A 58,331-nucleotide genomic window follows, 5' to 3' on the forward strand; every position below is an offset into this window, starting at 1 on the left:
TCACAGTTTACAAGTCTACTCCTAAATACCAGTAGGGGTTACATTCGGTATCTCGTTCGTTGCATCTCAATGTTCCGGGCTGCCGTTCTAGAAGGAGACCTGAAAACCAAACATTGTCATCCTTGGAGACCTACTATTAATCAGTAGGACTTCAGTTGGTTGAGAACGTCACATCCTGCATAGATGATATCTGTGGTCACATCTGCTTTGTCAGGATTCCTGGTGTCTCTCACTGTGACGTCCGTCCTTTGGCACCATTTGCAAGTCGCGTATCATTCATTCCGTCGATTTTGTTAACGAATTGCAAAAATAGGAGCTTAAGGACAAAGAATTCACGGTGAGTTGCGACAGCACCTGGCTTATCACTTGTGCACCTGTTGATTAAAGATGTTCTAAATTTTCTAAAATATGCAATAGACAGAGAAGTCTGTTGTGACTTTACCGGTTGGATTCATTTTGCAATTGATGATTAGACTTTGTGCGCCAGATTCTTGCTTTGCTTTAAGAGAGAGAAACTGGCAGCATGCAGTTGGGAAGCTGCCTTTCACCTGTTTTCTGCCATATTCACATGGGATTTGATGAGAGTAGGTTGGCCAGTTCCCTGTTACGCAACAACATACTTTGGTTCCATTAAGTTTATAACAGACATACTTGTTATTTGGAAAATTCCCTTGAACACAGATCTCACATAAACACTTCGAATGGGCTGTACCTTCGATCCAGTTTCCTGTCGAGAAGGAAGGAAATAAGACTACGGCTTCCTTGGAGGTGAAAGGAGTTGGACATCACAGCACTTGAAAGGTTAAAGTACAACGAAAAGGTCGCTTCAGTCATCTGATTACCAAGGCGAGTTCTTTCCCTCATAAACGAATCAACAGTCAGGAACAAGATCTCTGTTTTAAGAGGAGCTCTTCCTCCCTTCAGTCAGCCCTGCATTCTTTTGAGGACAACCACATGGATTATACTCTATACTACTATATGAATTGGGTGTCTTCAGCCCAATTTTATTTTACGTGATGAGATAGACCAGTTTTTCTCTCTGACCAAAATAAAAAAAACACTTTTTATTCCACCAGTGGAAACAGGGATTTTCAAAGCATAATCCTGGCAGCCATCCATCATATGACTCATATGACTCACCAACTTCAATGACTCAGCTGAACTGCTGCATTCTCCTGTCGCAATACCACTGGCAGGTCCTTGACAAGAACCAGCCCCACAGGCGACAACGAGGTAGTGTATATTAAGACTCCTTTTGTACTGGACAACAACCAGCACAATCTGTTGAGCAGCGGATTGCACAGCATAACCACAGTATCATTACTGATCAGAGAGACAGAGCCATTAGTAAACATGCTAGAGAATGTTTGTATCCAATTCAGTGGTCTCAGGGAAGAGTTTCATTCAGAAACATGATTCTATCGAGAGAAATCGAATAGAAACGGCAGCATTCAGTACTGTTGCGAGAACAATTTCAGAGGCAGTATTGGTTTCTTCGAGACACCCGCTCTTTCTAGACATCACGAAAAATCAGTACAAATTATGTAATATACTGAATTAGGTTTCACTCAATGACCTATTTAGCCTCATGAGACTGTCAACCTTTTCTGCTGGACATATTTTGTGCTAGACAATTCATATTTCATGTTATCCTGCAACAGCTGTAAGCACCATTGACCAATTTTACTTGTTTATATTTCACGGAATTCTTCAAGTTAAATATCAACATATTACGTCCGGTAGAGATTTCGCTTCAACTAATCAGTCAGTAAAGTTCCCGGAAGAGGACTGAGGGAATTAAGGCAGAGGAGCTGTTGGGACGATTTAATAACTCTATTTCCTTCTTTCTCTTCACACACACACACACGCACACTCACACGCACACACACACACAAACACACACACACACACACACACACACACATATATATATATATATATATATACACGTATATTACATAAATGTCCTGACAATAAATATAAAGTCCCAGAATTGACGTAAAAGAGAATGAAGATGAGCCTTCTGCATATCTTTGCGTATGACAAGATCACCTGAATGCCAGTCCTTCAGCCCGAAAATTCGATATGTGTCCTATAAGGGAACCCCCCCCCCCCCCCCCCCGTCCACCCCGCTCCCCATACCAGAGAGAGAGAGAGAGAGAGTGTTGAAACGGCAGCGTCCAAAGTTGCAGACCCCCTGATAAGGAAGACCTTATCTCCGCCCTCAGCGATGGAGTCGTTTTATCAGGCCCGATGTAATGCGGCCAAGTCACCTTCTGCAGATAATGGTGATGAAGACGAAATGGCTCTCATGAAGACTATTTCTTTCATTACTCTGTGAATCACCTTTGCCGGATTTCATTCCTAATTTCTATGATGGACTTTAATGGAATGAGTATCCCAGGAGCCAGCCAGTCTGTCTTCGTTGTATAATCACTTAGAGAACTTACTTTGACTTTCTGTTACAACAACTGGAATGCTATATACCTTTAACTATTCGAAGGGGGGAAATAATTATCAAAACGTTGCTCAACACATCAAGTTCTATGATACAGCGTTCTTTCTCAAACTATTTCTGCAAACATGAGAAGGAAAATAATCTCTACTGGACATCACTTCGATGACTGGAAGTCCCTTTCAGGACTCAGAATGACCTGACGAACTCCTGATGACCTCCTCAGATCAGCTGGAGCAACAAACAAAGGGAGTGGTGACGCAGAGGTCACTACTCGATACTCTGCAGGGAATATGATTCATAGGCACACCTCCTCGAACAGGTGCAGCGATCTCCCACAAGTGCCTCATCTTGGGATGCATCATCAGTCAGTCAGCCCAAAATGAGCCCTTGGGAATCTCCTCAGTGAATGAAACCCACAGACAAGTCATCACCAAATCAGAAAACCCTGTGGTGTCCTTCGTTATGCTCTGTTGAACCTGGTGTCAATCATACTTAATCTCTCTCTCTCTCTCTCTCTTCTCTCTCTCTCTCTCTCTCTCGTCTCCTTTCATCCTCTCCTCTTTCATATATCGTCTTCTTCTTCTTCTTCTTCTTTTTCCGGACCATCATGAAACCTTCCACCTCCCCAGCATGTCATTAAATACGACAAATGTGTCATCTATAACCAACATAAAGACAGTTCCAATTAGGAATCTTTAATGTAAGAGAGAGAGAGAGAGAGAGAGAGAAGAGAGAGAGAGAGAGAGAGAGGTAGCAGTCAAGGATAATCAGGCAACGTCAAGGACCTTATCAAAATGCACCCACCCCAAAAAAACAGCAGGTAGCAACAAAGGCTCTTTGATTGAAGTCTAAAGGACTCGAGATATTATCTATCACTCGACCGCTTGTAATGGGAAAAATATTCCTTTAATTATTAGTGATTTATTTAGGAATTGTTAAAGTGATTGGAACTGTAAAATGTTTTCATTTTTGTTGTGAACGTCGAGTGCGTAGCAGTATAGCCAGTCCTCTGTTTTGTTTTTCTCTCACTCTGATTATGGGAACGCTGCCCTGAATCTTTCGTCTGCTTTTGGTAACACTAGAAAGAACCATGTAAGAATCACGAATGCGCTCGTGTGAGAAGGACGCAACCGGTCCACCCTTCAATTTGGCTATTTTACCAAATTATTAATACAAATGATTCTCTCTCCCTTGCAAGGTAAGATTTTAAAGTTGTAATATTGCCGTTAGTTCATTAGCTGGAACTGATCACTATCATGAAAGAACAGTAGCAGACGAGGATTCAAGTGCAGTTACATGCCCAGTCAAACGTGATTGCAACCCCTTAACTTGGAACATTTTCACTGTCGTGAAAGATTCTTCACGTTCATTAGTTGTCATGAAATTTTGCTGTGTTAGTTTGAGTTGTAACTTAGCGTTTGATAGGGTAGTAAAACATTAAAAAAAGTAGTTATGTGTTTTGTTTGTATAAAGTTGTTTGAAGCTATTGCTGATGAACCTAATTCTTTGGTATATGCATCTCCCAGTGAAGTGACTGATTCGGAAAATAATTTTGATCTCGATCTTTTATAGACTTCTAATTATTCTAATATTAAAATTCGTAGTTCCCTTACCACTCAACAAGTTTGAGACCTTAATGATGTTCTAAGTAAATTTCCAGATGTAATAAGCACTAATCCAGGTAGTACTAACACGATAACACACAAGATCAACCTTCACATCTTTGAACCGTTCAAAACTAAAAACTACCCTATTCCAGTACATTTGGCTGATGAATTTGATAGAGATAGACAAAATGTTGAAGATGGGTATAATTCAACCCTCTACATCAGATTATTGTTCTCCTGTCGTCTTTGTTAGAAAACCAGATGGTAGTTTGAGAATTTGTATTGATTTTAGGTCACTTAACAAACAAACTGTATTTGATGCAGAACCAATGCCATCTATCAGTGAAAATTTGCATAAATTTAATGATGCTTCATATTTTACAGAACTAGATCTGGCAAAAGGATATTGGCAGATTCCATTAGATCCTGAATCTAGGAAGTATACTGCATTTGCAACTAAGTATGGCTTAATGGAATTTAAAGTGATGCCATTTGGTTTGAGCACTGCTTGCGCTACATTTGTCCGCCTTATGCGAAAAGTTCTTGCTGGATTGTCTAATGTTTCTTGTTATTTTGATAATATTCTAATATTCAGTAAAACTTGGGATGAACACCTGAAACATTTAAGTCTTGTAATGTCTCGTTTATGTGACCACGGATTAACTGCTGGACCTGATAAATGTAATTTTGGTTTTAATGAAATTAAGTATCTTGGGTATATTTTAGTCAATAATTCATTGCAACCAATTAAATCCAGGGTTGAAGCAATACTTAATATGCCCTTGCCTAAAACTAAAAAGACTTTACGTTCTTTCATATGGACAGTTGCTTATTACAGCCGGTTCATACCAAATTTTTCTACTCTTTCAGCTCCCATTAATGATCTCTTGAAAAAGAAAAGTAAGAATATTTTAGAATGGTCTGATGAACAAATAAAATGCTTTAATGAACTTAGAAATTCCTTGTTGAAAGATCCTATTTTAATGATACCAGATACAAATAAGCAGTTTTATATAAGAACTAATGCTTCCCATGTTGGCTTAGGAGCAGTTGTCTCACAAGAACATGCTGGAATATTGAAACCGGTTTGTTATACTGGTAAGAAATTTAATACTGCTGAGCTCAAATACTCTGTAATTGAAAAAGAATGTTATGCCATCGTATGGAGAATAAATCATTTTAAAGAATTTCTTTATGGTAAAGAATTTATCTTGCAGACAGACCATATGCCACTTAAATTTCTTTGTGGTATGAAAAATAAGAACGACATGTTGTTCAGATGGATCTTAAGCCTGCAGCCATATAGCTTTTTGATTGAATATATCAAAGGATCCAGTAACATTTGCTCAGAAATGATTAGCAGGTGTGTCAAATTCTGAACTTGATCCATGTACATATTTGTTTCCTTTAATGTAGTATTTTGTTTTATTTTCTACCAACTAATATAAACCAAACTTAGTATGAGGGTTTGTCAGGTAATAGCAGCGCCATCTATTGAGTGATTTTGTAGAGTAATCTCAGCGCCATCTCTTGTTTGGTTAAATAATTATTTGGTGATGGTGAGTTGGAGTTATTTTATTTTTTCTTAACTATCCTTGTTGGGTTTCCGTAAGTGACTTAAATTTTCGCCCTCATTTATCTGTGATTGCCGCCTGACACCTTGTTACGGTGTCGAAATATCCTGGCCAAGGGTCAACACAATGTTACGGCCTCTGAGAGAGGTCCGCTTCAGGTTCGATATGAAATAATAAAAAAAAAATATTTCAACACCAACAGTTGAAACTGGGGATACGAATATAGAAAGAAACAAAGGTTTATTTACAAGCTTACTAACAAAGGTAAATGCAGAATGGTATCTCCTATTTACATAAAAAGATAGAATCTTACACTGCATGAACTGGGGGAACAGTGAGGCATTTCAAATACTTGCTAGTCGATTTGGCAATTCGAGGAGATGGCTTCTCAAAAGGAAAACGGTGAATGCAGACGTCCTCTTGACTCCGTATAGCAGAAAATAGTCTACTTGTAAGGCTGGAAGTCACCAAAACCTCTAGCAGGACCTTTTCTTCTTTGAAGTCTGCTCGACATCAAGATAACACGGACGTGCATTCCTGAAGACGACTAGACCAGTATCCAACCAACTCTCGAGCAACTTTTTTTTTTGATTGATCCTTCGTCGGTTCCTTCGTCTCTAGTCTCTCTCTGACGAAACACTGCTGCTGATCTCTCACTGATATTCTGACCAGTGGCTCTTACTGAGGACATCTCTCTGTGACTAACAGGTGTCTCTCTTTTACAATCTCTCCTCTCTTACTATCACTGCTCTCCAAAGTTCGTTCGTCATATTTATACGGCACTCTGGGGGCAGAGCCTACAGCGAGCGCCACAGACTCCAGGGATTTCTAGAATTTCTTAGATGAATCTAGACGAGGTATTGCATCAAAAATCGCGGCGTTTCTCCCGACAAATTGGTGCGTGTTGAGCTCCACAACAAGCCCGATGATTCCAGAACAGACGCCTCCAACACGGGCGCGAAAGCCTCCTTACTGCCGAACTTCTCGAAAATGCGTTCTCCTCTCCTTTATCTTTCTTTGCTAGGAAGCAATTACCATCACACGCTCCCCCAAAAGAGAAAAAAAATTAAATCAACTGATTTTATTTTTTTCTAAAAAGAAGCAAGAATTAAACAGCAGGGAACAATTCTGCATAAAGCTTTAATACTTCTTCATTCACTCAACCACTCGTGCCAAAATAGAAAACGGTCATTAGGCTACTCATTCTGAAAAAACTAGAGAGGCTATCTGCTATAACATTATCCTTCTCTCTTACTATTTCCGTTTCTGAACTCTGATTAAAACTCCCAAATGTCCTTGATCATCGTGTGCTAACTTCAAAACTAGCTCACGAAGCTTCCTAGGAACCACTAATTGTTCGGTAATTTCTCCTTTAATACCTGACTTCGGTCGAACATGACACAAAACTTTGTCCTTTAAACAAAAAGTTTCCTTACACACATCATCGAGATCATCATCCAGCTCACATTCAAAAATTCGGGTTAGTGTCTCATCCTCTCTCTGCAACTTGACTAGCTCATCCTTATCCAAAACATTAGACCCTAATTCATCACCGTAACTAGGACTAGATACTGGTACATTTACTACGTTACTCCCGACAGCTACACCTTCCGTTTGGCTATCACTGTCCACATCGATAGAGTCCGGTCTCTCAGCCACACTCATGCCAAGATCAACCTCGTTACCTCTATCACACTCGTTCGAATCCACGAACTCACTCACGTTCGAATCCACGAACTTACTCACGTTCGAATCCACGAACTTACTCACGTTCGAATCCACGAACCAATTATGACCGTAGTCTACGTCTGTATCTAAACCCGACCTAGTTACTACCATTTCAGGCACTGGAATATTCCTCACAACAGGATTCACATTCTTGGATATAGCTAAGTCATTACCGACAATAATGTCAACGCCTTCGACGGACAAAGAACACAAGTGTTAGGAAATCCACCTAACATGACTTTCTCTTCCATATTGATTTCTGCCCTGTTCGGCACACACTCACTCCTTATCAGTGAGACAGCAGCCCCTGTGTCTCGAAGCAAGACTACTTCTCTCGAATCTACTCCTCCTAGAGAGGAAACTACCCCTTCTGACAGAAATTCACCAAAAACTTTCCTAGTTTCTCTCATCACATCATCCCTACTTGATGAAAGGTTAACTAAAGACACTGGTTTCTTATCATCCTTCCTTTCTACTGCACAATTCCTCGCTAAATGCCCTTTCCCATTATATCGGAAACAAGTTAATTCTGAGCCACTAGATGCCACTTTACTCTTACAAACCTTTCTTTTACAATATCATAATTATCACATTCCTCCATAGACATGCAACTATACACAGTAAGCACCCTACCACTCAAGACTGACTGTAAATATAAAGTCCACATTTCTTTAGGAGAACCTACTCATTCCATTAACTTCTCAAAATGCATGAAATATGTCGTAACATCTTCCTCATCAAACTTTGGTACTAATTTCAACACTGCACTCATACCTAACCTATCAGTTTCGTTTTCGCTCTGGCCTGACTGACTGTTAAGAGTGCTTTGTCTTAACCAAGCGATTTCCAACTCATGCATACGCTCTTTCTCTCTCTCTTCCTGCTCATGCATGCATTCTTTCTCTCTTTCCTGTTGCTGCATCTCTCTCTCAGCTGCTCTCTCATCTCTCTCATACTTTTCCCTCTCTTTCCTTTCAACATACTCACGGAGATCATTCCCCTCTAGACTCAATAAACTCTTTCACCATCTCACTCATTCTGATTCTTTCTATATTCTCCCTGTTTCAAACTGTTAAAGTGTTGATAGCCTAAGCAAGGTCGCCACAATGTTACGGTGTCGAAATATCCTGGCCAAGGGTTGACACAATGTTACGGCCTCTGAGAGAGGTCCGCTTCAGGTTCGATATGAAATAATAAAAAAAAAATATTTCAACACCAACAGTTGAAACTGGGGATACGAATATAGAAAGAAACAAAGGTTTATTTACAAGCTTAATAACAAAGGTAAATGCAGAATGGTATCTCCTATTTACATAAAAAGATAGAATCTTACACTGCATGAACTGGGGGAACAGTGAGGCAATTCAAATACTTGCTAGTCAATTTGGCAATTCGAGGAGATGGCTTCTCAAAAGGAAATGCAGACGTCCTCTTGACTCTGTATTGCAGAAAATAGTCTACTTGTAAGGCAGGAAGTCACCAAAACCTCTAACAGGACCTTTTCTTCTCTGAAGTCTGCTCGACGTCGAGATAACACTGACATGCACTCCTGAAGACGACTAGACCAGTATCCAACCAACTCTCGAGCAACTTTTTTTTTTTATTGATCCTTCGTCGGTTCCTTCGTCTCTAGTCTCTCTCTGACGATCACTGCTGCTGATCTCTCACTGATATTCTGACCAGTGGCTCTTACTGAGGATATCTCTCTGGGACTAACAGGTGTCTCTCTTTTACGATCTCTCCTCTCTTACGATCACTGCTCTCCAAAGTTCGTTCGTCGTATTTATATGGCACTCTGGGGGCGGAGCCTACGGCGAGCGTCACTGACTCCAGGGATTTCTAGAATTTCTTAGATGAATCTAGACGAGGTATTGCATCAGAAATCGCGGCGTTTCTACCGACACATTGGCGCATGTTGAGCTCCACAACACGCCTGACGATTCCAGAACAGGCGCCTCCAACATGGGCGCGAAAGCCTCCTTACTGCCGAACTTCTCGAAAATGCGTTCTCCTTTCCTTTATCTTTCTTTGCTAGGAAGCAATTACCATCACACACCTACCACTACAAATGAAGGTATTTATATTTTACATTTAAGTAAACGAATAGTGTTAATGTTATTTAACATGTTATTTAAACTTATGTTTTAGAATGGTTGAAAATAACTGTTGTGAGGCGATTGTAAAGTGATTTTGTTTAAGGATATTTGTGAATTGTTCACCTATTGTTGAGGGGTTTAAATGTTAACAATACATGGTCTGATTTTGTGTTTTTCCAGGCTCCTACCCTTACATATATATATGATGATTTCGTACCTGGGGCTAATTAACAACATTGATTTGTCCACCCATTTATTGATGTACTTTCGAAGCTTGTGGCCTGCCAACAGTGTTAACCATCGCTTCAGATCTTCAATAAGAAGTCGTCATATTTGTTATCTCATAGGACATATGTTGATCAGTTATGTATATAATTCATTTACTTCCAACTTAATAGATTTATTTGGCTATGACTTAATTTTGAAATATATATTTTGTACATTTATTCTATTCATGTGTTTGTGTTCCCTCAGTGTAACTATTAATATAAATGTAAACAGAGATCATATCCTGCAAATATTTGAGAATATGAAGAACCATCGAAATTTTCTGGCACCTTAACGTTAAAAAGAGTAAAACAGTACACCATTAGCAATAGTACAGTAGATAAATGTATACAATCAGCACCCTAAACAAATATACTTCAAGAATCCTACTCACTGCGCCAAATGTCCAGGGTTCTTTATATTCTCAAATATTACTCAAATATTTTACCCACCCCACCACCTCTTGCGCTGGTGGGGTGGGTAAAAGCTTCACTGACGTCCTGGATTTGTATGGTTTCATGGGTTCACGCCCTGGAGCCGCCAATTCTATTATCGCATAAAAAAAAATTCCCCTTCGGTTAAGCATATATGAAAATATATTAATTCTGAGGTAGGGCGAATTAGATATTAAAGGACATTTGTAGCTCGATGTGTGTATATGAATCACGGTAATGTGATATGACTTACGTACATACATACATATATATACATATATATATATATATATATATATATATATATATATATATATATATATATATAGTATGTATGTATATATACATGTATATAATATGTAGTATATATATGATATAGATATATATATATATATATATATATATATATATATATATTATATATATATAATATATATATATTATATATATACATACTATATATATATATATATATATTATATATATATATATATATATATATCTATATATATATATATATATATATATATAGATATATATATATATATATATATATATATATATATATATATATATATATATATAATATATATATATATATATATATATATATATATATATATTTATATATATATATTTATTTATATATATATACATATATATATAATATACTATATATATATATATAATATATATTTATTTATTTATATATATACATATATATATATATATACATATTATATATATATATATATCTATATATATATATATATATATATATATATATATATAACACACACACATATATATATCTATACACTCCATAATATATATATATATATATATATATATATATATATATATATATATATATATATCCCACACACACACACACACACACATATATATATATATATATCAATATTAATATATATATATATATATATATATATATATGATATATATATATATATATATATATATATATATATATGATTTTCGTCCAAGTTACGTACATCTGGCAGATGAAGATGATGAAGAAACTATATGTGAGAGAGAGGGAGAGAGAGAGATGGGTGACGGTGATTGGTTCCCTGAATCGTGTCAAAGTTATCTCTTGACCAATCAAGTTCCTTTTGAATCATGTGGGAGGAGCCATGCTGCCTTTCAGTTAGGCCAATCCGGAAAGAGAGAGAGAGAGAGAGAGAGAGAGAAGGCATCAAAGTAATCGTAATGAGTGACTAATATTGTCAAAAGGCGTCACTTATACTACTTACACAGGACTTGTTTACTGAAAGGGTCCTCAGGTACAGACATTCTTTCCTGTGCGCACCTGCTTTGAAGGCAACACAGTCCTTTCAAAAAGTCCTGCGGCAGCAGCTGAGGGGGTAATCGTGTGCAAAAAAGGTAGTGGTCGAAATTTCTCTTCACAGACTGATGGTAGACGACATACGGAAAGGTCAGACAAAATTGTGGGGGGGCGGGGGACGAGTGGCCATTCCATTCCCTGTCTGTCAAATCTGCCTCCTGTCAGCGGGAAATGTCGCTGCCTTGAGTGATCATAACCACCGAAGTTTTTATTCAGTACCTTTCAAAATTTCACCCGAGGCAGCTATTGTGTGCAGGAGTACTCTGACGAAATTCTAATCATATTGACATTTTGTCTGTAAAGTTACTGAATCATGAAATCGAAATCTTCAAGAAAAAATCATAGGAAATAGAATTACAAATAATCAAGTTCTTCATAAAAGATCCGGCTATCTGATGAATATATATCAGAGGACAGTTTAATAAATCACTAGTCATTACATAGCTTTCATTTTTCATGAAATATATAATCAACTAATAACACCGTAAGCATGATTGCAGTTACGCCCCATTATGGTTATGAGACTTGATATCACGTAGTGTTGAAACTCTATCCTTCCAAATTACTATAATAATCTGGTTTAGGAAGTAAGAATGCTCATCTTTCGATGGGAATAACTCCATGACTACACTGCATATTAACAAACAAAACTGGCGTTGAGAACATTGCAAACTAGGAGAGGAAAATGTTTGCATTTTTCTTAAGGCTAGAAAATAGATATTCTATAGCACATTGGATAAAAAATCATATTACCTAAGAGTCATTGATCATCTGTAAAACAGATTATTATCAGCACAACTGTGAGAGATGTCTTTATATCCTGGCAGACTCAAAGTATGAAACCACTTCCATTTATTCATTAATGATATAGTTCCAGTTTTCCGTCGTTTGCATTTGACAACTATAATTATATTTCACATGTGGTTGAGGCAGGATATTGGTATATATAGGCCAATGCTCCTTGGTGTCATTATGAAGATGCAAAACTAAAGGAAAATGGCGTAGCATAATTTGTTGACGACGCTTTTGAGCCCCTACCTGGTGGGAGGAATCCATTTCTTTTTCTACAATGAATGTTGCTTCTCGCGTACTTTATAGTACAGCGCAGCCAAAACAAACCTGCAATTTGCTGTCTCTATAGGAACATAGTCGACCTCTCGATCAACAGAAGCAAAACAAGAAACTGCTCAATTTCTTATTGATATACAACATGTTTACAGTATGCTGTGATGATTCTTGCAAGCATTACGTTCACGGTATTTTGACAATGACAGAACCTACAACACAAAGCTTCCCTTTCTCTACATGTACATTTTGAAGTGGCGCATTTAGGACAGCCACAAAGAGTCCAAATCCAGATGGAAGATGATTTTCCCACGTACATTGCACTACGTGGAAGTAAACTGGTCTCATCCTCCTCCTCCTCCTGACATCCATAGTCTTTAGGATCAATTGGAAAAGAAGTCTCAGAAAGCAGAGGAGCTACAGACCTTGTTCATTGCTAACTTCTCCAAATGTGGGTCCTTAATACAGAGGTGGTTGGCGGTAACTGGGCTGGAGATTTCATTTTGCTATGATGACACATTATATGAAGACCTGAGTTCGCTCTCGTAGATTAACGCCTGACGATTTCTCCAGCCCAGCAGCCAACAACCCTTTACTTCCCTTCAGCACCAGTCCACCGTCTTGAAATAAGGTGCTGTCAGGGATAGTCACGCCATGCCCTAATATTTCACGCATTGCTCTTTCAACGAGTCCTTGGCCATATAAGTCTCTACTTTGTTGGTGTCCTTCTTGCCCAAACAATTGGCTTGTATTCTATGAATGAATGCTACTGAATGTTAGTCGATTTGTTCTATGGATGGTCGTAGAGACATTCTCTGTTTTGTTAAACAACCTGGCGATACGTACTTTATTATATTTCTGCTGTCCAATTTCTTCCGTGTGCAGCAAACTGCCACAAATGTTATCAGGTACAAACCCTTATTGGGTGACAAGTATAAGTTTCCTAAGAACGTGCTATCTTGAGGACTGACTCGAAATGGGTTATCATGTTCAGTGTATGTGTGCCAGCGTTGATTGTAGTCTGAAGTCCTGACTCGCTGCCCGTCTTCTTTGCTTCATTGTTTGTACATTCGTGGTTTATAGGTAGTTCACAATTGTCGTTTTGTTTGCTCCACATGGCAGCTTGTGTCAATCAGCGACTGCCAGCTTTCATTTCATGATGGATGAGTCCCCGTTCTGTGACAAAGCACATTCGGGAGGCCTATTCCGGGACGGTTGGAGGCCTCTTCTGTTGTATTCGAAGAGGAATGGGATGAAGACTGAGGAAGTGTTGTGCCCCACAGTATTACACCTACCATATGAACGGGAAACTTTTCACTAAGAAAATCACTTTTATATCAGACATTAAAAATTAATAGTCTTCATTTCTGTAATCTCCCGACGGGGCCCCGCAGTTCCTATCATAGGGCCTCCCTGGGCGTCTTATTCATCTCGAAGGAAACTCACGATTTTCAGCAGACGAAGATATTTGGGTTCCTTGAGGCTTCAACTCCTCCTCGTCAGTCGTTGGTCTCCATTCACTTGTCCCTGATAACATTCGTAATCCCCCCCTCTCTCTCTCTCTCTTCTCTCTCTCTCTCTCTCTCTCATTGTAAGTCGTTAATAATAATAATAAAAATAATTATTATTATTATTATTATTTTCTTTTGGTCTATCAAAGTCCTCCAATTCGACTGGGTAGTATTTATAGTGTGGGGTTCCGGGTTGCATCCTGCCTCCTTAGGAGTCCATCACTTTTCTTACTATGTGTGCCGTTTCTAGGATCACACTCTTCTGCATGAGTCCTGGAGCTACTTCAGCCTCTAGTTTTTCCAGATTCCTTTTCAGGGATCTTGGGATCGTGCCTGGTGCTCCTATGATTATGGGTACGATTTTTCCCCACTGGCATATCCTATCCCCACCATATCCTTTTTTTTTTTTTTTTTTTTTTTTTTTGTTTTTTTTTATTTTCTATTTTCAGGTCTTGATACTTATCCATTTTTTTCCCTTTCATTATTATTTATTATTATTATTATTATTATTATTATTATTATTATGATTATTATTATTATTATTATTATTATTATTTTATATGCACTTAACAGATCCTAAGGATGACCTCGTATTAAGACGTAATAAAATTAATATTAATGATATTTCGAGAACCCTCAATAGTAGAGCAGATAACCAGGCTTTGACCCACAACGCTCAGCTAACCACCAAGAACATAATTCAGCGCTGAATTTTCAGAGGTTGAAGACGTTGTCTCAGGGCAATAATGTCAAGGGTGTGTGTATGTAAGTATGTATGCATGTATGTATGTAATGTATGTATTTTTGAAAACAACCCACCCAATTCCCACGCACAACCGGCCAACAGCAACCTTTACCCGAGAGAGAGAGAGAGAGAGAAACATATAAATTACTAAAAAAATGAAATCGTTTAAAAAACAGTCTTAATTGCTCAAAGGTCTCTTTATAAAACCAACCTCTCAGATCATTACGATAGGGAGTTTTTTAAATATCATAATATTATATACAGAAATAAAGAGGAGTAAATGCTGAATAAAATGGCATGTAATAACACACATTATAAAATCGACTGTAAACACGAGGAGAAAGAAAAAGGGGGAAAGTAATAATTAAATATCGATTAATAATTTCAAGAAGTTATTTATTGTCGTTATCAGAATTCCTTACATTTCAAGTATAAAGTGACGAGTAAATTCTATACATGTGAAGTATATGTGTATACTGATTATGTATACTACATCATTAAGTATTGCAATAAGTTACTTCATAAAGTGTAAAGTTTGAAATGTTAACTAAGAAACTTATTATGTCGGGTTCACCACTTGGTCTTGTCAAGAGTGGCTACCGGACGTGGATCAGCCAATGAAAATGCAGCAACTTCTAAAGCTGCCTTCTGATTGGCTAACATTATAGAGAACTGACATTACTGTATGTAAACAAACATCACCGGATGCGTTCCGTCCGTCTTTGGGGGATGGCTACCGGACGTCGCTCAGCCAATAAGAACGTAGCAATTTCAAGCTCTCCGTTCTGATTGGCCGTTCTTGATGCCTAACCAGAGTGACAGGATGTAAATAATCTCGATTATGGCAGTTGCCACCACTTGTCTTATTCCTGCGAATTTCAATAATCTGTCGTCAGTGATACTATTGTTTATTATATTATTATCATAAGCTACGGTTCAATGATGTATGCAACATTTACAGTGATAAAAATGAGATTAATGATGATAATGATGATGATGATAGTGAAAAGAAAAGAGAAATAATAGTGAGTTTTCTTTGGCTGATCTTGTAATGAATACAGTTCAATTAATGACTTCCGAAACTTCTATTTTATTATTATTATTATTATTATTATTATTATGAAAATGAGGCCAAAGACCAGGTATGCACTAGAACCTCTGACGAGGTCGTCATTCAGGGCTGAAACTGACAAGAATAAAAAAGTTCGAGAGGCATAACAGGAGGAATAAAAAAGGTTTGAGAGGAACAACAGGAGGAAGACGAGACGAAGACGGTGAGAAGAAAAAAAAACTGAAAATGGGCTTCGAAGTAAAGAGCTTTCAACTGACTAAGTAATTCTTCCGGAATATAAAAGACTTATTTATCCATAACATAACCCCCCAAGCTTCAAAGGAAGGTGAATTAAAAACAAAAGAATGTTTGTCCAAGGTAATCTGCAGTTTGTATTCAGAACCACTCACTCGTGAAGGTTACATTGTGAAAATACATGAAGCAAATCTGTGTATGAACTCTCTCTCTCTCTCTCTCTCTCTCTCTCTCTCTCTCTCTCTCTCTCTCTCTCTCTCTCTCATTAATTGAGAGCTGCTCAGTCTGTCTGGATTAGATAACATCACAGCATCAAGTCATTTCATAAACATAAACTTCACCCTGGCATTCACATGAACTCGAGTTGAAAGTTGAGGTTCAGGACAAACAAATTCTGAACCGGGAAATCATCACTGTACGGAACAAGATGCAGAAATTCTAGAAAGGTCCTCTAGTGGCCTCTAAGAGCTCTTCTTCTGGACATGTTCCTCTAGAGCTCTTCTTCTAGGACAGGCGTTCCTCTATAGGAGACTCTTCTTATGCGGACAGGTTCTTTTAAAAGCTCACACCACAGAAACACCACCAAACGCTTCAGCAGAGTCTCTCAAAGTCTTAACTGAAACTTCACTTCACTCTTTTGAGGTTTACCCTTTATACTTTCTAGGCTTCTAAGGTTTCCTTAGGTGTTCATCGAGAGGTTCTTTGACTGACGCATTTTCTCCACCGAACCACTTTCTGATTTCTGTTGCAAGACATTTTTCCACTGGTGTAGAGAACACACACAAGGAAAACTACACCTTTGAGAGTTGCAGTCAGTACACGCCTTTCCTTTGGTGTAGAGAACACACTAGAGGAACTACACCTTTGAGAGTTGCAGTCAGTACACTCCTTTCCTTTGGTGTAGAGAACACACTAAAGGAACTACGCCTTTGAGAGTTGCATTGTCACTACACTTCTTTCCACTTATCAGTGGTTCGTTTGCTCCACAGTCACTTATTTCAGGGCCTTTTTGAGGACTTACACCGCCAAGACTACATAGAAAGCTCCCCCCAGATATCGGAGGGAGAGGAAGAAGCCTCAGGCCTTTGTGGAGAACGTGAGACGCCCCCTGATTATTCTGAAGTAGTTCACGATCAGAACTACCAAGTGGAATGATTCCACAGGGAGGAACTGCCCTAGAAACTACCGGTCGAAATCGGACTTTGGAAGCGACGGCACTGTAGTATATCCACAAGGAGACTTGGGGAAGTTGTGCCACATTGCTCTCTGGCAAAAGCAGCAGCGGAAACGGGCTCCGAAAATGAGCGGATTTCCTGCAAATGGAGCCCACAAATAAGCACTGTCTTTCTGCTGCGACATAGAAATCTCTCATGAATCCATTTGCAAAGTCTGTCACATGAAATATTCAGTCACAGACTTCGGTTGTATGCTTTTTTCGCAAGAGTTTCCTTTTGGCCGTTTCATGCTCTCTCTCTCTCTCTCTCTCTCTCTCTCTCTCTCTCTCTCTCTCTCTCTCTCTCTGTTGATTGTGTTCGCAGTTTCCGGACAAATGCGTCGTAAAAAAAAGAAAAAAAAAAACACAGAACTAATAACCTGCCAGTGTCAGCACGCATTACAAATGTCATCTCGTGAGTTCCGTAATCAATTTTATTTTATATTTATATGAATGAATTAAAATCTGCCAGTAGATGTCCGCCACAATATAGAAACAGTCGAAATGTTGCACAAATAAGGTTTTTTTTCTGTGAGAAACTTTGCAAGAGACTGACGGGATCCTGGAGACTGTCTGAGGTCACGGGATTCTTTCTCCACCGTTTTTTGAAGCTTCTCAGTCTTGTCCCTGTGTGCATTTGTATAGTTAAATTTTGTATAGTTTAATTTTGAGGTTCATAGCTTTATTGCAAAATTAAATGTCAAATGTTTTGTGAATAAGTAATTTATATACTTTTATTTTCAGGTTTATTGTAGAAGTGACGGGACTCCTACTTTCACATCAATAGATAGAGACTGGCTGCAGCTGACTGGATTCGACCATTGTCCTGCTTGACTTGATTTATGAAGTAGAGCCTTGAGAATAAGGTTACTTATATTTATAATATATATACATATAAATATATATATATATATAATATATATATATATATATATATATATATATAGATAGATATATATATATAACACATTAGGAATCATAACCTTAAGATAAGTAAAAGTTAAACCATTTTTATTCAGAAAAATTGCAAGATATTTTTATGAAGTATTGTAATCCTGCAAACATGAAAAACTTAAGCACTAACAGAATCAGATATATAAAACCATATTTTGATATCCTTCTTGTTTAATCTGCTAAAAAATAAGACAGCTAAATTTCATCTATATGTTTTATCTCTTACTAGACATTTAATCATTTTTTATGCCGCACAAAACACACACTTCTTGAGGTTAGATACAAGAAAATGTTACCTTTCCACTCAATAGTTGAAAAGGATCGTCTGACACCTGGAAAAAAACTTAGATTTTGCTCCTTACGATCGATTTCTTTCGCCTGGGAAGAGGATGCCTCCTCCTGTAAGTTTCTAGTTTATCTTTATTATGTTTTTAATGCATAAACTGAACGTCACGACTTCTTTTGACATTTACTTTCCTAAATGTCATCTTTCACAGATTGCGAGCACAGTGACGACTTACTTCATCGTTTAAGATTTCGGAAAGACCACCGGAGAGTAAAGATAATTATAGTCTCTGGTGAAACCCAAAGTCCATAATATATTCACTGCATTTAGGATTTGCCATCCAGTTGCATCGCTGCTGTGGAGGAAGACGTCTGATATACATGTTGCATGAAATTGGTGATAATAACCAGATTAAAATGATAATAGTAATGGAAATATGTTACTGGCAACATCATTTTTATAATAAGTAGTGAAAAAGACGTAGCTAGTGTTTACACAAATATTTGATGATGTGGGAACATGCAAACACAATAATTTCTTGCAACCGAGGGTGGCATGATGTAGGTGACAACTCATTTGCCGTTTTACGGTATTATGTTTATGCAATTCAAGGATAATGAAGTTGTCTTACATTTTCTTTAGTAAACTGATATTCTGATATGCTGTTGAAGGATTGTGTTTGCAAATTGTATGTTACCTGTTTCTCCTCATGCTCATGGTTGGAGTGAGTTCGTACTCATGCTATGAACACAGACAAGACTGTGGTTGATTCTGATCACGTTTTGTTCTGACTTCCTTTAGCGACAGCAGGCGCCTCAATCTGTTTTTGTAGAATAAATGTAGCAACGAAACTTCGCCTATTAAATGGACCCTCGAAACAGGACACATGCTCTTCTTACGACGAAGCCGCAACTTACCTCAATTTTGCAATGAACAGCCCACACTTACAATGGAACCTAGTTCCTTCATTCGTGTCTTGAATCATGCAAATATTGCTATAAGGATCTTAGTGGCTTAGGTACATTAGGGTCGTTTGGGGAAACAAGATAAATTTGTCTTGTTATGCTCTCCATTAGTACCTACGAGAAGTTTATATGAAATGTGATATGATTTAAAATCAAAGATCCGTAAATCCTGAACAAGAACTCACAATTCATCGTCTGAAAAACTTTATCTTGACGAGTAAAACTTGCGAAAGCTACTGAATTATAATAATGTAAAGTATGATTAATTGATTATAGGTCACTGTTCTCTCTCTTCTATAATGTGAAGGACTGTAAAACATCTATAAAATATTTTAAAATTTATAAAATTGCTAGTTCGTTTGAAGGTTGAGTTAGATGTTGGGATCTTGTGCAACTTTTGTGGATAATGCCAAATAACCAAAGCACTTGTAAATGTTTCTCTCTTTAATTAAATGCTACTACCTGAGGTATTTCATTTCTGCCTGAAATATGATTTTCTTCAATAAAGTCATTTTCTTTCATTCGTATTTGACCTTACAGACAAGTCTATATAACAAAATTATGATTATTCCTAATTAGGAATAGTTTTGAATTATTGTCAATTTTCATTACTTGTGACGGTTCCAAAACTATTGTCAGAAATATAATCGCACTCCATTTTTAAGGTGTCAGCTGTAACACAACTTGGAATTATAAGTACGTTTATTATTTTCAACCATATGAGTGAATTCCTTCCAATTTCCGAAATCAATGATCTTCTGAGTTTCCCAGTTCCAAGAACTATATAATTATACAACTATTTCTTTACCCCTGTTATTCCAGCATAGCATATTCTATATAACTGGCCATTAATCGTGGTAGAGTTTAATATCTAAAATTTGCTCTAGCTAATAATGTTCAATCATATTTCTGTAAAACCGAAAATCGGATATGTAAATCTCCTTTCTTATAATACATTAATTGATCTCATAAGTTAGACTCAATAGCTCCTTTTTTGATTCATCAAGTTTATAAAGCTGTTATTTAGATGCTGACCCTCTGTTAGAAAAATTAATTTTACTGTTTCTTCCTTTATGTGTCTTTTATTGCTTTTTGTTTTATTACAAAGGGGAACAGCTCCTCCACACTGGGTACTCCAGAGAAAGTTTTTATGCAATAAAAAAAGGCCTTTAAGGTTTTGCAACCAAGGAATGATAAAATAGAAAACAAGGAATTTTCATGGTCTTCTGTTTAATCGAAAAACTGGGGTAGTTTGAAATAATTTCTATTTACGAGTTCTCCAACTGAATGCTCTAGAAACTCCACAAATATACTGGAAGAATTGCAATAAATATTTTTTTCTCGTATCCCGTATTCCTGACTTGCGTGAATATTATGTCTGGCACAATAGTACAGATTTACCTTTGATACATTCTTGAATCCATGCCGATGTTGAAATAATACCCGCCCCCCCCCCCCCCACCCATCTCTCTCTCTCTCTCTGTTTCTATCTAGTAACATAAAAAAACTTATTCAATTACAGGGACAATAGTCATACATTTGAAATACTACAATATTTCTCCATGACTTGTTAATCATTGACCATTGCCCATCGAGTTCTCCATGACAAAACATAAATTTCAAATAGTTCTGTGACTGGACCTTTATTCAGTTTCTTTTTATACTTTTTACTTTTGATTATTTTCATGTGCGTTTATAGAAATTTAATTTAAATTTAATTTATTCTAACTTTTTTATATAAATAACTGAAAGGAATTCATAGAATAGTAGTCGTCTGATCTTCATGTCAGTGTTTTTTTATTTATTTTTTTCAGACATAAGATAGCTCAAGATAATCAATATATATACTATATATATATATATATATATATATATATATATATATATATATATATATATTACATAATGAAAATGATATATGATCTACGAACATCTTCTTGACCTAACAGCTGCGACATTTCCATTTTTCAAATTCTAGTTTGGTAACTTGGTAAACTGTCTTAAATTAGATTGCGCCTCTTTCATTGTTGTCTTTTTTTTTTTTTTTTTTGTTTTTTTTTTTTTTTTTTAAAGATGGCGTCTCCGTAGAGTGATCCTTGTCTACTGCCATTGTAGGTGGGGTTAATAACCCAGTGGCATTGGCCCTTTAATGGTGCATCTTACCGGCAGCCTTTCATTGTTTTAGGGAGAATAGGATCTCTCATCCAGCCCTAAGGAAATTCCCACAGCGGCTGTAGGGTATTATTGACAATAGGCTCCTGGCTGGTCCCCCACTGCATTTCATTCAGACTGTGATGAAGGGATTTCTCGTATGAGGTGAAATCTGTTCCAATGTAGATTCTAATTTATAAATTCACTTTAGTCGACTATTCCCTTTTTTATGACTAACAGGTTTTTGGCCAATTAATGTCAGTTATGTCTTTATAACGCCACGCTGATTTTTCTTTATATATTCATCGTAGATCAATTCATGCTTCGATTATGCTAATGTTTATGCTGCGATGTTTTCTGTGGACATTACTTACCGTAAAGTTTTGTTCACTTCCAGAATAACGATCTCAACTGTTTTTCCTTGAATAAGTCAGTCAAGTGCTCGAAGAACCGACAAGACAGTTCTATTCCTGATCCTAATATATTAAAACAAATCATTTAACTCTATTGTTTGAGACCATAATGGAAAATTTAGTTACCTAAGAATGTAACAGAATGATGATCCCCTTTTCATCGACGTTATTATTGCTAACTATTGTCGGTTTCGTTTCATCTGTTCGCTGGCCAACGTAGGTTTTAGGTAGATGTAGCAATACGCATTACTAGACTAGTTCTCGATTGGCTGAAATCAATGTTTTTGATATCGTAGGTTGACTGTGATTAAGATAAAGAATTGTCTTTAGTAATACCCCAGAATGCTCATGTATACAAACAACCCTCACACTATCTTATATAGAGCACAACCATGCCGATTTATGTTGGTAATATCACAATACAAGCACACGAATGATGAGCTTGTAACACACGGTCTAATGACGTCAAACGGAAAAGAACGATGGACTTTAAACCATTATTTTTCCCCTCACTGTAGGTACATAAAAAGACGTCTGGGTCTAGTAATGCGAATCGGAGTCATTTCAATCATTTCTTCCGTGTGAATCACATGAGTAGGGTAATATTGCAAATAAGCAAGAATGTTGGCTATGAGGCTGTCTAGGGCCTAGGGGTGGGGAGGGGGGGACGCGAATACTCTGCTTATTTAGATATTTTTTCAAGTATGCAAATGATTTTAATAGTTCAGTGTCTTGGACACTTCGGGACATTTAGCTAAATAACTTGTCCACTAAAATGTTATCCTTTCAGTTCCTGCCATCCAGTGTTGATGACATACATAGGGCATAAAAAGACTAGCCTTGGCATAACTGTTGGGCATTTGAACGATAATTAGTTAAAGTTAATAGAAAAGTTTACAATAAAAAGTAATTTTGACCGAAATAGTATGAATGTATACTTAAAGAACGCCAGTAAAATAAAACATCAGGCGAATCACTAACGTAGGCCTATCTTCATTAGTTCATGGTTAGTGTTTTACCGGTATTTTTTTTATCTTACTGAAGTAGATATTTCTTTGGTATCATAATGAAGCTTTTCATAGGCATACAATGAAACTATATATACATTAAAGTTTGAATTATAAGAAGATCTCGTGATTCGAACAGTTTTTGAGCATAGGCTTACTATGTGAGATCTGCGCTATGCTAATGAGATGAATTATGATTCCTGAGAGCTCATCGTTCGTTATATAGTGTCTGTCTGGTCTGAGTCGATTGTTGATGCAAACTCGTCTTTCCTGTGCTTCTGTTGCTGTTATGAATATAACTCGATGGGTTATATTTATATCAGAAGGTCCGAGGAATCTTTGTCTAGATAAATAAATATTCAAATAATTCATTGGAGAAATAGTTTGATGTTTATCACAATAAGCCAATCCCGTGGTACCTGTCATAGGCACATCTCGAGTGGAAGGCTGAAATGAAACCGACAATAAATACCATGAGAGTGTGACTGCCTTTGTCGAAAGGATTTTCTAATGGCCTGTATTTTATATCTGTTTGCAACTTATTTATAACAAAAATGAAAAAAATTATATGAAACTTATATTAATAACGCAATTAAGCCAGAAAAGAATAATTTGGAGCAATACTGCTCCTATTATAAAACAAGAAAATATACAATCAAGTTTTTCCGCACAGCGTCTAATCAATGCCACCGAAAATAGATCTACCTTTCAGTGGTCTCGGTATAATGCTGTATGAGCCGCGACCCATAAAACTTTAACCAAGCGTGGTGGTGGCTTGTCCCATACCTTTGCCAGATGCACGATTACGGCTGAATTTAACCTTAAATAAACAATAAACTATTGAGGTTGAGTTATGAGGGCGAACAAAGAACTGAGGAGAGAAAAAGTGCGGACGGACAAACAAAGCCATTCGGCATCCCAATAGTTTTCTTGTAAAGAAAGCTAAAAAGAGTGAGTTAAACTTAATGGTGTTTATGATTATTAGTGAACTTCAGTACAGAAACAACCAACAAAAAAGTACCATTTAATCATCGAGGAAAAAATGAGAAGAGCTGGATACACTGCGAGAATTGAAGGCGTCAAGTAACAAAGGAACTGACGACGCTGGATATACTACGCGAAGCATCGTCGAGGTGGTGTGATTGCTGCTGGTGCAAATGATATTATAAAAAGTGTAAAATTCATATCCAGAAATAAAAAAGACGCTTTTGGACTGGCCATTCAGACGGCCTCTCCTCCACTGGACAATAGAAATTCATTAGGAAGGGTTTTCATGCATGAAAAATTTGGACAATATCTCATTCATAGGGAAAGTCAATGTTTGTTTTTCATTTTCTCATTTTCAGTTGACAACTAATAATTTTTTTAGATGTCTAGATGTCTAGTACGGTGTTTTCATTGTTACAATACAGTTTATTGCATATTTCCCCTCCCTTGTAATGCTATAATTTTAGGTAATTCTTTGGTCGGTCTATGTAAGAAATTAAGTGTGAGACAAAATAGGACCCTCCTTATATTTACACACACACACACACACACACACACGCACACACACTCAAACACACACACACACACACACACACACACACACACACACACACATATATATATATATATATATATATATATATATATATATATATATATATATATATATATATATGCAGAGTATTCTGGAAAGAAAAAAACGGTAAATACCATAGGTGACATGCCATGTAATAACTGAAATATCCCTCTAATACAAAAATAAATTAAAGTACCTCTTTACTCGCACAGCCATGTGTCTTTATGCCCATACCCACAAGAGATCAAATATAAATTGTTTAAAGACCACCGTCTTTTGCTCTTTATCCTGAGTAACTTGTTTTTAAAGCTCGTCATTCAATATCGTTCCTGAAATCATCAGTCTCCGTTTTGTATTTTCTAGTTCAAGTTACTGTTGTTGCTCCAATTAGGGAAACCCACGCACACACACAGACTCTATATATATATACATACATATATAATATATATATATATAATATATATAATAGATATATATACATAGATATATATATATATACATATATATATATCTATATATATATATATATATATATATATAGTATATATATATATATATATATATATATATATATATATATATTATATATATATATATATAGATATATAATATATATATTATGTATATATATAATAATATTATATATTATATATATATATATATTATATATATATTAATATATATATATATATATATATAATACTATATATATATATATATCTATATATATATAAATATAGGTAGTGATTATTATATATATAAGTATATATATATATTTACTAATTAGATCTCATATATTATATATATTTATTTATATAATAGATAGATAGATAGATAGATGTTGGACGATGTGCAGCCCGAGCCGCGTCTGATTTTCTCCCTCACAGGTGACACACAACCTGACATCACGACCTAAAGGGTCACATTTGCCAGCTGTCCTCATTTTTTTTTTTTTTTTTGAGAGCTCTGTGCACCTGTTTTCGATTTTGGTGCTACTGTAACTCCTACATAATGTGTAGTACTTTGCATTATTTGAAATAAGAGTTGCTGTAATACCTGAACCATCATTAAGTTGATCAAATGACACTGACATACCATATGGAATAGAATTAAATTCTTTGAATTCATTCAAATCTTTCCCAAGTGTTATAAGTCCTTCTTTTCTTGGTTTCGTCAATCGTTCATTTTTATCCAACTGAGAAATGCAACAGAGGTCCCAGTTGATATCATCCATCGTCTTATATTTTGAACTGACATACTATGTAATTACAGTGAATCTACAATGTGCATCCACCAGGTGCCCACTGTTAACCATCAGTACACTGTGCCCAAGCGTCCATGCAGCAGTCCACTATCTATCACATACATTAATCAAGTAGTTATCATCATTTAATAGTCTGCTGCTTATCACCATGTTCTTGTTCACTGTCACAAACATCCACCAATGCAGTATCTATGTGCTACCAAATAGCAGTCCATTATTTAGCATCATGGTCAGTCCACCGTGCTGTACTTCACTAACTATGAGCAGCATCTAGCCATTCCACAACAGCTATTGCATCTTGCCATCCACAAAAATCTCCTTTCCAAAAACACCTGAAAAGCAAACAAGAAAAAATAGTTAATCATGCAATGATTTTTTTAATAGCTATTGACGATTTTTTTCTCGGCATGTTGATGCAGAAACGTTAATATGTAGAACGAAATAATACATACCTAATAAAATAGAAATATTTTCCTTACAATTTCATCTCTATGGTATTCATATAGAAATACATCATTCTTGAGTTATTGAAGGAAAAGTAATTGTGAAATCGATTTTTTTTCATTTACGGCAAAATGTGCCATCATTTGCGGGGCGATTTACGCAGAAAATATTATATTTACAAGAATAACTCATAAAGAAGATCCTGTGTAGAATTTAATTTCCAATGTTTTATATTCGTGTACTTTTTCACTTGCAACGCATAGTTTTGGAGATAAAATGAAAGATATATAAAAAAAATACCCTCTGCAAGGGGGTTTTCCCCCGAAAAAGGGGGTTAATGTGGGCAATTTTCTTGGCACTCTCTAGATTTCGAAATAGTATAGTATAACCTACGTCTGCGACTTCGCTAGAGGTGCTCAAATGGGGCAGTGCCCCCCGTCTCGAGGAGATCGAACGGCGTGTTTACTGAAAACGTGAGTTCGCCCTCGTCATGTGGCCCTGTTCATTGCACACGTGTGTTCTCATAGACATAGACGCATTCGCCATTCTTAAAAAAAGATATCTCTCGATAAAGGAGAATGCGAATCCTCCTACGTCCACCGTTTTGTATGTCCGTTTTAGGGGATTTCTGCACCCCCTTCGCCACACACACCCCCCACCCTCACGGTAAACTGGACTTCCTGGACTTCCCTTTGAAGCGTTTGGAGTTCGGATGATTTCTCTGATCCGCTTGATAGAACGAGAAAGTGCGAGTAACCTCCCCCAAGTTTGCTGGGTCTGTGATTCAAAACGATCCCGTCATAGTCTATTCACGGGTAAATATAGCGAGAGAGAGAGAGAGAGAGAGAGAGAGAGAGATCGTAAAATGTCAAAACAGGACACGAAGGTAGAAACTAAACTCCCCAAGAAAAGGAAAAAATAAGATTCAGTTGACGACAACTCTCCCTAGGAATCGTAAGGAGGAACTACCTTTCATTACAATGAAGTTGACCCCCATCCCCCCCCCTCTCCTATTTCTCTCTCTTGGGAGGTCAATGTTAATACGAATATTATACTCTATGGTGAATGTTGTGGAAGATTATGGGATTTAACTAAGGAATATTATGGATTGAATACTAATAATTATCGAGTTTCAAAAGAAAAACTAGGTCACACATACAACACCTTCATACACACTACAGCAGGAAGAGTCCTTAGTGCCAAAAGTTACAGAACTACTTCAAGCAGCAATGAAACAATATGACACCGGGCGAGAGAGAGAGAGAGAGAGAGAGAGAGAGAGAGAGAGGGCTGCCATTCGTACGATAATTATCGTTCATGTACGATTAAACTGTCTCAGGTACGATGTACGATACAAGCTCCAACTATCGTTCATTTTATGCGATAATTCTGATATTGTTTTATTTTCAGATGGTTAAAAAGCTTCTCTTTAAAGATTACATGGGTTTCCAATTGGGAATGATTGTTCAATGTAAAGATATAATTTCCCCTAATTATATGTAGATAATTGTGTTGGAGATTATTGAGATAGGTAGGCTAATTGTAATGATAACGTGCGTGTTTTCATCACACCCTCTCTCTCTCAGTTCTCTCTCTCTCTCTCTCTCTCTCTCTCTCTCTCTCCGTGGAAACGAAGCGATAATATCTCATGTATACACAGGAAAAATAAAAGGAGGTACTCCTCCTTTTACCTTTCCTGTGTCTTGGCTAAATATATTGTCACACGGTATTTAGTGACATATGATAACAGAATGTTGTCATATTGGCAATTCTACATCATCCTCTAGGGCCAAGAGACGATTCCCCGTGTTGCAGAAATGATATCGAGAATTTGCTCAAAACATCTCATTTTCTTTACGTTGTATCTTGCTTTAGATTTGGAGTGAAAGCGATGGACTATAGTTTCTTATTTGATGACCAGGGTTTATAATATAGAGTATATCTTTGCTTTAGGAGAGAGAGAGAGGGAGAGAGAGAGAGAGAGAGAGACTCGACAATCGGAATGGAATAAAGAGTTTAGGACAAAGACTCAGTACTGGGACCTAAGAGGCCATTCAGTGCTGGAAAGGAAATTGAAAGTTCTGCAGATCATAAAGCTGGTTATTTATACATGATGGATTTTCCACGTTTCTCGCGAGTTTAGGAGATTCGAGAAATATAACAGAGGTAAAGTGATTTTATTCAAAGTACTATTATGCTAGGTTTTGTTTTATCTTGGCATTACCTCTAAGTCTGTGAAACTTTGACCAGAATTAAATGTAAAGGACACCCAACTTTTTACATTATGTGCCCTGTCATACCTACATAGGCGCCGCTGCAATCGCGGACTGGGTACACTACATACGTCTGCTTCAGGGGGTCTAGTACCTGTGGGGAGGGGTTATTTTTCATAATTAGGTTGCATGTCCTCCGATTCTGGTAGTATATGATTAAGTCAATTTTCTTGGTGTCATCTTTCGGGGTTACATTTTCGGAAATAATCTTCTTAATGGAGTCCTTTTCTTCACGGTAATGGGAACTCATGAAGGCTTTATAATACAGCTTGATATTACCCTGGGGGCGGGGCTGCGGGCTCTTACTAGGTACAGTACTATTTCTCCAGGGATGTGCAGACTTCCTTACTGATTAATTTATTTGAATACCTGTTAGTCATCTTTGTGTAGACAGGAGTATGGAGGCCTGACGAAGGGCTTCTACCTCATCCTCGGTGTCGACTTGAACAAAAATATGGTCGACGTAACGGCCATATGTGCGGGGTTGCTGCATCCTGGTGAAGACTCGTTCCTCCACGGTGCCCATGCAAAAGTTATTCAAAGTAATATTATGCTAGATGTTGTTTTTTCTTGGTGGAACATCTGGCCCCGGTGGGTGGAGAAAGAGGCTTTCTTGGTGCAGATCTCCAGCAGCATACGGAGCGAGGCTTCGGGAATGTTGAGGGGTGCTGTCGAATGACTCCTGTAGACACGCTCAAGGATGATATCTATGGTTTTGTCGACAGCCATGTTCGCAAACATGGACTCCACGTCCAGCAAGGCGATAATCCCGGTGCAAGGGTGTCCTTGAAAGAGGAACAAGAGCTGAAATATGCTTCCTTTACTACTTTTATTTTTGGTCTGCTTCCAAATTCCAGTGGGAATAATAATGTCAATTATAGTTCATTGTCACTGATAAAAAAAAAAAACAGTTGTTTTCATTTATGCGCAGTGAAATGAAAAGAGTGCTTAGTGACAGAACATGTAGTCAAAATAAATGAAGAAAAATTTAATCTATGCATTATTTACAGCATGAACTAAATGATCAAAAAGTTTCTCATAGAATAAGATCTTGTATAACACAAGCAATTTTCCATAAAATAAGAACAATAATGAATGACAGCAAGTTTAATTAAATGAATGAATCAAAATGAAGAATACATTATGCATTCATATGTAAACTAAACTGATTGATAAGCATCTATGGATTTTATCATAAAATTCCAATTAACACAACAGAAATAGGATACATTAGTATAAACAGAACAACAAGTCCACAATAACCATCCTACAGCCGAATTCTTTCCCTATTTTCTTAGTTCATTTTATCTATCCCGGGAATTCCCAGGATGGGCAAAAATATCCCCGAATTTAATTAAACAATCATTAAACCTTGAAAAATTGTCTCCATGGGCGAGGGAACGTGGAACTTCACCATCCTATAGTAGTTATCCTTGACCCGCCCCCCCCCATCTCTCTCTCTCTTCTCTCTCTCGTTGGGTGAATGACTGACGGGTGAAGATGTTGGATGTTCTTCTTCATCGCTGCTTTTAACCAAAGTGACGTCAAGCGAGGAACCGGAAGCGCTTCAATTTTAGGCGCAGGCCAGATTTCTCACAAGATGTCTTTTTTTTTTTTTTTTTTTTTTGGTTTTCTTTAACTGATCCAAGTCTTGTGTCATCGTTTTCTTAAAAGCTAATAATACAGAAATCCATGCTTACAAAATCTTATAACATTACAAAGATTACAGGAATACAAATAAAAAAGATCTATTACAAAAAACAAAAAAATGAAGAATACAGAATCCAGGGCTATGTGAGAGCTTTCATGGTCTCCTCAAACCTCCTCCTCTCAGCGGAGGAGGAAGGAGGAGGAGGAGGAGGAGGCAATGGAGACTCCTCTCATACTATTGTTCTTCTTGAGCATTTCAGCAAAAGCGCAGATTTGGTCAAAGTCTGTGTCTCTTTCTGTCACCTCTGAACTTACTGTCTTTATCTCTAGCAGATAAAGAGAGTAAATAAGAATTTAATTCTGCTTCACTTATAAAAACAATTGAAGGTTAGTTTCAGCATCTGTTTTGCGGTGCCTTCACCAGACTCCTCCTGAACTCAACCAATGCTTTCTCTCTCTCTCTCTCTCTCTCTTTCTCTCTCTCTCTTTACATGAAAAGTCGTTTTCTATACAGTGTTAAAGCGGTATAAAAATATCACTTGAGCAAAATAAACGAATGATACTCAACATAACTAATAATAATAATAATAATAATAATAATAATAATAATAATAATAATAATAATAATAATAATAATAATAATAATAATAATAATGTAATCAATGAAACACTTCTAATAGCACTCAGAAGAACATTTTTATTTGAGAATGATCCTTACTATTATCATGGGAGTTCAAATCAAACTCAAAATTGTTCCTTCATCTGGAGGGAAAGACATCACAGAATGAGGCCACAGTTGGCCACTTTGACCTGTGTAATGTCTGGATACTTCGAGATGACATCTATGAGCACATCGAGTCCTTCCTCCACCATCCCGAAGCAATTGCTTCTCCTCCAATTGGGATCACCTCTGGTGACGATCCAGAACCTTGAAGCTCCTTCAGATGAGATGTCTCCCCTGACATCTCCCGCCTTATATGGTGTCTGTTCATAGGTCTCCCTCTCCCTCCCCCAATCCTCCTCCCTCGATGACAACACTGCTCGAGTTGATGCGCCTACTCCTCCTCTTTCTCCTCCTCTTCCATGGGACACATAGTGACCCATGGAGACACCTTCACCTCCCCACCCAAAATGAGTCACTTTCAAGCCCCGAGAGTGGACATAAGAGGGTCCCCCCATACCCCCTGCACACATGTACAGTAAGTTGCGACCCTTCAAGCCGTTAATAGTTATCCTGATGATGACCCTCCCCAGGGGGGTGGATTTATATGCCAGATCCAGGAACCCCCTTGGAGGGGGAGAAGAAAGAGGAGGGGAAGGAGATCCCCCTGATATCAAGGACCCCAGCTGTCAAGGGAAAAAGGAGAATGATATTCGTTACAATAATAATAATAATAATAATAATAATAATAATAATAATAATAATAATAATAATAATAATAATAATAATAATAATAATAATAATAATAATAATAATAATAATAATAATAATAATAATAATTTTGAATATAATTATCTATTTCCATAGACATGAAGAAGAAACAGAAGTTAATCTTAAATCCAAATGACAAAGAAATGAAGTAAAAAAAAAAAAAGTCAAGTGTGGGGGAAACCCCTACGCAGGAAACTTGCACAATATTATTATCATTAGATCTCTATTATCCTCCTCCTACACTGATGGCTCATCAGTAGTGCAGCTGATCCCTGACAAAAACCACCACTCAACTCTATCGGTCTTGAGCTCATTCCTTGTCTTCTTTAAAAAACCTGTCATTCATTCTCTTCCATTCTCTCCTCATGACTGAAGAACCATCTCAAAACACATTAATTCATCCATATTACATAGACAATTCAGTTCTAAAGCTTCCATCTTCCGCTTTTTTTTCATACTCAACATTAACGCTTTACTTCAATAAAAGAAACTTGGCTCAACAATGCCTTCATACAGTCCCACCTTGGCTTCCATAGAGAGTAGAAGCTTCCTTCTAATCTTCTGCACACATCCTGCTGCCTTCCCTCCCTCCCTCCTTCCTTCCTTCCTTCTTTGCTTCACCTATTCTGTGACTCACCTGTTCCCTCATCCTGCCAACATCCATCGTATCTCCTCCCAAATGCCTAAACAGATCACATCCATTCTCCCAACATCCATCTACTATCCCTCCCTCATCATCAGTATTACTGCATCATCTGTCAACATGAGTTATTCCACTCAATCTGTTCAAGAAGGATTTTCTCATCTACAAATGTGCACCAATGTCTGCTGTTGTCCTTTCCATGTTTGCACACACTGCTCTTTCTTTCAGCTCTCTCTCTCTCTCTCTCTCTCTCTCTCTCTCTCTCTCTCTCTCTCTCTCTCTATGCCTTCGAAACATTCTGCTTTCTTTCTCTCCTGAAACAGATCAGCTGTTGTTATTCTTTCCTTTCCCTCTGCTGAACTATGTCCTCCTCCTCCTCCTCCTCCTCCTCCTCCTCCTCCTCCCTGCACATTCTAGACCCCAGGCAGCAAAATCTCTTTTCCCCAGTAAATGTGTTAATTTCAAATGAAGAAATTCCTACTACACTAGTGAACTAAAGGATTATGAGAGACATTATTCTTACTAATATCCTTATAGGAATGAGCTTACCTCTATGACAAAGCATCTTGGTGGGAGAACTCCATCTTCAAGATGATTCACACAATACTCAATCTTAATTGGAGCCAGCCTGAGCTTCCCTTCATGGGTCATCACAGCAAAGATCTCTCTCTGGGTATCACCTCTCAAGCGGCCATGAAGAATTTGGGGGTCAGTCACCTGAGGAAATGTTCCTTGATTGAAAATCTCATAATCAGTTCAGGGCAGAAGTTATTTTGTTTAACTGAAAAGATATTTAACTTTAATTTAATGTTAGTAAGGATGTGCACCTTGATAAGTTTTTCCTATTATTTGTAATAGAAATACGTGATTTTTAAAAACCAAAGTCATGTTTTCAAATAAAAACCTATTTTTGTAAGGTAACTTGTTCTAAGTATCAGCATGACATCCAGACACCCCACAGAAGAAGATAAGACTCCCTCTCCCGCCCATGTGATCATGCATCAGGGTCACTGAGCACCCAAGGGGTAAAAAACTGTTCTTCTCTGTGTTTCTGCAAAAAATAATGGGGTGAAGGGAAGCTATCTGTGTCTTGACTATGAATCTTAGGGCACAGGCGAAGCCAATGCTCTGCCAGTTCTTTGAATGGGTCACAAAAACTGAGAGCAATAGAAGTTCACTTACACAAAGGACTGAAGCATCACTTGTCCTGATTTCTGCCAAATCAGGAATCATACTTATATAACAGTAGTTTGGTCTGTCTGTCTGATGGACCAATTTATTAGCATTAGGGGTTAAAGAGGGGTGAAGGAGAGAGTCTTCCCTATTCAGTGACTACCTAACTAACAAGACCAAGCCATTTTCAAATCGTTGCTGAATATTGTAAGATACAGGTGAAAATTACATCCAGGAAAACTATCGCTCGGTTGGTAGTTTACAGTAAACATTGAATTGTGAATTCTTACACTCTGACAAGTAGTAAAGGTACAACAACATAAGAAATAACAAGATAGGGAAATAAAAAATTCGAGCGTTAGCTCGGCAAAAAACACTAGTGTTAGATAACTGTTACTTTAAGAGTACGGTCACATCTTCTGGGGCGTAGCACCTGGCCTGACCACCCGGGTACCGGCCCCCACTAACTAGTCATACTTAAATAAGAGGAAGAAAGTGGCTGGTGAATCACTCCCCAATGCCAAAAAGTGGAATAGTAACCATAACGATAATTTTATGGAATGGAAGGGTGAATTTTAAAGGTGGGAATGAGCAAAAAAGCACAAGATCTATGAAGGAAATTGCAGAAGTGTTGGGAACATCACACGCACATAGAATGACCAGTTTCCCCACCAGGGGCACCAAGAGACCCAGACGCATCCTCAGACAAGTGGAAAGGGGAACTCTTCTGATTCTTCTCCTTCATATGTGGAGTGTCTGGAATCTAACTCTTAGGACAGGCTTTTGTAAAATGATGGGTTGTTTGAAACAAGTTTGACTTCTTCATCTCATTCAGTTACATTTATCTTGAGTTTGTTGAGTACATGTTTCTTGGGGCAATTCTTGTTTTTTTTATTTCCCGTGGAGAAAAGACTCCTTGAACTCACCATAATTTTCACGACAGAGTCTCTCTCCTCTTCTTGTTTTCTCTCTTCAGTGATCCTTTCTGTGTCCTTAAAGAACCTCTCCAGATTTTCTTTCATCTTGAAAATTTCCTGTGAGACAAATCCAAGAGGACAAAGAGATTACAGAGATGATGTGGAAAGGCTGCAGCATCTACCTATCCAAGACTGGAAAGATCCTTGAACTGAAGAGCTTCACCAATCAAAGAGAAATATTTTAAGGTATTTGCTGAAAAGGTCAGACTGGATTTAGACTTCCTAATTATTTATTTATTGTTTTATGAATAATGATTTGGAAATGTCTCAGGCCACAAGATGAAGTTAACAGATGTCATAAGAAAGAAATTATATATTTCTTGGGTAAAGTGCTAGATAAGTAGAATCTAGAAGAGAGAGAGAGAGAGAGAGAGAGAGAGAGAGAGAGAGAGAGAGAGAGAGAGAGAGAGAGAGAGAGAGAGAGAGAGAGCAACTTACCTTCTTTGTACAACATTCTTCCTTTTTGTCCTCCTGAAACTTTGCCAAAGTTTCTTCCATAGCCTGGAGAAGCTCCTCTGCCTCTTGCATGAGAGGCGCTGCTGAAATAAAGTCTGTTGCTGCTTCCAGTTGAGCATCACTTTCGTTCAATTTTGTTTTGTTTTTCTGCAATTTTTCCAGCCTGTTCAGGAGCAGTTTAATACTTCGATCAATGCTGGTCAAAGTCTTCTCACTGGAAAGCTTCACCTCTTGAACGACCTTTTTCATATCTCTGTAGCTGTCAATGAGTCCCTGAACCTCAGCCTCTGCTCCCTGACAAACAGCAATTCCTCTCTTGGTGAAGTTTTCTCTGAAAACCTGAGTAGTTTTCAAAAACGGTTGCTTTGGCCTTGTTTCTTTAGTATTCGATACTGCAAGCATGGATGAAAGTTGCTTTGCAGCATCAAGGAGGCCTCTGTTAATCATGAGTTCTTCAGCTGAGCTGTTGCTGAATTCCGTTCTGCATAGAGGGCATTCTTTCTTTTGAGTAAAGATGAGCCCCTCAATGCAACGGTAGCAAAACTCATGGGAGCAGGGGAGGATCTTCGGGCAGTGGTCGTCATTGTACGTATTACAGCAAATGTCGCACTCCAGGGGATTGGATGCCTGAAAAGGTCATGGAAATCAGTGGCCTTTCCAGATGCAAGTTTGATCTTACACAAGATTATCATCCCTTAAACAGAGTGCTATCTAAAATGCAACATCAGATGTAGGTCAGAGATGAAAATGATGACAATACTATTATAGAGGCAAATTCTTATTGGAATTTGACAATTCAGTGAATTAGACTTTGCCTTTTCACATAACTTCGTACATTTGCCCTTCAGGCAGATCACATTTTTCATTGCTAAGTCTGCTTCTTGGAAATGGTGCATTTTGTTTGTATATTCTCTTATTCTTGATGTGATTTTGGGGAATTTGACTTCCATATCTGATAAAGAGTCTGATTAATTCATAACATTACAATACCTTTACATCAAACTATTACACTGGACCTCAGTGGGAAACCATTGTGAAACGCAGTGACACACATAGTAACCTAACCTAACCTAACTTAAGGTGACAGGTCCCAGGAGTGGGTTGGGGGTTTTACATCTACTGAACCATCCCAAACCTAACCCTAAGGAAAAAGTTCCCATTTGGGTCCTTCATCACTGATGGAGACGACGGGTTGGAAGTGAAGATCAAATTCATCAAAATCACATCAAAACTACAAAAGAAAACCCATATTTGGTTTTCAAAACGATGACTTAAGTGAATACATGAAAAGAAATAATGCATTTCCCAGTTTCTGACATACTGATATGAGTAGCTAAACTGGAATAAAACTTCCAGAAACAGTGTGACGCTAATGTAATGTGGCAGATGCATGAATGACTAGAATTACTTACCAGACTTTGAAAAGGAGGATCTAGGCGACACAATTTCACCATGGGACATCACAGTTGTTTAAGACTTTGCAACTGATTCAGGACACTATTTTGTGCTTGATGAAATAGTGGTGATTTTGGCACCAAAGGTCTTGGGTTTGTCTGCAATACTCAGCAGACAGGGTGTCTTGGTCAGATGAATTCAGTACTTGTGTTCAGTCATAACTGTATTATTATTTCTTCATCCCAGTGATCAAAACATGTTGTCCTTGTCTGTCCCTACTTACATAATAGCCCCTGTATGTCGATGCTTCATTTGCATTCCTTCCCTTCCTCTGTGTTCTCTTCACTGGAAGCATTAGAATCGAGGGAAAATCTTCTACTGAGTGACTTAAGTGCTTATCTGTCTTCTACATCTCTCTCTGCTATACTCTCTCTTTCCTACAGGTACTTTTTCAGCCATTGTTCCCTTGAAGTGAAGGAGGCACACCTCCTCCTTTCACACGTAGTTTCTCGTTGGACGAGCAGATTTCGCGCTCGGCTACCAATCCGGTGGTCCAAACGATTCTCCGCTCGGCCAACACAGAACCAGAGGAATTTATTTCTGGTGATAGAGATGTATTTCTCGATATAATGTGGTTCGGATCCCACAATCAGCCGTAGGTCCTGTTGCTAGGTAACCAATTGGTTTCTAGCCACGTAAGAAATATCTAATCCTTCGGGCCAGCCCTAGGAGAGCTGTTAATCAGCTCAGTGGTCTGGTAAAACTATGATATACTTAACTTTTCCTCCTTCCACAGAACATCAAAAAAGTTCACCACATTACACATCTTATTCCTTCTTTTTCCCTAATATTTTCATCATCTTTCTTCACGCAAAAGGAGGACCTTCCCCCTCCCCATTTAGCTTTGTGCCAGCACAGACTTTTATGGTAAGAATCACACCACAGTGCTGCAGAAATATTCTTTGATCTTTCCCTTCTCCAGCCGTGGTCAGCCTTATACATCGTGGTCAGCCGCCAAATTAGTCTTTCACCACTCTGACACAGCATCTCGGTTGTAACCCCATCAACTGCTGGTACCTTTCCACTCTTTAGCCTCTTGATTTCACCTCCTTGTATCCTCAACAGCCACTTCCACAAACACTCTCCAGATGACCTCAACCCCTCTCGTAGTAGCCATCTTGCTTGGTGAGACGTACCCGCGTGAAGTCACAATAATCAACAGATATCACAAGTTTAACATACGACTAGAATTTGAGAAATATCTAGAAGTGTTCGTGAAACTATCGGTGATAAGATTAGTGTGAAAATAGTAGGATAAAGCGTCTTCTATAAGTTTAGTTTACAAGTGTAATACTATAAATCAGAACAAGATGGCAGTAAGTTCCAACTGCGGGAAAAGAAAAGGTACCCGCGTAATTTGGCGTGTCTAGCAGATTCGCAATACGATGAGGTAGCAGGAAGGGAACTGGCATTTCTCATCTATGAAATCAGCAACAGTCCTAACCAAAAAGATACAAAAGCATTCATAGATATATTAGAAGGATATAATCCTTCAAACTGGAACAAATCTAATGAAAACATCTTGAAAATAATTGAAGAAGTTCCAAATAAAATCCAAGTGGTCAAGAGACTCATAAAGAAATATACATAAACCAACATATTCCGACGAAGAATGAATAAGGTGAATCTTGTGAATATAACTCAATTGATGCATTAGGAAAAAAGAACTGCCAAAAGCATGCAAACTGTGTAAGGTTTGGTATAGCATAGTCAATCCACAAAACCTAATCAGAAAATGTGCTGCATGCAACATTCCGACCCATCCACAGTGTGCTGAGGTAATACAAGATTTGAGAAAAGATACAAGAATTTTTTGTTCAACTGTCTATCATGGATAGACAATGTTATTAAATCAAGATTGAATGTACAAATAGTTGAGGATGAAGAAGAAGAGGAAGAGGAAGAAGAAGAAGAAAAAGAAGAAGAGGAAAACGGAAGAGAAGTAAACAAAAATGAAATGACAGAAAAAAATAAGGAAAACAAAGAACAAGATAAAAGTATGGATGCAGAGATACTCATTGATACTACATATGAGGCAATAAAGCAGCATACCTACGAAGAAATAAATTACGATATGACAGAAAAGCAAATCGCGAAGAGGCTCTACCCAGATCTATACAATGACGGGAAAGAGGAAAAAATAGACAAGAAAGACAATCTGCAACCTTTTGAAAGAAAAGAGGGAATTGCAGATTTGGAGAAAGATGTTACTACAAACATCCTAAGATATGTCAAAACTATGAAATATATGGTAAATGTGCATACTTAGATGGATATGGGGATGATTGCAGAGATCTGCATCCAAAAATATGTAAAAACCTAAAAGAAGGAAAAGGATGTAAGTTCGACAAAAAATGCAAATATATGCACCCTGTAGCCATGAATCATAATCAAATAAATAACCAACCAAGTAATAAAATCCAAAATAAGAAAGAAACAAATAAAGAGAGAAATCAAGAATATCAGGTAAAAGAGAAAAGCAAACCACCAATGAGATATGCAGAGGTGTCAGCAAAGAATTTCAAAGCATCAGCTCCGAAATTCTACTCAAGAGATAATAACTGTATTTATTATGCAAGAGGATATTGCCAGAAACGGAGAAAATTGCAGATTCAGACACAAAATGAATAATTATGATGAAGGAAGATCAAATATTATGGAAAAGTTGGATTTTTTAATGTCAGAATTTCTGGAAATGAAAAAAGAACAACATACCAGAACAGGAAAGAGACATGGGAAAATCCTTATTACTATCAGTATTAAATGAAGGAGGAAAACACGCAAACCATCATAGTGATGAATGCGCAGGGTTTAGTTACGAGTAACTTCAAAAAGAAAAATAGAGTACTTAGAAGAACTAACCCAAATGAAAAGAAAATAGATATAATGAATATAAGTGAAACCTGGTATTCCCAAGAGACTGGGAATGATGATCAAATAAAAGGGTTCCAAACTTATAGATCAGATAGAAAAAATAGGAATCAAGGGGGAACCGCAATATATGGGAAAGACAAAAAACAAGGAAAAATATAGAGAAATATAGTAACTCAGAATGTGAACTAATAGTAGAATTTGAATCTGAAAAATTGATGAACATAGTAATATAGACCTCCTAATACTAAAGAGTTTGACTTAATAATTGAAAAATTGGATGATATATGTAGAAATCACAAGGACTGGACTATTCTCCTATCTGGTGACTTCAACTTTCCTTTCGTAGAATGGAAAGAACGAATAGGAGATTGTGGTTGTACTTATACATATAAAAAAGAGAGTAATATAGTGCAGAAGATAAGAGGCAATTTGAAAAGCTATTAGATATGCTACTAGAATACAACATTCAACAAATAAATCACCTGCCAACAAGAAAGGAAAATACTTTAGACCTAGTATTTGTGAACGAGATGAATTATGTTAAAGAAATAATAGTTTATAATGCGAGTATTTCAGACCATAATGTCATAGAATTAACAGTCATTCCAAAGCAAGTGAAAATAGAGATAAGCAAGAAATGAAAAAAGTGGGAAGGATATGGAAAAATACAACTTCTACAGTAAAAATATAAAATGGTCAAGAAATTAAATGAAGAATTAAACAAAAAAGATTGGGATAACATTTTCGTAAGTGATGACATAAGGGTAAATACGGAGATATTATATAAAATATTGGAGATAATAGTGGAAAAATATATACCGAAGAAGAAAAAGTAAACATCTCATGCATACCAAGAGACAGAAGAATCTTGTTCCGAAAATCAGAAAGTGGAAAAAAGGTCTTGCAAAAGAAAAAAAATGCATGGAAAGTTATAGAACTAAAAAGTAAGATAGAAAATGCAGAAAAAAAGATTATACAATCAAAAGAAAATGAAAAACGGGACTTGGAAGAAAAAACCCTATTAAAAAATCATCAAGCAAAAACCCCAAACTATTATACTCATATGCGAAGAAGAGAATAAAAGAAGAATAGAAATAGGCCCTCTGAGAATTGAAGGGAGATTAACGAATGAAAAAAAGGAAATTGGCAAACATACTGGCAGAACGATATAAGAGAGAATCACCCCTAGAATAGATAATGAAGATAATGTATAGAAGTAAGGGATGAAAATAGTGAATATTTAGCTGACATAGATATTAATGAAGCTGATATTGTGCAGGCTATTAATGAAATTAAAAATGGAGCTGCTGACAGGGCTGATGGAATTCTGCTATTTTGTTAAAGAAAGTAGTTCATTCTATCGCAAAGCCACTTGCAATATTATTAAGACAAAGTGTAGATACAGGCAAGATATATGATGAGCACAAATTAGGCGTATATTACCCCTACTTTCAAAAGTGGATCAAGACTAGAGGCAAGTAATTATAGGCCTGTGAGTCTAACATCACATATAATGAAAGTGTATGCAAGGGTAATGAAGAAAAATATTATGAAACATTTAATAAAAAAAATAATTTTGTTAATTAAAGGACAAACATGGTTTCGTTACCAAACCTACCCGGAAAAAGTACACAAACCCAACTGTTAGTCCACCGTGAAAACATATTCAAAAATATGAAAAGCGGAAATGAAACAGATGTGGTTTATTTAGACTTTGCAAAAGCCTTTTTGATAAAGTAGACCATAATATATTAGCGAAGAAAATTAGAAAACACAATATCGTGGATAAAGTAGGAAGATGGTTAAAAGAATTTTTACACAACAGAAAACAGATAGTTATTGCAAACGACGAGAAATCGGATGAAGCCAAGGTAATATCCGGTGTGCCGCAAGGTACGGTGTTAGCTGCAATACTGTTTGTTATTATGATTGAAGACATAGACAATAATGTTAAGGATTCGGTAGTGAGTAGTTTCGCAGATGACACAAGAATAAGTAGAGAAATTACTTGTGATGAAGATAGGAACGCTCTACAAAGAGACCTTAACAAAGTATATGATTGGGCAGAGGTAAATAGGATGGTATTTAACTCTGATAAATTTGAATCAATAAATTATGGAGACAGAGAAAGAAAGCTATATGCATATAAGGGACCTAATAATGAGACCATCACAAATAAGGAAGCAGTTAAAGACCTTGGTGTGATGATGAATAGGAACATGGTTATGCAATGATCAAATAGCAACTCTGTTGGCAAAATGTAAAGCAAAAAAATGGGAATGTTGTTACGGCACTTCAAAACAAGAAAAGCTGAACACATGATTATGCTTTATAAAACATATGTTCGTAGTCCACTTGAATATTGCAATATGATATGGTACCGCCCACACTATCAAAAGGATATTGCACAAATAGAGAGTGTACAAAGGTCCTTTACAGCTAGAATAGAAGAAGTTAAGGACCTAGACTACTGGGAAAGACTACAATTCTTAAAATTATATAGTCTGGAAAGGAAAAGGGAAAGAGAAACGCTACTGATAATTCAGCATGGAAACGATAGAAGGAATAGCAGAAAATATCATGGAACTAAAAATATCAGAAAGAGCAAAGCAGAGGTAGATTAATAGTGCCCAAAAATATACCAGGAAAAAATAAGGAAAGCAACACAGGACATTAATCCACTACGCACCAGCATCGATAATGCAGCGTCTATTCAATGCGTTGCCAGCTCATCTGAGGAATATATCAGGAGTGAGCGTAGATGTGTTTAAGAATAAGCTCGACAAATATCTAAACTGCATCCCAGACCATCCAAGATTGGAAGATGCAAAATATACCGGAAGATGTACTAGCAACTCTCTGGTAGACATTAGAGGTGCCTCACACTGAGGGACCTGGGGCAACCCGAACAAGATGTAAGGTCTGTAAGGTCACTCTTCTTGTATTATCGTTGGACTCTGCCCCTCTTCTGTTCCCCTCAGTCAACAGAGCTTCAGAATGATCACTCCATCAGAATGATCACTCCATCAGCCCAGGACTTCTTTCCCTTCAGACAGCATTTGTCCCTCGGCCTATTTTAGGATGACTCCATTTGCTCTTTCACCTTTCTGCACTGACCTCCTTGTTAAAACACTCCTTCTCGTTCTCTCGAAAGTTCTCCTGCACCTTCTTCCCTTCTTTTATCACATTCTTTTGTTCTCTCTCTCACATTCTTATTGGTCACCTGATCCATCCTCCTGCATTATTGTACATGATCTTGCCTTCTCTCTTGCCTCTTTCTTCTTCCATAACTTCCCACGTCCTCATCCCATCATTGATTGAGTGGTTTCATTTCCTCTTCCTTTTCTCTGGAAACCACAAGGAATTCCTGCTGACCCTGTGACCCCATCCTGGGACTCTCCACACTCCCCATGACGCCTTCACTTGTCGGTCTTGTGTTCTTATTTGCCACATGAGATCTTGTCCCTTATCTCCTTATCACTGGGGATTCCACATCATCTGATGAGCACCTTGACCAGGTCATGTGATCCTTCTGATGAGGACCTTTGCTCCTGCTTCTTCTGTGTGTGTGTGATTTCAGTGCGTACTCTCTCTCTCTCTTTCTCTCTCTCTCTCTAGGACTGAGCTGAACTGGAGGTCAGCTGATGAACCATGACATTGACCTTTCTTTCTCAGACTGTTCAGAAGAGAACAATAAGTGAAAGCAAACTTTCTATCATGTACCAGATTATCGGGCCACAGCAAGCCTTCTTCATTATCTTTCTCTTTTAGAAAGCTCGAGGAGGAGTGTTGCAATAAGCGATAACATCAGGTATTCCAACAACGCCTCTTCATAATTTGTTATAACGAGTGAATATGATCGTAGGAGTGTTTGACAGGTCTGTTTATCTCTCCATCTTTCTCAGTCTCGGTCTCAATGGGAAGCCACGAGCAAATCCTTCCTTTCCATCAGCCATAAGAAGAAAAATGCTCCCAGTGGAAGGAAGAGGAAACAAATAACAGAACAGATAATGAGGCCTTGCCAGTGAGGGTCCTTATCTCCAACACCCCTTCTCTCCCTTCCACTCTCTCTCTCTCTCTCTCACTGATAATGTCTGCGTGGGGCGTCCAAGCCACATGTGCTCCTCCCAAGTGAGGAGAGAGAGAGAGAGAGAGAGAGAGAGAGAGAGAGAGATACCCATTTCCCTTCAATCAGGAAGCAGCACCAGTGACCTCATCAGTTCCTCTTCTTGTGAGGTTTCAAAGGAATCGTCTATTGTCGTGTACTCTCCTTTCATTCACTGGTAGTCATTATTGTAATGGCTGCCCTCCTCGCCTGTCTGTCTACCTTATCTCCCAAACGTTACTGCACACACACACTCCTGCCCACAATTAGATCAAACAAACTTGATGGTCAAAGCCATAGTAATGAAGCTCATTTCAATACTAGTTATTCAGATTGATAATAATAATAATAACATGAATGATAATGATAATAGTATCTACTACACTGCATGTTTTTATATATATAAATGGATAAAGAGATGGGTAGATAGATAGATAGAGTCATATATGCGTACATATGTGCCTATATACATAAATGAATACATATCGGTGTTTGTAAAAGACGCGCTTATCATGAAGGTATTTCCTCACAAGGTGACATCTCCTTTTATCAGACTTCTGTCCTTATCAGCTGATTACAGTGGTTTGTTAGAAGGCCACAATCAAATATGTATATGTTACTGCTACCGCCTGCATGTGACAGTGGGGGAATGAGAATGCTACTCGTGAGGCTCCTAAATCAACGTGATTTTCGGGAGGAGGAATTCCGAGAACCTTTTGGTCTCTACAGAGGCTTAATGTCAATTAAATGACACAAGTTATCAGTTGCTAATGAACAAAATACACATCATCGATTATAGAACACTGCAAATAATACCTTTGACATACTACAGTCAATTTAATAATCTGTCAAAAGCGACAAACATAAAATGCATGAACAGGCTTGTAACTGTAATCACAAATGATGCTCAGTAATTAAATAAATGAAGCCAGTGATACTGGCGACAATGTATTTGGATCCACCTCAAAATATAACAGCATGGGAACAATAATTTGTCCCGGCCACATACCAACATGTCTTGTGAACTACCCCAAGGCTACACAGTAATCATTTTAAAAAGGAAAGCTTTCTCAGATAGACAATCATCACTTCGTCAAACTACAGCCTCTTGGAACCGGCAATGACTTAACAAGCTGGTCCTGAGAAACTGCTTTGTAGCAGTCGAGCCAGAAAAGTTTCAAAAATTATAGATAAAATATCAAGTGCATTCGGCATTTACAGTATGTAAAGTGCAGCTCAGTGGAGGCCAGGGAATGTGTGGAATGACTGAAGTAGTTGAAAACATTTGAGGGAGGGCTGATGAGACTTTGTGACTCACCAGATGGACCCCTTAAAAGAATCAGGTGATGAGAAGAGTCTTTGTGAGTGAAAAGAAGATGATCCAGAATCTCTTACCATTGTGACAGCTGAGTCTGGCTCTGAGGGACTGAGAATCCACAGGAAGGAAGGAAGGAAGGAAGAAGATTCTTCAGGGTAGATGATGCAGTCCTCAGAAGGGCACCATCAACAACCAATGTATCACTGGAAGGGGAACTGATTGCCAGTTGAGGGCACCCGGCTTTATATCTGTGTGCCCACCAGGAGCTTGGCATAAGACCTTGCCCCTAATTAGTGGCCTTATCTCCTTGTCACTGGGGAATCCAGATCATATGATGTGACGTCCCTTGTCACACCTCAGCCAGGCAATGTGACTCTGATAAGGACCTTCGCTGCTTCTGCTTCTTCCTCTTTCAAGCAACTTTACAGAAGAGATAGAAGTTGTTCTTGTTCTTCTTGTGAATCACTTGGAGACTCTTCAGATGAACTTCGCAAGGAGGAGGAGGAGAAACAATGAGTCGGAAGAACAGAAAATACATTGTTAACAGAATTCTTGCCTTGCTGCTTCATTGTTGCATGAAATGCAGTTTTCGTTATCATTGTCACTTTCTCCTCCCACCATCATCCAAGTATCTGAACAATTCGTCCATTCTCTCATCATCCATCCATTCTCAAGTTACTCTTCTTGCAGACACTTTCAGATTCTTTCACCAGTTCCTTCAGTCTCTCTTCGCTATCCCTGTTCAGCACCATATCATCTGTCAACACCAGTCACTCTGTCCATAGAGGTATTACTCAGCCAATAGACATAAAGCATTCTTGTTTTGGCCTAAATTTCACAGTAAACTACAATGCATTTCAGGGACCTCGAGTCTTTTCTCAAATATCTTTCAACTTAATTATTTGATCGAAATGGTACTTTGACACATTGTACAAGACACCTCCCCCTAATTTTTGCTAATATAATTCATTGTCAAATGGTGTTAGTTAAGGTGTTCACTCTTGACTTTCAAAGGGAAAGTCGTATGAGTCAGCAGGAGTCATTTACAGATTAGAACATCTGCTATCCCCCATCCCTTCCATCTCCCTCTCTCCCTCCCTTTATCTCACTCTTTCTTTATCGCCGTTTTTTCTCATTTCACCCTCCAATACCTATGTAATTTACAGTATGGAGTAAAATACTGTTTTTCATATTTTTCAGTGCCAGCAGATAATTTGAGAGTTCATAATTAAGAGGATAGGGAGGTTTGACATAACTGTTGCTATTTTATCACAAGTTCGGTGCCCAGATGTCGAGGGTCGATGACAAGATCGTAAAGGACCAAGCAGCAGCTACACAGGGTAGGATTGAACAGACAAGGTCGACAGTTTTCACAATTTTATTGCAAAAATAAACTATTTAAGTTGAAAAAAAGATACAGTTCCCATATATTACAATTATTTACAACTCTCATAAGTGTGAATCTACTACTAAATGGTCATTATAACGAAGATTCGGCCGCCATGCGGTCTAATTGCAAAACTAAGTCCCTAGAGGGGATAGTCTTCATAAAACAGAACACATTCCTTTGCAAAAGGGGTCCCAATATAAGAACTAACACATCTAACGCGATAATGGCCTAGTCAATTCAAATACAAGACGGATGGACCTCGATAGATCTAACTCAAGCACATATCTTACAACTATTAACCGGCTCGATCAGAGGAGAGTGTTGCAATCACCTTACCTTACCGAATCACGACCTGGGGAAGAATGTTCTTCGAAGGGGGTGCTGGCCCACTTTACAACTTGGTGATGCCAAGACGAGGACTCGTTTATTGCGCATCTGTGTTATCATTATGAACTGAAAACGATAAATCTATATAGCAATCAAGGGTCGATTGAAGTTTCATCAATAAATTCAATTTCTAGGCATTCTCCCGGATTTGCTACCTATAATTTCGGCGTTTTCGCCTTGGGCAGTTCTTTTGTTTCTATTATACTGAATACATCGGATAAATTTTTATTCATTATTTAGAGAAAGGTTATTTCTTATTAGTTAAATCATTCTCTTCTCCTCTGATCAATTTGGTTCGCCGCAACCTTTTAGTTGCATTCGTTATTTTAGTTACTCACGTAGCCACATCACCAACCCATTGATGTTCTTCTTCTTGCTAAATAACCTGACGTTGTGGAAGGTTTGTCGTTGAAAAGGTATCCTACCTTTTTCGCGATAATAATGATCATAATAATGGTTATTTGTTTCCAATGTATTGTTTATAGTATCCCTGGCGTGTCCAGTAATACCGTAAGGCTAAGGGGATGTCTGTCGGCTGCAGCACTCGCATGATGAAGACGGATTTTTCATCGTCTGGTCATGGGCCGCCAGGGTCATTTTGTCTGAGTCTTTTGCAATAAGTGCATTTGCAATACGACACCAAACCTCATAAAAAATGGGGAAAGCTAACAACAGATTTAGGATCAATTTCAATAGGTAAGTGAGACAGTCCAGAGCCTTTGAGAATAAATACTGGTCCACGGATAACATCCACAAATCTTGTAGATCCCGTAATTATCAACATCGACAGTGATAACGAGGATGATTCGTTCCTTGATAGTGACGAAGACTGAATAAAGTTCCTGTGATATTCTCATTTGTTTGCATCTCTTTTCAACCCATAATAATACTTAATACACGGGAGAGAGAGAGAGAGAGAGAGAGAGAGAGAGAGAGAGCAGTTTAATAATTTCTTTACCACTCTAGTGTTAATTATTTACTGGGTTGTTGGTTAACCTGAGTGATGCAATTTTGGTTACTTGATTGTCACGGGGTAATAATAAAGTAAACATTTCCGTTTTCTTTTAGGATGCACTGGTGAACTAAGGTAGACTTCAGAATTCCATAATAGATATTGGGTATATATAGCACTGCATAATGCTATATGTGTTGCGTTGATGGCCAAACATATAGGTATAAATATAGACTATGTGTAAACGAAACAAAATAGTACTTTGGAAAGTGTTTAGATCAAACATATTAATTTTCATTTTTATATACTCATTCAAAATCATTCAAATTCATAGGCAATAAGTATATTCAGGTTATATAAGTGATGAAATCTTATGATAAATATATATCTCCAGCATTTTTGGTCTGTTGCCGTCAAGGAATCAAAATCGAGCGACTCTTCAATAAGGTCAGTTTGCGATGCTGCAAAATAGATACAAACCTGTGAAAGACAAAAGACAACTGATTTCTAACTATGAATTAGGCGAAAACTGGATATCTTCTTTATATAAAATATATATGTTAAATGCCTGAAATAGGGTAATAGGTAACACTTACATTAATGATAAGTAATATAATACAAGAGGATTGAAACTCAACTTATTCACTAAACTCAGTGCGGTACAAGAATTACATTCTTATTACTGGCGTTAGAGAAGTAGAAACGAAATTGTAGTGTAATATGAATAGAGAGACACACATATACAATGATATTATGATAGTACTTTCCCCCAAATTATACCCATTTTCTATTTTTTTGTTTTTTTTTTTCTTTCTTTACAGCACTTCACCTGCTGAGCATTAAGGAAGTGGACTTGTATAAAAAGGAACAGAAAAGGACTGTATCCATACAAGATTGCAATTTCGGGGATAAAAATCACAGTGTGAGTTCGATAGAACTAGATTAGCACAACACAAAATTAATGACACAAATACACACACACACACACACACACACAAAGTGCCGAGTATTTAGAGAGGCAATGATAGACTCACTACTTGTGATAGCTGGAGACAAAGCATTCAGAGAACCTCAGTAGAGGCTCAGTTCTGGAGGAGTCATGAGATTTGGCCAAAAGATCCAACCGCTTGCACAGCTGGAGGACCTCAGACTGCAAGGAAGGAGGCAAAGGATTAGCCAGGACCCCATGGAGAGACACGAAGGGACAGGAATTATCGTGAGCTAAGACCTGTAGTATTGTTCAAGTGGTTCCTGTGAAAACTTGTGGATGTAACAAGAAAGAGAGAGAAGGATATGGTTCACTTGGTGAGTCTCTTTTTCTCTCATTCATGATAATGATGATGCTCATATGTTTCCCTCCGATGCTTGTGGTGCACAGAATGATATTCTCAAGACCTCAGTCTGTCAGGGAGCGGCAGGCTTTATCAGGAATGTTTTCAACACTCAGGGCTTCTTTCATTCTCTTTCATTCATGTGTTTCAGTTGAAACCCCAAATGACTGAAGAGATAAGGCGTCCCATTTCAGCAGTCGAGTGATAGATAATATCTCGAGTCCCTTAGACTTCGATCAAAGAGCCTTTGCCGCTATCTGCTGTTTTTTGGGGTGAGTGCATTTTGATAAGGTCCTTGACGTTGCCTGATTAGCCTTGACTGCTACCTCTCTCTCTCTCTCTCTCTCTCTCTCTCTCTCTCGTCCTCTCCTCCTCTCTCTCTCATCTCTCTCTCTCTCGGTCTCTTACATTAAAAGCTTCTAATTGGGACTGTCTTTATGATTTGTTATTTAGACTTGACACATTTGGTTCGTTATTTAATGACATGGGGAGGTGGAAGGTTTCATGATGGTCCTAAAGAAGAAGAAGAAGAAGAAGACGATATATGAAAGAGGAGAGGATGAAAGGAGACGAGAGAGAGAGAGAGATTAAGTCTGATTGACACCAGGTTCAACAAAGCTTAACGAACGACACCACAGGGTACCCTCTAAGGGTTTTCTGATTTGGTGATGACTTGTCTGTGGGTTTCATTCACTGAGCAGATTCCCAAGGGCTCATTTTGGGATGACTGATGATGCATCCCAAGATGAGGCACTTGCGGGAGATCGCTGCACCTGTTCGAGGAGGTGTGCCTATGAATAATATTCTCTCCAGAGTATCGAGTAGTGTGCTCCCCATTGCCTGTCCTTTTGTTTGTTGCTCCGGCTGATCTGAAGAGGACATCAGGAGTTTGTCAGGTCATTCTGAGTCCTGAGAGGGACCTCGACTCTTCGAAGTGATGTCCAGTAGAGATTATTTTCCTTTCATGTTTGCAGAAAGAGCGCTGTATCATAGAACTTGATATGTTGAGCAACGTTTTGATAATTATTTCCCCCCTTCGAATAGTTAAAGGTATATAGTATTCCACTTGTTGCAACAAAAAGTCAAAGTAAGTTCTTTAAGTGATTATACAACGAAGACAGACTGGGTGGCTCCTGGGATACTCATTCCATTAAAGTCCATCATAGAAATTAGGAATGAAATCCGGCAAAGGTGATTCACAGAGTAATGAAAGAAATATTTTTCATGAGAGCCATTTCGTCTTCATCACCATTACCTGCAGAAGGTGACTCGGCAGCTCCTTCTAATCACCGTATTACATCGGGCCGGATAAAACGACTCTATCGCTGAGGGCGGTGATGGGAGTTCGCTTCTAGGACACACCGAATTTTCGGGCTGAAGGACTGGCATTCAGGTATTCTTGTCATACGCAAAGATATGCTGAAGGGTTCTTCTTCTTTCTCTTTTACGTCAATTCTGGGACTTTACATTTATTGTCAGGACATTTATGTAATATAAGTGTATATATATATATATATATGTGTGTGTGTGTGTGTGTGTGTGTGTGTGTGTGTGTGTGTGAAAAGATATAAGGAAATAGTTCCTAAATCGTCCCAACAGCTCCTCTGCCTTAATTCCCTCAGGCCTCTTCCGGGAACTTTACTGACTGATCAGTTGAAGCGAAATCTCTACCGGACGTAATATATTGATATTTGACTTCAAGAATTCCGTGAAATATAAACAAGTAAAATTGGTCAATGGTGCTTACAGCTATTGCAGGATAACATGAAATATGAATTGTCTAGCTCAAAATACGTCCAGCAGAAAAGGTTGACAGTCTCATGAGGCTAAATAGGTCATTGCGTGAAACCTAATTCAGTATATTACATAATTTGTACTGATTTTTCGTGATGTCTAGAAAGAGGGTGTTAATTGGATCTAGAGCCAACTTAGGAGATACCAAGTAAAATTTACACTGCAATAGCACTGCACACCCTAGAGTACTGTGGTGGTAATGACAGACATTTTAGTGGGTGGTTACCCCCTGACAGACGCCCCACAACGAGTTGGGAGGGGGGTAAGGGAGGTGGAGACAGGATCTGCATCCAACATTGGAGATACCAAGTAAAATTTGTACTACAATAGCACTTCATATCCTATATAGCCCTCTGGACATGACTACTGTAGCCACCTAAGGTCTCTAGCTGAAATTTAAGTTATTTAATCTGTTCACTAACTATTATGACTATCATAACTCTCAATGCATTTTTCTCACCCCAATATTATTACTGTTATTCTTTTATACTACCTCAGCTATTGTGTGGATAGTGCCGTTTATTCATTTTTTCATCCTGTTGTCTCATGTATCTAGATTGTGTATGTTACTGTGTATTTTGTATATTCCATGTATATGGCCCTGAGCTGAAATAAAGGATATTATTATTATTATTATTATTATTATATTATTATTATTATTATTATTATTATTATTATTATTATTATTTACTACAAGTAAAAAACAAAAGGGTCTTGCTTTTTTTTCAAAAATAATTTTTTTACTTTTTGCTCTTTCAGCAGCCACTAAATATTGCATTGCCTGCAATAATATGAGGTAGGAGGGCCAGCGCTTCTGTTTGCAACACTTCAGCGAGAAACGGACAAGTGAATCAAGTGAGAGAGAGAGAGAGAGAGAGAGAGAGAGAGAGAGAGAGAGACTGTGTGTGGTGACCGAGTACCGTATCTAGGGTAAAGGAAGGTGGAGTGGAGCCAAGCACTGTCACCGAAAGTTTGAAACAAGTTGTCACTCAGTTGGTCGGTTGGGGCCGAAGGATAAGGAGACGTTGTTCGTAGCTGCGATGGCTCAGGGAGGGTCAGTCACGTGGTTGTGTTTACCTGATTCCTCTCTGTCATTCATTCTTATTCAGTTGCATTATTTCACGTTCCCTTTTCATTAACATTTACTTCTCGTCTTTCTCGAAGAAAGATTATATGGCGTGAGAAGTTCTACAGAAACATTTATGAATGAGATCTGTATTAAGTATGAATAAAAAACACAAACTGGCAACTGTTCTGTTTACTACGATTGCTCAAGAGATGAATAGGTGATGGCATCACGGGAGGAGATGACGTCATCACCGCGGCAGGGTGGGCGGGGGGTGGAATGAAGGGGAAGAAAGAGCCTCCGTTCAATCAGGCCACAAGGTCGAGAATGTCTCTCTCTCTCTCTCTCTCTCTCTCTCTCTCTCTCTCTCTGGCGTTTCTAGGCCGAGTCCTCCTTTGGTTATGGAGCTCAAATCCTCATTCATTCGTCTTCTTTACGACAATGACGACGCTGTCTCGTTGTTGGTTTTAACAGAGAGAGAGAGAGAGAGAGAGAGAGAGAGAGAGAGAGAGAGAGAGAGAATGTTCTTGTTGCTGTTGTAGAAGGAAAAGCTTTGTGATGGCACGGGGCCTCCTTCCCCACCCAAATATTCAGTCCCCCATCCATCCATCATACCATACATACATACATACATACATACATATACAAACTCCCTTAATTCTTCATCCATTCAAAGAAAATCATATGAAGAAGCCCAAACCCCCAGGAGCGTCCAGCCTCTTTTTCACAAAATTCAGGCTTCCATAACTCTAGAATGACTCGACCAATTGACCTGGGGTTTACATTACCAAACAGAACGGACCAAACAGGTGGGTGACTGACCATTGGGCCTCTGGGCTTGGGATGATTCCCCACTCAGCAACAGGGCATTTGGCCTTGGGATTTTTCCTTCTAAGGGGCATGAAAAAATAAGCATTCTGTTTGAGGGCATCACTCGAGAACGGTTTGAGGAAACGACCCTACTCCGTTCGTTGCAAATTGCCAAACTCGACCAAGTTTTGAGGGAAGGCGGAATATGGAGGCCCTGGTGGGGTGCATCACCACTTTTGGGTGGTTGTGGCGCCCTTGGTGTGGTTTGCCCTTAACTGCATTTAAGTATTTCAAATGAAAGAAAATCAACGCCCACTCACTTGCAACACCTTCCCCAGTTGACAGGTCACCCTCTATTCCACACACACACACACACACACACACACACACACCACACACACACACACACATATATATATATATATATATATATATATATATATATATATATATATATATATATATATATATTTGCCCAAGCAGCTTGCATATATATATTATATATATATATATATATATATATATATGCAGATATACCATATATATATAGATATATATATATATATATATATATATATATATATATATATATATTATATATATGATCTATACAAATATATATAGATATATTATTATATAAAATATATATATATATATATATATATATATATATATATACATATATATATACTATATATGCAAGCTGTTTGGGCAAATCTTTCAATCAATTTATATTGACGTCAATGTCATTATTTGCAGAGATCTTTTCTTTTTGGTTTTTGGAATGTCTATATTTCTCTCTTTCTCTGTCCTCAGTTGAACATCTATTTCTCTCTCTCTCTCTCTCTCTCTCTCTCTCTCTCTCTCTCTCTCTCTCTCTCTCTCTGAAGGCCATGCATTTCCTTTGAAGCAAGAGGAAACGACGCACAACCCAGAGGAAACGTCTGCTTGTTCTGCTGTACCTCACGTCTCTCTTCTTCTTGTTTTGATTTCTTCTTCATCTTTTTCTTCTTTCTGCGCCACAAGGGACGTGACTCATCGGAAATTCCACACCAATGTACATGACTCGAACACGACGGAAGATCTCTGTTGCCAGACATTGCATGCAGCTGCACCGTGCTTCAAAGGAAGGTGTGAGGTTGGTCGGTGGTGTCCATCTTCTCTCTTTCCTTTACTCATGAGGAAGAAGTCAAGAAGCAGCATCAGCGTCACGGGATAATAATAATTATTGGTATCATTAACAGCGCCCTGACCGAAAGTAAGTAATAAGGGAAGTGCTGCCATACGACATTTTGGCTGTCATCCACCGTTGCCGCTCTATCTCTGCCTTCAGAAGTTCTTCTGAGGGCGTCAGTCTGTATTTCATGTTTAGTGTGAACTTTTGTTTGTTTCAAGAGGAAAGCTTCTCTTGTTTCAACTTATCTGAAGAACGATAAGAAGCAGCAGTTTTTGTCGCCGGTGATCTGGAGAGAAGAGCAACCAGGGGCTGCTGCCTCAAGCATCAACCAAGTAGGTCTATTTAGTCCCTTTCGTCTTCTCTTCCCCTCCTCATCCCGGAGGAGGAGGAGGAGGAGGAACTGAAATTGTGATGTCTTCACCATCTTTGTCATCATTATGAACCTCATTCATAATGTCACTATCATAGCCAGCTTTGCCATCAACCCTCTGGTCTCTGTTTCTGTTTAGGCGCAAAAAGGAAATCTTGCTCTAGGGTGTGGCAGCAAGTTCTGCTCTCTCACAGGGTCGCTGCGTAGATGGGAGAGGAGGGGGATTGCAGAGGATGGGGGATTTGGAGGAGAGGGAGAAGATAAGTGTTATCATCGTCTGTCTGTCGCTCCGTTTTGTTTTTTTCTTCTTCTTCTTCTTCTTCTTCTCTTTACTTGAATCGTTATCAACAAACAGCTGTTCACATGTTCCATATCACTGCTTATGTGACGGAGAGAGAGAGAGAGAGGGAGAGAGAGAGAGAGAGAGAGATGTCATTATCTAAAGTGTAAAGTATTTTCAAGGTCATAAATGACGACAAGCATTATAAGAAGCATTTCATACAGAGTTTCCAATGGATTGAATCCTCTTTCTTTCGCTATAAAATCGCTTCATGTTCATTTATGAATAACAAATGTTGCCATATCTTGTTGTAGATGACAGTTTGGCGAAGAACAAGACGGTTCAGGGGCAACTGGGAGACAGCGAACTGGGCGACAGGACTGGGCAAAACGTTTCACAATGTAAATAATAATAATAATAATAATAATAATAATAATAATAATAATAATAATAATAATAATAATAATAATAATAATAATAATAATAATAATAATAATGATAATAATAATAATAATAATAAAAAATAATAATAATAATAATAAATGTACAGTTATTTAATATTAATCCTTTATTATGACAGTCAGCAGCCAAAGAAGTGGATGAACAACTGGGCGACAATGAGACAATTAACAATTAACAAACATAACTGGGAAACAGTCGTCAACTGCCTGGAGGTCAGTTTGTTTCCCGGGGTCCCGGACTATTTTAAAGGTTTAACAATCCCGGGAAATCCCTGGATAAAATTAAATACAAAATTAGGGACAACTTTGACTTCAGGATGGATGTGGACTTGTTGTTTCTTTAATATATATATATATATATAGATATATATCATATATATATATATATATATATTAGATATATATATATATATATATATATATATAATATATATATATATATATATATATATATCATATATATATATATATATAGATATAATATATATATATATATAAATATATATATATATATATATATATATATATATATATATATACATATGGATATATGTAATTTCGTTCTATTTGATATGCTTTTAAAACCAAAAATATACAGCCATGTTTACTAAATTATGATCAATCCATAGAGTACAAAATTTGAAGAATCTAGAATTGATTGCGATGTTATATAAATTATAAGTTAACAATATAAGGTAATATATTCTCTTAGCTAGGCCAGGGGGTCCACGGAAAACCACCCCAGCTGAGGATGACGCCATTATCAGGGCGGCTCGAGAGCAACCCTTAACCAACGCCGAGGCCATTCATGAAGACCTTGGATTAGAAGTGTCATCGATGACAGTACGACGCAGACTCCACGCTGCTGGGATTCATCACAGAACTCCAGCGACGAAGGAGCTCTTGACGGAGCGACATAAGGCGGGAAAGCTTGATTTTGCCCAACGTCATGCTGATAAGGGTTTGGACTTTTGGGGCAGGGTCATCTTTACTAACGAGAAGTGCTGCTCGTCCACATCGCATGGGAAGCTGCATTGTTGGCGAACAAATAGAACTCGGTATGATAAGGAAAATCCTTACTTGCATCAATTATCAATTGCATTCTTCTTTATATTAATTATTAATCTTCAGATTTTGTTCCACGGAAGTGGACTGTCAAAATATACAAAGGGAGTTAACATAAATAAGAGTGCTATTTCTGAGATAAATATTAGGTAAGGGACAGTGGCATAATTTGCTCTTTTTCCTCAAATATAATATATTAAATAAATAATTACACAATAGAATTCTTTCAGTGTTGTTCATCACTGAGAATTTAAATTCTCCAAAGGTATACATATATATATATGATTTATATTATACACCCCCATTTTTTTCTCTCATTCAGATATGAACCCCGTAACATCGTTGAGGTGGTTCGATCTGGCCATGTCACCTACAACGTATGGGGCTGGGTGTGTCTGCATGGTATGGGTGATGTGTTCTGTATCGAGGGACGATTTACAGCAGCTAAGTATGTTGAGCTGCTGCAAACCACCTCCTTGCCTTCGTTACGAGAAAGGAATTTTCCCTTCCCACCAGGGCCCATCCAGTTCACGCTGCTCACGTTGTTCAAGCGTGGTTTGGAGACAGGATAACCTGCTTCTTCTTGAATGGCCGAGCAAAGGAGCAGATATGAATGTGATTGAACACGTGTGGGCCCAGATGGTGAACACATGGAAAATGGAACATGAGAGAACAACACAGCAACTCATGGCTCACATCAACTCTGTGGAAAATTTGTAGACGGAGACCGCAGCAAATTTTCAACTTTGTTCATTCGATGCCCGACAGATTGAGGGAAGTGACTGAGAGAGAGGGTGGATGGTCAAGGTATTCGATTGTATAATATAAATGTTATATATTTTGTAATAGGACCTAAAATGTTCTAATTTTGTTCTCACTAGTTATTTGATTATAAGTTTTAATAAACATAATTCACAACAAGTTTTATTATAACCATGATATTCTTGATATAATATTCGAAGTATCTGTAAAAAAAATGGCATAATGCCTCCATACAATATTGAGAGTATTGCAGTAATCTTCTTGTTAACAGCACTGAATTATAGAACTGAATGACTCGCTGAGCACTGTTATCAGTGAGGTCGGTAACAGTATTGGCAAATTGCCTTACCTGTATACTTTGTTCTCTGTGGTGTGGCCGATACAGATATGATACTTCGCCACTTATTTTCGCTTATTGGCTTCTTGAAGTCTATTAAAATAGTTTCCATTATTTGAAATGTAATGCTTTATATCCTACTAATATTTTCAATGTATCTTTGGTGTGAAACCTAAGTTATATGAACAAGAGTAAAAATGTGGCATATTTTTTTGCCGTCTTTGACGTTTCTGAGTATAGGGGTCATATGCTCTGTGGGACATTTTAAAAGGTAACTGTTGGCCACTAAGGAAAGCCCAAATGACTTCACCTATCACCTGAGGTCAACGAAATATATAGTCTATAATATATCAGTGCATACATAATTTTAGAAAAAAACAACAGTTAACCTTAAAATTAAAAGGTCAACACGTCATATGACGTGTTGCAGAAGTCGTCCCACACATGTTGTTTACGTCATGTGACGTTCTTAAGTTTTTAATTTTGTGCGCCTTCATAGCTTATTGTATCGATATTGGTTCTGTGCTACTTAGTGCCTTATTAGAAGTCTTGCTGGCCGTTTGCACTGCTCGTCCTCCATTTGTATGAACTGCGCGGGGGAGGGGAGGTAAGGGTTGCCTAGGAGGTTGTCAGAAACGTCAAACCAGCTAATCCTGTGTGGCAAAGGATTGGTGGCGATAATTTTTTGCCGCACACCTTCGATTTTGATGGTAGTATATCAGGAATAAAGTTTTTTTATTCTATTTTTAATAAGTCTATAATGGAACTGAATGTAGAGAGATCCAATCGTTAATTTCATGTTATGAAATGGGGTAATATATCAAGCGAACACTCAAGGGAACAAGAGTTTATGACATTACAGTATCAGATATGAGAAATTTCTTTGCTTTGGTTATGCTTATGGGTATTGTCAGGAAGGGCAATCTTCGATATTATTGGGTCACTGATCCTCTCCTGAATACACTAATGACGTATCAGAACTGCATACTGAGCGCAGGGGTTTTTCTTATCACTAAGTTAGCTAGTATAGCTGAGAGAGAGATGTATTTAAGGTAGCTAGTATAAGAGAGAGAGAGAGAGAGAGAGAGAGAGAAGAGAGAGAGAGAGAGAGAGAAAGAGAAAACGCACTGCAACCAAATGCTGTAAACTTGGCTTACGTGATAAGGTTAAACTATCCTGTTATGATGTTCGTGATTTTCGGCTATACCAATATAACTTTAAAATGTTGATCAACTTTAAGAATTGTGTAATGAATATGACCAATATATAATAATAGACACGGTTGTAATATAACGTCTTGGCCGAAAGTTAAATGGAACCTTAATAAACAAACTTATATTACAAGTGAGACAACAGTCTTCATTACAACGAT

The 58,331-nt window shown here is 37.7% G+C and overlaps 1 protein-coding gene and 1 long non-coding RNA gene across 2 annotated transcripts; one reads left to right on the forward strand and one right to left on the reverse strand.

Annotated features, from left to right (window-relative positions):
* Positions 1 to 30,311: 30,311 nt before the first annotated feature.
* LOC135204705 (uncharacterized) lies at positions 30,312 to 45,014 on the reverse strand. The gene is made up of 5 exons (XM_064234859.1): positions 44,855 to 45,014; positions 35,008 to 35,652; positions 34,519 to 34,626; positions 32,969 to 33,136; positions 30,312 to 31,691 (listed from the first exon to the last, which is right to left on the reverse strand). The coding sequence occupies exons 1-5, from the start codon at positions 44,855 to 44,857 to the stop codon at positions 31,122 to 31,124; spliced, it is 1,494 nt and encodes a 497-aa protein (XP_064090929.1). The 5' UTR covers positions 44,858 to 45,014; the 3' UTR covers positions 30,312 to 31,121.
* An 8,614-nt stretch (positions 45,015 to 53,628) lies between these two features.
* On the forward strand, positions 53,629 to 56,745 carry LOC135204449 (uncharacterized). The gene is made up of 3 exons (XR_010312224.1): positions 53,629 to 53,765; positions 55,508 to 55,853; positions 56,183 to 56,745. It is a non-coding gene; the product is annotated as an uncharacterized LOC135204449 (long non-coding RNA).
* Positions 56,746 to 58,331: the final 1,586 nt, after the last annotated feature.

This window comes from Macrobrachium nipponense, chromosome 47, assembly GCF_015104395.2.
Source record: "Macrobrachium nipponense isolate FS-2020 chromosome 47, ASM1510439v2, whole genome shotgun sequence".
Classification (NCBI taxonomy): Eukaryota; Metazoa; Arthropoda; class Malacostraca; order Decapoda; family Palaemonidae; genus Macrobrachium; species Macrobrachium nipponense.

Bases quoted from the DNA above. Each gene is read 5' to 3' on its own strand.
- LOC135204705 (XM_064234859.1), bottom strand. The intron at 34,627-35,007 runs GTAAGTTGCTCT...TTTGTCTCACAG, and splicing joins AAGAATGTTGTACAAAGAAG to GAAATTTTCAAGATGAAAGA. The intron at 31,692-32,968 runs GTAAGCTCATTC...TTCCCTTGACAG, and splicing joins CAAGATGCTTTGTCATAGAG to CTGGGGTCCTTGATATCAGG.